This window comes from Aplidium turbinatum, chromosome 11, assembly GCF_918807975.1.
Source record: "Aplidium turbinatum chromosome 11, kaAplTurb1.1, whole genome shotgun sequence".
Classification (NCBI taxonomy): domain Eukaryota; kingdom Metazoa; phylum Chordata; class Ascidiacea; order Aplousobranchia; family Polyclinidae; genus Aplidium; species Aplidium turbinatum.
This window is the reverse complement of record NC_137482.1, coordinates 20,507,275-20,579,363: the sequence shown is the minus strand read 5'-3', so window position 1 is coordinate 20,579,363 and position 72,089 is coordinate 20,507,275. Positions and strand designations below refer to the sequence as shown.

At 35.8% G+C, this 72,089-nt stretch overlaps 1 protein-coding gene and 1 non-coding gene across 4 annotated transcripts; one reads left to right on the top strand and one right to left on the bottom strand.

Annotated features, from left to right (window-relative positions):
* Nucleotides 1-21,140: 21,140 nt before the first annotated feature.
* LOC145779605 (glucagon-like peptide 1 receptor) lies at nt 21,141-66,836 on the top strand. 3 transcript variants are annotated; one of them, XM_082591237.1, is made up of 11 exons: nt 21,141-21,275; nt 35,891-36,093; nt 54,895-54,988; nt 57,347-57,451; nt 58,643-58,791; nt 59,685-59,782; nt 60,865-61,054; nt 62,082-62,232; nt 62,522-62,652; nt 63,592-63,825; nt 65,251-66,836. In XM_082591237.1, exons 2-11 carry the CDS (start codon nt 35,905-35,907, stop codon nt 65,611-65,613), a joined length of 1,704 nt encoding a protein of 567 aa, XP_082447363.1. In that variant the 5' UTR covers nt 21,141-21,275; nt 35,891-35,904; the 3' UTR covers nt 65,614-66,836. The 3 variants fall into 3 exon arrangements, with proteins under 3 accessions (XP_082447363.1, XP_082447362.1, XP_082447365.1); XM_082591236.1 differs by lacking the exons at nt 21,141-21,275; nt 35,891-36,093 and adding an exon at nt 45,356-45,846; XM_082591239.1 differs by lacking the exons at nt 21,141-21,275; nt 35,891-36,093; nt 54,895-54,988 and adding an exon at nt 45,709-45,846.
* On the bottom strand, nt 28,412-28,518 carry LOC145780399 (U6 spliceosomal RNA). Its single transcript, XR_014290632.1, has one exon. It is a non-coding gene; the product is annotated as a U6 spliceosomal RNA (small nuclear RNA).
* Nucleotides 66,837-72,089: the final 5,253 nt, after the last annotated feature.

The window sequence follows — 72,089 nt, the reverse complement described above, 5'->3', positions numbered from 1 at the left end:
AATATTAGACAAGATAATATTGCTTTTCATACTAAGATATTTCGAAATATTTGTTTTGTTTTGATGCGACATTCCTGGCTTTGTTCACATTTTGAATTTCTTTCTAAAACAATATCTATTTTTATAAAATAAAATATTGTAGCAAACATCAGTCTTATTGAACACCACATCTTTAGCTGAGTTGGAGTAGATTCCATACTGAAGAGATCTTCTGCTGGTGGCTACCACAGGGTTTCAGAAACTGTGGTTCGCGGACCACTGGTGGTCCGTGACGATGTAACAGATAAAAAATTCTAAAATATGCATTGTACACTATAGTGGGCTACGTGACTGTCAAAGGTAATTGCCAATATGAAGACAAAATACAAGTCCAAACTTACCATGGACTCTGACTATTAGTTTTTCTGTCATAAATAGCTCCTAGAATCGATAAATTGTGAGATAAGACACAACCCAATCCGTCCAATTGATATTGTGTAATTTAGAGCTTTTTTTGCTTGCAGAGCAAAGGCAAAAGTCGAGTTCGAATGCTTCCCTTCAGTGTTATTTATGTTTCCCTGTGGTTTTTCCTTCCACGTCAGTTGGACGAAAAATTTAATTCGAAATTTGATTGGAGTCCGCAAAAATAAAAGTATCACTAATAATATTCCAGACAGTTAATCAGTCGTTTTTATATTGATTTAACGCAGGGATCACCAAAATTTTTTCTCTGAGGGCCGGATTGCTGCGAGATTAACAGCTGCCGGCCGAATGCAAATTGCGAAAAGATATACAACTACTGTATTTAGAATCTCCATTGACTTGAATTGAGCACAATAAATAACAAAGTCAGCGGTGGAATAGCAAAGTTGTGATGAAAAACGAAAGGTTGCTTGAAAAGTTATCCCCTGCTGTGATACCCTACAGGACATCGTGCTCTTGAAAAAACATTACATTTTCCAATTTGGTCTAGGCTGTCCCCATTTGTGGTGGCCTAATGATAAAACAGAACACCAACATGTAGGCTGCCTTGTGGAAAAATATACAAATTCAACATACAACGACGAACTATAAGAACGAAAAATTTTAACAAAGAAGTCTCTATTACACAAAAAGGCAAAGCCAAAGACGGTTGCTAATGCCAAGGGAAGCACATGTAGCCTACAGAATTGTAGTGCAACTTTAATTTCCGCAGTAGGTGGCGGACCGGTTCCGGCCCGCGGGCCGTAGTTTGGTGACCCCTGATTTAACGTATACAGATGTTGAATCAATGTAAAAAACGACTGATTTTCTGCCTGGGGCGGCCCGTGACCAAAAAAAGTTTGGGCCACCCAGGGTTACCGAATGCCGAAGTTAAATGGTTCTCATTATGACATGTGCAATTGTGCCTGCATATTTCAGTGAACTTGAATACGGTGACTTACTTCACATCAGTTCACTGGGTTATCGTAAAACCAAAGTTAAATATCTAAGAGTTTTCACGTTTAAGTTGTTCTTCTAGGAAGCTCAACCAAGTTTTCCGTGTGACTTAATTTCGACCACAGTTAATCTTGATGATAATGTTGAAAACAAAAAATAAAATGTTGGCTTTATGAGAACATCAGGGTGTCATCTGAAATTGAAAACTTACCGACCTTTTAAATGCAACGAGTTTAAGCTGAAATTATCTTTCTCCAAACAATCGTCTACTAACAGAACTTTATGTTTATCTGGTTGCATTTTGCAATGCTGGGCTATTTGTAAGCGAAAGATGTGTTTGAGAACAAAAGTCAATAAGTTACTTTGGTTACTGTTTTGTATAAAAAAAGTTTTGACATTTTCTTTTGACAGTCCAGTTTCGAAAACAATCCCATTTTAAATACATTATTTAATTGTTAAAAGCAAAAAGCTATTAAAAGTGCCCTAACACTAATGAAGGGAGATCGAAGTTTTTGTGTGAAAGTAAGTTAATGCGTTTATAATTGATTTTGTCAAATCAAATTATTGTTTGACCTTCTTTCATTTTAAATTGATGTTTCTGATATCTGGTTTTGAAAATCAAGGCCATACACGTCGTAAGATTCAAATGTAATTTAGCATTTGCGTCATTACAGGCTTATAGCATTCCTAGACATAAAAGCAGCGTAAATTTCGTTAAATTATTTGAGCATGTAAACATGATTTAAAGGTCATGTCCACTTATACAAAATTAGAAGGGATATTTGGGGATGGTAATTGAATCATTTATTGTTTTTCTCAAGAGCATCGTCGGAACTTTAACTAATGACAAAATTCAAACTGTGCTTCACACAGCAAAGATTTTTCTCGTTGTTCTTGCATTTTATCATGAACAATTTGGTTTCACTAAAAGGCAAAGAGATTTTTTTATAAAGAGTTAAGTAACGGCGGAAGCTGGGTGCGCTGTAATAAACTATGGTGTAATAACCCAGGATGTAGTATTGTAGTAAACTGGGTGGGCGGAGTTGCTGAAGGAAATACGGCCGAGAGAAAGGAACTGGCCAGTGGCCACCCTACTCTCGTTTCTACCGAAGGCCAAGTGTAATGAGTACCTTATCTTTTCATTCCCCGAAGTTCAGCAACTGAGTATGGGACATTCTTGATCTTTAAACGTGGACGTCGCTATAATCGCATCTCGACTGAAAGCCAAACGCTAGGCCTCAACTTGCACGGCAAACAGGATTGCCATATGGGCGATTTAAACGCTACATTTTAGAAACTTGACGTTTTTTGATGTATTTTCAGATTAAAATATGGCACGGTCGAAACACCTTAATCTATGGTAATAATCATGCTGTTGACAAAATCAGCTCAAAATGCAATAGTGTATTATAAAAAGCATCATCAAGATTCGGGAAAAGTTGCCTTTTCAAACCTGATGTTTTGTAAAATAGGCCAGTGGGCATTGTTAAAACAGAGTTTTTTAAACTATTTACAATGCTGAAAAAAAAATAACAAAGCGCCAAAAATATATCAAAATACGAAAGTGAAAGTAACCTGGCTAACGCAATAAAAAATGCGCAAATTTTTAAAATTTGGCGTTAAAACCGCCAATATGGCAATCCTGCTTGCCATGCAAGATGAGGCCTAGATTGGCTTCCAGTCCAGATGCTAAAAGCGACGTCCATTTAAGTACCGATTGTTTAACACTCAATTTTAAGGCACAAAATAAACATCAAACATGACAATAGTTTGTAATGGAGTTTTGCTCTAAGATATTGATGGCAAGACTTACTGTAAAGTGCAGCATGCAGGTGGTTGATTGCTTGATCTACAAAACTCTTAAAAAGCATCTTTCGTTGACCGTTATAGTTAAGAAATCCTCTTGCCCTAGTCAAAGTGTTTATATTTATACAATATACAGCTTGTTTTTTGTCACATGTTTGTCAGAAAAGTAAAAAAACATACTCTCTGACGAGATTTGGTTCACTTTTGGAATGACGCAAACTAAAAGATCACCCAATGTGATAATATCTTCAACAGTCAACACCATGGCTTTACGAAGAGATTTGTTTGCTCAAACATCATTACTGCCGGAGACTTGTTTTGAGCTGCCGATTTCTGGTTGGATTTAGACCCACAGCTCTCAACACGTACTTTGTAAAAAAATATATAAACGACATCGTATTCTAATGCACTGAATAGGTCTACTTACAAATGAATTGGTCCAATTAAGGTCTATAATTGCTTGTTGTCAAAAACTAGCTGACTAAAATACAGCTTTTGGTTGGCTGTCAAGAATATTGCCAGTTTGGTTTTCACGAACTTTTTGGCCTGTTTAGATGCGTAGATAAATACAAATGCTATCTTTAACGTTGCATCGGTTTGACGGTTTGATATGACGACGTCATCATCGACGTGATGGTGGCTCAGACAATGACGTTTAACACTTTGCTCCTCAAAGGGAGGCCAGATTTGGCCCCCCCCTCATATTTCCTTTAATTATTTGAAGCACAGTAACGCCATGCACTTGGTTTTTCTTGACTTTTCCTAAAATTGCCAGGCGGATCTGATGATATTAAATTTGATGCTAAAAGTTGTGTAGTTTTCTTGTAAATTCAAGATTTTGGTGAATTTTTGCTATTTCTAGCTAACTTCCAGCAAAGCGTGAAATGGATTACATTGCGATGACAAGCCATAAGCTCATAATTGCTTCGTGCATCGATATGCGCGAGCAGAGAGAAGCATCCTCTTGCTTTCTTTTGTTTGGTTTGACCTCAATAATACAAAGCGCGTTATTTCTTATGCTACAAAGAAAAGCCAGTGATCGCAAAGCTGTTAATTAGAAACAATAATAGCAAGCTTTTTTGCGTTATCAGCTCTACAAAGAAGAATAGCAATCCACGATCAAAATAGTAGGCTATGGAGGCCACAAACTATTCAAAACAGTTGTTTCAAGCAGATAATATTCATTGACGAATAAAAAACGTTACAATAAGAAATCTTTTCTTGGATAAAGACACGAAAACCTGGTTTCGAAATAAACGTTCTATGGAAATGCTCTCATTGACAAAACTTGCAATTGAGGAAATGTATCACTGCAAATGCTTTTGGGAGAAGCCGGAGAAATAGCGTTTTTGCAAACAGTAATTGTGAGATACACTCAAAATTATGAGATAGGCTCCATTTGCACGTAGCAGCTAACTCGATGGCGTCCCTTCACTGCTTTATGTCGCCTACTTGTTGTTATGTCCTGTATTTTTGTTTCACAGTGCACTGTGTTTTGTTCCAAAAAGCGCAAAATAAAGATGATAATGCCTCATCTACATTACAAAATATTTTGTAATGTAGGCCTACAAACAAAATGTACAATGTACACAATGTACATTACAAAATATTTTGTACTGTAGACGAGGCATAAATTTAGGCGTCACATAAGACAAACAACAAATCAGCTTTCTTCATCATTGATTCAACATCTGAATACGTTGCGCCAATGTATAAGAGGCCGGCTATTGTGAAGACCCGCCATTTATAAACGATCCGATTATACCAAAAGTGGGACAAACTAGTGGATCAAAGAATGAATAAATAATGCTGAGAAAACTAAATCTAAGTGACGAACAATACCGATGTCTTCATTTATCTTGGAAAAATGCTGCCTAAACTTATCAACAAAAAATACAGTAAATAACGGCAAGGATCCCGAAAGCAGAATTTGCTCGACTTTGGCATGAATTTAGTCAGACATCTAATAATTCCACACATACAATAACGGGCTCTCAACGGCTGTAAGATACATAATAATCAACCTGGTTCTGGGCGATTTGTGTAACTGTTTAGGGAAAGACACTATTTGAAATGATGCACCACACAAAAGATTTTCAATGAAGACTGAGTCTAAAAACCGATGTGGATAGTGCTGCACAATAACTTCAAGTTTAGGACAGAAGAGGCACAAAATATCACGATAAAAATAAAGACCTTGTGGGAAATTTTCGAGAATCATAACACGATGCAAATACCATAAACGCTTAGTTTGCATGCTGCTCTAAGCTGGCCGGCAACCACAAAGGTAGACAATAGCCTACAGGCAGTTTATAATTCGATAACAGCGCAATAAACATTATAAATACGTAAACCGACAAATTTCTTTTACAAACGTTTTACGTCTAATAGTAAATTTTCCCCCAACAATTTTTTGTGAAGCACTTGCAAACCACGGTTTTGTAAAATAATTCATCATTATTATTTTTTACTTCTCGGATATTGTAAAACGTCATCAGCAAAATCACAAAAAAAATTTCATTACTTCAATGTAGTAGGCCTAAGAATTTTTTATAGAATTGTAGCCACGTTGTTTCAACAAAGAAGCCATTTTTTAGCAATGTAAAGTTATAGAAAATAATTTGCAATCATGCAAATGGTTGGAAAGAATCTAGGAAGTCTTCTCACAATCTGGCACAAAATGATTATGTTTATTGTATCTCAGTAAAATGTTTTACGACAAACTTTGAAGCTTCGTTATAATCATTTTTATCTTTGAAGTCAAACGTTATTTTTTTTTTGGCCAGAAACATAATCACTGCCTTGCTGACGTTGTCGCTTTTACGCGTATTTTTAGTGCTTCAAACAATAAGGACCCAGTCAGCAATCCAGTCCTTTTACATTGATTCAACATTTGTAAACGTTAAATTTATGTAGATTTGCTGACTGTGGGTTATTTCACATTTCCTTTGTTTACGCATGTTCCTCAATTCGCTGTTGCATTATTTCGACGCTGGCGGACTAAAAATGTATTTTCAAATTGATTGACACAATCTTCAATAAAAAGTGAGCTTCGAACTTAGCTTTGTTGATGTAAATGCTGTATTTTTTGTGGATGTAATTTATGAGTCATGTTTATAAACACTCGTAAGCGAAATGACTTATGATGTGGCCTGCATGATATTTGTGATGCGACTTGACACAAATCCACAATTTCAAAAGCACCTAATTTGAACTTAGAAATTTCAGATTATTTCAACAACTTGTTCAATTGTCTTCTCTCTACTAAAAATATTCATACTACAAACTCAATTGTAGACCTAAAATACACAAACGAAGATGTAAACAGCTATTCAAGCAGGCTAAGGTGTTACTTATGAGAAATTTGGTTCCATAAAACTAGAAGCTAGCCATGAGTTTCGGAATGCATTAGTTTAGGACAAAAATGTAAGACAACAAACGCAGTTTTGTTTTTTTCAAATTCGTGTAACAATATTACTCTGATTGTATCTATTTTAGAATCAGTGAGTACTGAGTAGCTTACAATAAGATTTGCTCGCAAGTCGTAAATTCTAATCAATGCAATGATTCGGCACACCGCACACACACTTCGTGCGTTCGATCGAGCTCTTTGTTATTTAGAAGTTTGCATGAAATCGGATTAGCACGGTTAATTAAAGGCGGCAAGTTAAATCAAAATTGTCGTTTTTAGGTACCTTTGCAAAAATTGAAATATCAAGTTTAACATATAAAATTTTAAAATAATGAGTTTTCAAACTTATGGACAAATGATTTGCTTTCACACCAGTGCAACTTCTGTTGAAATAGCATCAGCGGATAACTCGTAACAGCTGATTGAATTTGATCCAAAAATGGCCCCCCCTTGAGCAGTTAACTTCCAAAAAAACGTTGAAAAGCAAAGGGTTAAGTACAATGACATGACAATGACATGCTTTGAAGTTATCAGGTCATTAACAACAACTTCTTTCCCAGATAGAAAACCAGTCGTGTTTTACATTGATTCAACGTCTGCAGAGGTCGAATCAATGTAAAAAACGACTGGTTTGCTGTTGAGATTGCTTGTGACGTGATTGTAGTGACGTCACAAACCTAAGGCAAAAGTAAAAACCCTCATATTTGTTTCATGCATGGTTGTAGGTGATTGATCTTACTCGCCTCATTAAAACAGCACTTGGCCAGAGAGTAGAAAATAACCAATAAAAAGTAGGTGAAGTGTTAATAAAAGAAGTGTCGGTTTACCAACTGTAATTGCAATAATGAAAAATGCATGTCAGTTTCGAAGCATCAAAGCCTACAACTTTGTGTGTTTGACACTGGAGATGTGTTGACAGTGAAATGCATTTTTCATTAATCCAATTGACTGGTAAACTGATGATGTTTTTATTAGTTGAGCTCTTACGAGAATCGGTTAATCGCTTCAAGCAGTTTGTCTAGGTAAACTTTCAGTGCCAGAAAGGTGTCAGCAGATCAAGAAAAATATACTAATCACTGTTTTAATAAAAAATTAAGTTTTTAACCTGTCACGTTTACGAAATGTATTTTTGAGAAATATGTATTTTTAGAAACCTCACCTTGAGCACGAGTGACGTAATTAAAATATATTGCGCTGGTTTTGCAAATGAAACAGTAATGTAAAGCGAGCAGTGGCATTAAAAGCTGTTTTCAAAGCAAACATTTTCAATTTTTAAATATTTCCTGATATCAAATGTTTTATTTTAATCTGATTGGAGAAACAATATTTTTTTTTTTAACATGTACTTCACAAAACTTCCAGAAAATGTTCAAACTTAGCACATTACCAATCCCAAACAGCAAAATCCGTTATTTTTGCATTGATTCATCGTCTGCTGACGTTGAATCAATGTATAAATATCGGGATGTTGATGTGTTTAATTTACAGGCAAACTTGGTGAATAACGTTCAAACAGATGACCTATATGCTAAAGCTATATTAATGCCAAGAACAGATACGTGATATGGTTCGCTTATTTAACCAATAAGTCATTGTTTCTTTTTGCACGTTTTTCGGATTTATAAATGTGATTTGTGGGCCGTTGTGTGTCTTCGTTTGCTGGTAATTTTAAGGAGCGAAATTTTACATGAAAATATAAAAGTCTTGTTTTTCTTGAGCAGTTTTTTTCTTTCGAGGTCGCAGGTTGAATTGTACTTCAACGGTTTTTGAAATGCAAACGTTGAAGTTTAGAGTTTGTTTTGTCTGCAGCAAATTTTGATGCCACTACAAACACATTACTTAATGTTACTGTAACTATTCTGATGTTACTACATGCCGTGTGACTGCTTTAACTCCCTGCCACAGTGTTTTCTCTCCTTGTGGGTGCAATGGTTGAAAGAAATTACCCTAAAACATTTTACCAATCTTTTAAAATCTGATTCTCCAAGCCAACAATGTTATGTAGAAGATAGTTTTTAGCAACATGCGTCTTTATTGCAGAAAAAACATTTTTTTGTCTATATCGTTTTTGTTTTTGACAAATGCTCATGTATTATAATCAGTGGTTCTCAACCGGGGGTCCGCGGACCCCAAGGGGTCAGTGAAGCGATTTCCGGGGGTCCGCGAAAGTTTCCGAGTTTTCAACATGACAGATAAATTAAGAAATTTAAAAATTGTTTGTGCTTTGTTTATGTATTAGCCTACAGTGATTCTTAAACTGTAAGTCGCAACGCAGTGGTGCGTCGTTTGAAATTGCAAAGGACATTGCACAAAGGTTTGGTTTCTTAATTAAAATATCATATAAATTACTTAAACCTTTTAATAAGGCTATGTTGGCTATGTTCAACTAAATTCTTTTAAGACAACAGATTGTTGATCAATGATTAATTTAGAAATACAAACGTTAGTCAGCAGTCTATCACCACTCACGGTTTTGCAATGTCTGTGATTATAACGAATTAATATTGATTTCAAATGAAAAAAGGGAGAAATTCTTTGTAACAGTCGCAAGTATTCTATTAACTTTTGATAAAAGTTATAGAAAAACATCAAATGAGCATATAGCTTACCGATGTTTGATCCTGTGTGCCAACGTATAGCTCATAAGTCATAACATAATTTCGTCAATCTCATCAGTCGTCAAGTGCGTTGCGAATTCAGCAAATTCTTTTAAGTGTGTTGCTTTGAAACTTATGTAACATATGATTCCATAAGGAAACGCGATATACCAAAATTTCAAATTGAAATTTTTAGGGGTCCGCGACCGCTTCGAAGACACCAAAAGGGGTCCACCAAGAAAAAAAGGTTGAGAACCACTGGATCAATTAACTTCTGCCTTTTTACTTAAATCATAGCTTAAATACATCCATGGGAGCTTCTGTTATGAGAGTAAAACTTTCTTTGTAAATCAAACTGGGCCCAATATAACTGACATAGCTTCATTAGCTCAGTCTCAATTGACGTTGCATTGACGTAATCTATTGTAATTGACATACATTTGAAGAGTTGTTTCATGAAAGGTCGGATGTTTGCTTTGCTGCTATGCTTTTGTGGTCACAATTTATGTATAGCAAGCAAAATCAATGTAAAATGGCGGTTTGTTTTTAGTTTCAAGCGTACCTTGAGAGAAAAGTTTCATTTTCTTGTCAGCTGTCCGTCAGTGGTCATACAAACATTCACAGTAGCAGATCTAACTAACGTTGGAAAGCGTTTAATTAATGAGAAACTTAAGAGTTTGCACCTCAGACGACTTATCACAGATTTAGGTATTTTATGCAAATAGATTCATATGACATGAAGTAAGTTTTTTGACCTGTTCTTAAAAGTGGTGAATCACAAAGCCCATTTTGTTTTGCTGAAAATTTAGATTTGCTGTGAAATGTTAAAGTCTGATTGAAGTTATAAACCGTATTTCTTGCCAGCTTTTCTAAACACGTAAGCTACAAAATAAACTGTTTTGTTTGGTTGTGTCCTCTCTATCCTGTTGGCACATTGTGTCGAGTTGGAACTTTGTGGCAATTGAAGTGAAACCATAATTTTTTTCTGATAATCGTTTGTAGAAAAGACAGAAACAGCATAGAGCTGTAGCTAAGACAGTTATTTGGAAACAAAGTATAAGTTAATTCAGTGAAAGAATAGGAACCTAACAAAGATTAAGTTGCAACTCAAGACTTTATTTTCAACAGAATAGAACGACGTTAATCTTAATTTTGTAGTCAGAAGTTTAGTTGCTGCTTCCTTCAGCTATCACTAGCGGTTCAACCGTTTCGGAACATTTTATTAACAATACAATAGCTCAGTACCTAATCGGAATGTTCAGTTGATTAATCTTTTGCCTTATCATAATTTAATTCTGCTTCATTCTGTTACATTTTTTCTACTTTGTTGCAAAGTTTTGCAAAAGTTTGAAAGAATTTGTACTTTGTGGAACAAATGGGCAACTTTTATTTTCTACCAATGTTTGTGTTTGCTATGAGAGTGTATTACAGTACAGTACAAGTTTAGGTGAAGTTCAAAAGAAGCAAGCAGAAAAGGTTAACATACTATTTAAATATTAAAGTCAATTTATTAACTTTCTTTTACATTTGTTCTAATTTTGCTTTGACTCATCAATGTTGAACTTTGCGGCCTTAAATTTATTCCGTTCTTTTTGCACCTTCAAACTATAATTTTGAAAAAAGATAACTGTTGTTTAATGTGTTAACCATACAATTCCTTTTCTTTTACTCTGAAAAGGTGGTCCCATGCTTGATTCAAGTGTCGGGTATGAGAAGATAAGGCTCTCACTGTAGGCTACTAAGCCATCGGCACTAAGAAGAGTAGGGTGGCCAGTTCCTTTCTCTAGGCCACCTTTCCTTCAGGAATTATGCCCACCCAAGTTATTACACCTTAGGTAGAGGTGAGCAGTGTTTTCAACAACCAGCTTAGCCGGGAGTTGAACCAGGTTTGCATTATAGAGATTGTTAAAAAATATACGAAATAAAATCATTTATTTCTGCATGTACTGTATACAAAAGTGTATGAATATTAAGTTTTGCAAAGCATGTGGACTATCAGCTTTATTGAGAATTGCTAAGTTTGATTATATGATTAATGTCAATAATTTTACTTTTCTTGAAATTTGTTGTAAGCTGCGTAAATTTTCATTTGTCAGCTTTTTTGTTGCATAAACAAGTTTAAACGTAGAGATATCCAGCATAACAACTCATATGTAACTAACTTGAATATAGATTTATGAACACAAAACAGAAACTTTTCAAAAACTTGCAATCTTGTTGTTGTTTCGTATGACGCTTTTTGTCAAAGCAGTTTTCATTTAGTCAATTCATGAGGACGTTGTTGCGTTGGTGGGCTGTGAGGTATCCTCTTTGATGCTTGGTTACTGGGCACTCCAATTTGAGATAGTCTGTGGACTGATTTGGGGCGTTGCATTTTGGGAAGTTTGGTTGAGTTGTCAACAACAATTGCCATCAACATGGTTACCAACAATGTGAAATATTCCTCCACCACTCATTCGATGCCTGGCAGCAATTTCAAACTTGCATCAACAAATTCTCAACTCAGCAGAAAATCTTCCAGTAGTTCAACAAATAAACCAAGCACCAACAACCTCGCGACTTAAATCAAGACACCTCTTCTACAAAACGGACCCATCCCCAACTAATATTACAAGAGTGGTAGAACTTTTGGAATAACAAAATTAATAACAAAAATCCTTCCTGGTGGAGAATTACTCACAGACGCAACAAAACCTCTCCCAGGCTTTGACACGACTGCCAGAAAATTATGGTCTCCTGCAAATCGTATAAAAACAAAACAAACAAACAAATAATAACCTTTATCGATGGGAGATGACAACTCAACTAAACTTGTAATGTACACTGTACATCAAATGCATTACAGGATTTAATTGTCATTTTTACTTATCTTTTTGTTTACACTCCGGTCTCAAACGTTTAATTCTTCACAATCGACAAACTGCACACAGCCAACAAAAACAATGCCTGTTCTGCAGATGTTGAATCAATGTAAAAAAGACAAAATGTTCCAGCCGGATATACGTGGTTGCATTCTGGATAGCTTGGAACGTAACTTCCCAGGCAGCAAATCAATGTAAAATACGTTTGATTGCTGTCTGGGTGGGTGTTGTCGTAACGTCATAACTTGAGGCTACTAGCGAAAACTGGTGTGCCGGCAGCAGCATCAGCTATCATCCGAAGGACGTGCAGTTCTAAGGAAAGGATATTTAGTTTATTAGCTTTCGACTGCCAGATATTTTAGAGAAAAGTAATGGGCGAAAGCTTGTTTACATTAGCCTTAGTTTTGCAGCTACAGACGGACCAGAAACAGCACAAGTTTAAACCTTTGAAAGTAAACGGAAGATTTGCTATAAAATTTTATAGGCGCTGTTGTAGTTTTACCTCAAAAGTTTTGAATCTTTATTTTAAACTTATTACGTAAAAATTAGTTGCTTATCGCGTAGTTAATAGAGAAAACGTGTTCTTCAATGGTAAAACCTGTTGTCTTTGTCTAGTTTGGTTAATATGTCGCTGTTGTATCCTTTCTACGCACATATTTCAATAGTGAGTTCATATATTGTACGCGTAAATTTGTGTAAGAATATAAACGTCATATATACTGTCATTTTAATATTGATGCATTTTGCCCAATTCATTTGTTGGGCAACTAAATTTCTTCGCATTTAAATACCAATCGAGAAATTGAACTTGACAGAAGAAACCTAATGAAAATCACTGTCTTCAGATGCCAGTGAAACTTTTGAAAATGGAATGTTGACTTAGCAAGGTAACGGTTCAGGTAATCGTCTTATGAAGTCGAGTTGATCCAACAAAGCGATAGCATGGAGAACAGTAATGATTTATGGGCTTCACATCCCCGCGCTATTTATTGAAGTTAATTAAAATATGACCTGGAAAATTCTGAACGATTTAAGACAAGCACACACAATTTAAGTGTACATCTTATAAATTTTTTTAGACAGCCATCAAAAGATTTATGTGATGTTAAAAGGGATATTGAAAATTACTTGTACTGTTGAACCTGGCAACATTCCATTATTTCTACCACAATTTACCAAGCTTTGACGTTGAAAAAACATAAAAACAACAAAATGTAGCATCAAAAAGTAGCATCTGCAGATAGATTTAATGTTAATAATTATTTACTATTTCAGTTCTAGGTATACCCTACTTAAGGTGATTCTATGCTTTCCAACCCGTAAACGTTAGCGGGTTTTATTTAATGAGCGGGTTAGTTTGTGCCATGAATCTTTTTATAGAGTGAATAAACGCCAGTATGTTCTACAGTACTTGCTACTTCATGTGGATCAACGAATATTGTGGCGTATTTCATATTGTTTTGTCTTTTCTACGTAATGATAATATATCTGCAAGGTTTGCCTGTAAATTTTGTTGATATGGTTGGTTGATTTTCTTGAAGATCTCAAACTTCCAAAGAAAAGAACAGTTATTAGTCACATTTGTTTATGGGTTACAGGCATTGATTGATGTTTAAGTTCAAGTACTGTTGTGTTATTCCCAAAGAAAAATGATTTAAATTCATTAGAATCATTCACATGACTCTTTGTGTATTGTCTTACTGATTTTGTACCTTTCCTCATTGATTGGCGTTTTGAAATATCGCTTATCGTAGATACAATCCTTTTTAAAAACCTAAAGACCTCTTTTAGGGTGAAACAATAAGTTATAGTTACTGGAATAACTATTTCAATCACTTGAATTTTCTCTGCCTGGTATTAAATTGTAGATTGTCCCAGGTGGTAATCACACTTGCAATTTATTTATTCAATTCACTTTCTAAACTCAATTCTAGCTTTGCTAATTGCTCCATTAGTTGGAATGGTTTTAAATAAAGTAGATTCATGTTCAAACTAGTCTTTTTTAAACTGTTTTAACGCTTGTATCCATTAAATAGACACGAAAAAGATATGATTAGCCAGCTAGTCAGCCATTCGACACGATATGTCACAGTGTTCTCCTTTAAATAATGTTGCTACCTATTGCAGATTGTGCTGAAGATTCTGATTGAATTGTTACTGTGTATGGCAATGTGTGAAGGCAATGAAAAGCAAAAAAAATGCATTTTTTATAAAATTTTAGTCAGACTATATGTAATAGTCTACAACCTGTGACAAATCAGGCCAAAGTTTTGGAACTAACTGTAGGTGATTACGGATTATGTATGGTCGACGGTAACTTGTAGAGTGTGGTAGGGTGGCATTAATATAACAAGTACCACACCGAAGCTGTAAAACATAAGTTGATAGCTCAGCAACTTGAAGATGCATTTTATAACTGAAAATAGCAACTCTTTTGTTTTTGAAATAAATTTGATAAAACCAATGTGATGCTAAACTATATGGGAACCATATTTTGAACCAGATGTGAACCATATTTTAAATCATCTTTTAAACCATATTTGAACCATATTTCGAATCATATTTTGAACAATATTTTGAATCATATTTTAAATCATATTTTGAATCATATTTTGAACCATACTTTGAATCATATTTTGAACCATATTTTCAACCATATTGACCACGTCGTTTGCTGAACCATTTACTGACTCTGTTCTTTACATTGATGAGCAAGTGTTGCAACCATTTACTATTTAAGAATATTCCTCAATTCCCGTTATAGATGCTTTTATGAGGGCAAACACAAAAGAGCCAACTTGAATAAACATTGAGCCGAGTGTTGCTAACAAGCCCAGACAGAAAAAAATTCTTTATTTTTACATTGATTCAACGTAATGACGGATTTCACTGTTTGGGGAGAAGCTCTGGGCACCTGCTTTGTGATTCTTATTCAGCAAATACGAAGTTCGATAGTTAATTGATGTGAGTTGTTTCAACGTTTCATGGCTTGATCGCTCATACGCCATGGCATGATCGCTCATACGCCATCATCATCATCATGGCTTCAATTATTCCAAACTGTGAGCAATTTTGTTCAGCAGCTATCACCCATTAATTTTTCTTATTGGCTTGGAAAATTTCTCCCTTGATGCGGAATGTGCTAATGCCGATTAATGATCTTTCTTTACATTTTACATGCCGGCATTTTGCATGATAATCTATTGCAACGTTTGCAGTATCCACTTCAATCTTTCGACGAAATTTATGAACCACCGCTTTCGCTGTCCCATCCAGCAAATCAGTCTTTTTAGATTGATAGAACGTCTACAGACGTTCAATTTACTGACTTTGATCCATAACCACATAGATCAATGTCAGAAATAACAATTCTCATTTCAGTCTTATAAAGTAAATTGGTCTGGGTACAGTAATCACTTTGGGCTTCGACTTTTCCCATGTTTTATGGCAGGCCTTTATGGACACTGGAGAGGTATTTCCTACAAAAACTTCTTGTTACGTCACTGTTTAGATCAGAGCTTCTCAAACTATGTGTCACAAATGGTAATTTTGAATTAAGGATAATAGAAGTTCACTGGCCCTATTTTAGGGTTGCCAAATAAAGTAAAAATGGGCTTGTAATGTGAAGTTTACACTACCCATCAAAAGGCCACATAGAAAATTATTTTCTAAAATGGGGTTTTACGATAAAAACGTTGAGAAACACTGCTTTAGATCAAGGGTCTCAAACTCAAATTGCTCTGAGTGTCAAATGAATACTTGTAGTTAGTCTGAGGGCCGTAATACCTTTTTGCATAGCGGAAAGTTAAGCCTGCATCAATAGCCTGTTCCGATTTTTAATTTTGCCGACGCGTCCTACAGACTTTTTTGATCCACACTCTCTTTCCACAGGTACATTAACTTCCCAACCTGGCCCCTGTAACCTCAGATGGTGGACCCCTTCCTCAGGTCCATCGCCACTCCAAAAGCACGCCGCTCCCCGCCACTGCATATTGCAGTCTGGTTCTTTGATTGGTTCCCGGGACACGTGTTTCCGATTTTTAATTTTGCCGACGCGTCCTACAGACTTTTTTGATCCACACTCTCTTTCCACAGGTACATTAACTTCCCAACCTGGCCCCTGTAACCTCAGATGGTGGACCCCTTCCTCAGGCTCATCGCCACTCCAAAAGCACGCCGCTCCCCGCCACTGCATTTTGCAGTCTGGTTCTTTGATTGGTTCCCGGGACACGTGTTTGAGACCCTACAAAAATCGCTTCATCAAGGGTTTGTTTATAACTGGTTTAAGTCTACTCAGTTAATGAAAACTATGACTCCAGTTTTCATTGTTAGAAAAATTACTGAAACAAATGGTTTATACAGTTTTTACATGTGTAATGTGCATGCATACAAAATAAAACTACCAAAAAATTCCAAGTGTTATGTTACAATGAGTATCTTTGAAATTCAATCGAATGTAACAAATTTGGAGGCAAATTTTCTCCAAATTTTCAAGTCAATATTTTGCAAAAATTGGGCCAATGGTTCAATGCACTTTAACATGCAAATGAATCACATATTGCTCTTATCTTAATGAATTGCCTACTTTGCGTACATGGTATTAAAAACCACGAAATTGATTCATTCCCAGACAGCAAATCAACCGTTTTTTTTACATTGCATCAATGTAAAAAACTATGATTTGCTGTCTGGGGCTGGTATGGTTTTGGAGATGCTTTCAATAGAAACTTGGCTGTAGATGGTTGTGTGCAGTTTTATTATTATCTTTAGATCTTGTAAACTTTTGAAGATAATTTGGTTTGAAGTAACTCTCACACTTTCGCATGTAACAAGTTCGGTAAAACGGAACAAACAAGGAAAATAATTAAACGTCTTTGTAGGTATGGTACGGTTGAATAATTTTAATGTCCCAGTCGAGTTTTCATGAAAAAGCCTTGCCAAAATCTTGCTGTCTTGGTCAGAAGTACGAAGACTTGCGAACAAACTGTACTATCAATTGTTCTACTTCAGTATTTGTGATTGCTTGCAGTCGAAACGTAGCGGAAAATTTTTAGCTGGCAAATCGTGAATGATTGCGGTATTTCATCTGCCACTTCCGAAAAAGGAAATTCGTGTTCGTAGAGCATTATGCATGATCGTTTTACACAGCTAGGAAGGTAAAGACATTTAGCAAAGTGTAAGCTACCAAATACTAAGATTTGTCACAATAAAAGATTCAGATAAATGTTTTACTTCGGTAAACAGAAGCACATAAAAGGAATAAGGCAGAGTGTGGAAAGAAAAAATTGAAACACTCTTCAGCTGTAAAAACGGAAATAAAAAGGTCCCTTGAATTAAATCAAAAAAGACTAGGAGTTCCAACTTCCAACTATCTTTCCTTGAGAGATTTCGTGACTTCGCCAGTTGCATGGTACCGTGACTTTATGAACACAGGCAGGCCTTGCACATGTTGTGTCGTAGTTTAATTGCTCATAGCGGGACTTTTCATTAAATTCAGGTGCAAAAACAAAGCTTTGTTTTTGTTTGTTTAAACAAAGTCTAATTTACTGTAATTCAATGCCAGCTAATTTCATTGCACTTATCAAATTGCGTTGAGTTACAAAAGAAATTCGATAAAATACGAAATAGAAACGTTTTAAGATGACATTGACCCAAGCGTAATTTAAAATTGGATCACAGGCTAAAAGAAACAAATTGAAATTCAGCAAGCTGCCTGAAAGTGGTTAGCATCAATTAAACATCATACATTTACAAAACCGCTGTTATAAAACTACTACCACGAAATGGAAACGCTCTTCCGAGAACCTTCAGTCAAAGCCATCTTGGTGACGCCACGTCCTTCATCACAGTTAAAAAGCATTGGCTGAATGTTTCCAGACGTTGAGGCAATGTACAAAGTGTAACTATCGGCAGCTTTCAGGAATATCAAGATAAATTTAGACATAGAAAAATTTCGTGATTCTGGTCTCGTCGGCCATGCGTAATTATTGCATATTATGCTTCAACATAATAACTAAGACTTCCACGATAGAGTGGCTATTGTGTTCTGTCGTGATTTTTGCTAATGGTGAGCAAACCAAATTTAAACTACTTTCTTGCATAAATTGCTTTTTACGTTGTTCCTCTGATCTAATTCTGCCCATAATTAATTCATCGCATTACACGAAAACACCTGTTTTGTATACATAAAAGTAGAGCATTGATTTTTAACCTACGCTTTACAAGGATAACTATCGATTTTATCACATAAATGCATGGGTCGTTTGCAACTGCAAGCGATGAATCGTGTTCAATTTCCCAATCGTATTTTAAATACCTAAAACAGTGTAAGTCAAAACTACTTTCAAAAAACACCTAAAAAAAGCAAATCACCTAAAAGAAAGAATAATGTCAAAATGTCGCCTTGCTGTCCAGAACCCACGTACTACCACCCATCGACAGTTCTGCAGTCATCAGGGGCGAGTTTAACTGATGGGGGCCAGGGCACTTTTAGATCGGGGGGCCCCATGCAAAAAAGTTTTTCGCGCCGTGGGTGCGAAAATCTTTACAAGGTAACTTGGAAGTCACTCACAATGTTGCTAATGCCTTTACACCAAGCTCAGTCGCCACCTTGTGACTAAACATTAACCTTGAGAAAAAAGGAGGCGTTTTGCCGAAACTTCAAACGCTGGAAGAAATTAATAATAACACGAAATCACATTTTTCCACGTCGGAGACCCTTCGAAAGGGGGACCCTGGGCAACTACAACCTCTGCCCCCTAAATCTGGGCCTGGCGGTCATTACTCAAAAATCAGCTTTTCAGGTTGTTCTGGCGACTGGAAAGCACAAGTTAGGGTGCAGGTTATGGCACTTTTGGTACGGCAACTTTGGCTGTGGTGTTCTCTCTTGCGTACTGCGCACAGCCTGGTATCGTAGTCTCGGTGGATTCTTTATACTGACCGCCCGATTAACGATGCGTTGCACACTGTGATTGGATATGAGCAACTTACTCTAACTAACTGTACTGACTACTGAGCAGTTTGTATGTCCATCGAACTTACTGCAGAGGTGTACAGGAGCCGGAGTGTTGGAGTATTTAGAAGCAGGATCCCTGATTTCGGTTGGAGTCGGAGTGGGGCCGGAGTTAGAAATTTTTAGCAAAAACAGGAGTCGGATTAAAGCCGGATTCTGACTTTTTACCAGTTGCTACTTTTAAGGCCAAATATTTAGCCTACACAAGGAGTCGGGGTAGAGTTAAGAGTGAATATCCCCAAAATGTTTGAAGCAGGAGTAGAGTTTACAGTCACAGACTTTGGAATCGGAGTGGAGCAGGAGTCCAAAAATTCTGACTATGTAGCCTACACCTCTGACTTACTGAGCTCAGAAAAAAAATTATTGTAGGCTACACTTAAACACCGGGCAAAAGACCTCAACAACCTGCTACATATTAAAGCTTTGTTTTCCGCCTCGAAAGCTCTACGGCGGCTAAGTTGAGACACCCCCTTGTGACGTTTGAACTGAACTGGTGCATGTATCTGACTGTTGTTGACACGAGTGCAACATTCCTAGTCCGGGTAGAGGAGGTTGTTTACCACAGACACCAACTCGCTTGTTTCATCACCCAGCAACGTGATACTCAAGACTGGACTTGACTCAACCAACATAATTTGTACAGAGTTAAGAGCAGTTACTGTACTTTGAAATCATTGCATTTTGACAATGCAAGTGATTGCAGTTTAGTTCTAAACGCTTTGAGGATCTGCTCGTTGTTTTGTTTTTTAACTTTGAGCTACCATAGTTTTTTTAATATTAGAAACAAGCTTTTTGCTTTTGTTTTGAAGATACGTCATGTTTTCGATGGTAACTGAATCAAGCAAAAAAACACACATCTTGTGCATTCACTTTCCGCTGCGTTGTCGGGTTGAGAGCGCTTGTATGACGTACGAGAGCAAGGACGTCTGTTCGACACCGCTCGAGAGCACACGATTGTGTGTTGACAAACCAATTAATGGCATGATAAAATATGATCATTTAACTGGATGACCTTATTGCCTTTTCTGTAGCATTAATTGTCTGTAGTGCTGGGTTTGCAATTGCCGTGACCCGACAGTTTATCGAGAGACAATTTATCGAACGACAGTTCATCGAACGACAGTTTATCGAAAGACAGTTTATCGAACGACAATTCATCGAAACGACAGTTTATCGAAACGACAGTTCATCGAAACGACAGTTCATCGAACGACAGTTTATCGAAACGACAGTTCATCGAACGACAATTCATCGAAGGGGCTAGGGGCTAGAGGCTAGGAGTTAGGGGCTAGGGGCTAGAGGTTAAGAGTTAAGGTTAGAATTAGGGGTTAGTGGTTGGGAGTTGGAGTTTAAGGGTTAGGGGTAGGGGTTAAGGGTAGGGTTAGGGGTTGGGGGTTAAGGGGTAGGGTTAAGGTTAAGGGTTAGGGTTAGTGGTTAGGAGTTAGGAGTTAGTGGTTAGGAGTTAGGGGTTGGGGGTTAAGGGTTAGGGGTAGGGTTACGGTTAGGGGTTAGGGGTTTAACTGTTGTTCCAGGCCCCTAGCCAGCAGGGAGCCAGGGAGGCCTCGCCCCCCCCTAAAATCAAATTCGCCCCCCCTGGCAAAATCCAAACATTCAAGAGCAACAGCTACATTTATAATGATTTTGCCCATTTAAATTTTTTCGGCCCCCCTTAAAAAAAGTTGGCCCCCTTTGCTCTGCGGTCTGGCTACAGCCTTGTGTCGTTCGATAAATTGTCGTTCGATAAACTGTCGTTCGATAAACTGTCGTTTCGATAAACTGTCGTTTCGATAAACTGTTGTTCGATGAATTGTCGTTCGATAAACTGTCGTTTCGATAAACTGTCGTTCGATAAACTGTCGTTCGATGAACTGTCGTTCGATAAACTGTCGTAGTACCGCAATTGCGATAGCCGTCCTGTATATTGGTATAATGGAGTAAAACAAAGGCAATTCGTGTAGCCCACTGTTATTGTTGTCTCTTAGAAAGTGCTACAGCTTAGGTCCTATATATCTGATTTACTTGTTTTTCATGTTTATTTTTTCTGTTTTAGAAAATAGGTTTGAATATTTGATAACTTGATAAGTTATTTGGTGGTTTAAAGCACTCGAAGACAGTTCACGAAGGGTAGGATCCACTGTTTTCTTGGAAGAATCTCAATCTTTGAAAAAGTTTGTTAAAAGAAGAAGCAGGTAAGAAAAAATCGTATATTTTGCATACAAATGTGTAGGTTGTTGTTGTGACAAACTTTTGTGCATATCAAATCTCAGTAGGCTCCTCAAAATTTTTGATAAAAAAAATTTAAAAACGTGAAGGCTTCGAGCGCAGTGAGTGGCCGATATGTTAACTCTCTATCTCCATTTTGCATTTTATACAACACCGATAAGGACCAACAACAATGAATTCAACGCGGTACAAAACGATGCAAGTGTTTTCGTCTTCAAATCTAGCCGTCGTCAATCATTTGAGAGCGGATGTACATCAAACTGAAATACGAAATGCTAAGCCTACAATATATTATGCAAAACAACTTTTGAAAAGAGAATTTTCGTTTATTGTTGCACGAACGTTTTGCTGTTAATATTTCTTTTCTTTCGACATTCTTTGCCTGGAATGAATGCTACGTCGCTACGCCATATAGAGTACATATCTCACAAAGTTATTGTCACGTCTGACGGAGCTAAATAAATTGTAAGAAAAATTTCTGAAAATTCAAAAAGTTCTAAAATTTTTTACCTAAAATCTTTTTTGTCAGCAAAGACATTGCATACCGAAGAGCCTACAATTGACAAGTCTTCTTTCATCTTTCTGCATTATGTATTAAATCTACACTGTTACTTTTTAATTATTTAACTATTTTATGCTGTCTGCGCTGTTCTTTTCAGCAATTTAAGCTAATTTTAGATTTTAAGAGTTTTCGTGGCATTGAAGGTCTATTTTTTAGATTTTTACAACTTTAATCTCATTTTTGTTTCTTTAATAGAAAACTTACAACTCCTCATAAAAATTAACAATTTGTCAGTTTGAATAATTATACCTAACAAAGCAAAATTATTCTGAAACGTGTCCAGTAGTTGGCGAAATACAAGGCAAACTTGTAACATCTTTCTAGTTCGTTAGCATTATGAAGTAGGCCTAATCAACATAGTAAAACAGTAGTTCTCAAACTGTGCGTCGCGACGCCCTGGTGCGTCGTTTCAATTTTCCAAGGGCGTCGCAGAAGAGTTTCGTTTCGTAGCTAGATTCAGTTTATCTTATAAAGATGAGGTTAATCCTTTGATTAGCAGTTTCAGTTGTCACCAAAGTTGTTAACTTCATTAAAACAAGCCCACTGAAGTCAAGAGTTTTCAAAAAACTTTGTGGAGAAATGAATGCAGCGCATCGGAGTTTGCTCTTTTAATTTTCATTCGAGTGGCTTTCGTTTAGAAAATTCTTTGAACCCTTCTACGAATTGGTGGATGAACTTCAGGCTTTTTTGCAGCAAGAAAATAATCTACTTGCAGAGTGTTTAGCTCAGAACAATTTCTTATTGAAATTGGCTTACTTTACTTGTGTGATATCTTCGCCAAACTGAACATTTCTATGCAAGGGCCGAATAAAAATGACATTTCAGATAAAATTGCAGCATTCGTTAAAAAGCTGCTATTGTGTAAGGAAGATATAGCAAACCTGTCTGGAAGCTCTCGATACTTCACTTTCTTGTCCAATTTGCTTGAAAAGAAAAGTATGACGCTGCCTTCAAATTTGTGAAGCATATTTGGGCAACATTTGTCCAAGCTCGAGTCGAAATTTGCAAAATACTTCCCGAGAAATTTATCAAACTACGAATGGATTCGTGATCCTTTCGTTCAACCTACTCCACTGTCTTTTACTGCACAAGAAAAAGAAGCCTACTTTGACCTTTCTTGTGACAATTCTCTGAAAAGGATGTTTAATTCAGGAAATCCGGCAAATTTCTGGATTTCAATGAATGGCGATTATCCAGCTTTGGTGAAGAAAGCACTACGAATTATTATCCCATATGTCACGTCATATTTATGTGAAGCAGGATTTTCTGCCTTGGCGGTGATAAAAAGCAAATTTCGATCACCAATAAACACAGAAAGAAAAATGCGGGTGACAGTTTCAAAAATTCTCCCAAGATTTAATGAACTTTGTAAAAACAAACAAGCCCACACGTTACATTAAATAATATGCATTGCTTTTTGTTGTTGTATCAACAAACAAAACTTTAATAATAAGTTTCCTCATTAACTTTTATTTGCTGGTGCGTCGCAAGTCCAGAAAACTTTTCCAGAGGCGTCGCAAAAAAAAAAGTTTGAGAACCACTGTAGTAAAACATTACATTCATGAGTTTATGAAAAGTTGGTTTGGACTAGTTTTGGCATTTTCTGGTCTTGAGGTTTCCAAAGGCAAGCGATGATCAAAATAATTTAAAAATGCTGTTAAACTTGAAATTTAAACTTGGCAACATTGAAAGTAAATACATCTTTCAACAGCAACTTCCGCACCTTATACCTCTAAAAATCCATGTTTTTATGTTTTTAAACTTTTTTAAATAAATAGGCATGAATATAATGTATATGTAACAAAATATGAATTTAGCCTAATACTGAATGTTGCACCTCAAGCCAAGTGTCTCTCAGTTAGGTCATTTGATTTCAGCAGGCATAAAGTTAGCGTGGCATAAGCTGAAATTTTCAAGGATGTTATTTTCAATTTTTAATTAATGTTGTCACTTCGCTATTGAAAGTATTTCTTGGGTATTTACACTTAGCTCACCAAAAGACCACAAGAATGGCTGCAAATGTTACTTTCACATCGCATAGATTCAATATTTTTTGTTTCAAGAAAACGCCAATCCGACTTGAAAACACTAAATAAAAACTAGGTTAAGATTGACATTGACCTGCTCAGAGGCGTAGTGGTTAGTTCGTCCACCTCTGAATCTGTAGGCATGGGTGCGATACCTTGTCAGGTATGCCAAATACTTTTAAAAGTGGTACTGAATCTTATTCCTGCTTGGCACTCAGCAATGAAGTGGATTCGGGTAGAAATGTACTCAGCTGCGCCTCTATACAGCTGCATTGGCACTGCCTGCTTTGTAAAGGGCTGAGAAGCAACGCATTCTGCGATGGATAGGCCACAGTACTATATAAAAACAAGCATTATTATTATGATAAAATATGACAAATTGTATTTGATTTTTAAAGCATTGATGGGCAACGCATTCTGCGATCAAAACAGCGCCATTTAAAAACACCCATTATTACATAAGCATATGGCTTTGTAGTGCCACCGTGCGGTTGAAAAATATTAGTAATACTTTTTAAGTGGATTGGAAGTTTGTTTCATTCAAAGTGTAGCTGTTGATTGAATCCTTATCCTCGGGCTGGGAAAGCTTCTTTGAGAGCTTAATCCTCGCAGTTTCACATACCTCTAGTTTTTGAACCACTGACTCAAGCCCGGTCACCGAGATTGACAGAGTGAAATTTCTGATTGTTGAAGTTTTGTTGGCGGGGAATTATTCCATCTATAAGATGCCGCTGAATGGAGAGCAGTCCTTAACATGCGTTACTCAAGCTAGGGACGGTACATTACGGGACGCGCAACTCCGTTGTTCCTTCAACATTAGAAGGGTCAATTGCCAATTTGACATTTTTTTTACGCTTTACTGCTGGCTTGCTTTCAACTAAAAACCTTAAATTACTTTAAAACCAACTTCACTCTTCTTATATAACCCATAAAAAGTAAAATATTTTGTAAATTACAAAAAAACGTAACCCTTCTAGTGTTGCGGATAAGCCAAAAGCGGATGAAGTTTCGCATCCCTATGATCTACAATCCCTATACTCAAGCGCACACCCCGAGAGTCAAACCAGCGCCGCTTGTTCTTGAAGCTTCTTCGTTCACAAAGTCACACGCGCTAACAAACTGACCTGTCGGGGCGGACAGTTCACTAAACATCCAATCTTCCAAGTGGTTTATAAATTTATAGATCTAATGATGTCTTTTATTTACTCTAAGTTTTTGCTCTTCACAAACACATTGTGTGTATTTTCTTCTACAAATTAATATATTTCTGGCACAAACCATTTGAATTTGTTTAAGCAAATTAAAAAAAAAAAATCTCAAATCTCATGTATAATCAAATCAAAAAGATGTAATAAAAAATCAAAAACAAACCAAATTGGAGTATAGTCTTATTTTTACAAGTTTAATATGTGTATAGCCATTTTTTCTTTGGTGTTTTTCGTATTTTTTACCTTTACGACACATACTAACACAGTCCCATTACAATTCCAAGTTTCTGAGACGACATTTGAACAGTTGATACTGTATGCACATTTGTGAAAGTCGATATTGCCGAGCTGTCCAAATCGTTGAATTTCTGTTTTCCAACACGAGGAGTAGTTGAATATGTGCCCAGTTGTTGACGATTTGATCAAAAATAATGTTGCTGTTATGAAATATCCTTGATAGTCAGCAAGCATCTGGGCTGAAATGCCACATGTTTAGATGTTGCCCGTGTGTGTTATTATTCTCTTCTTCAAACTTGAACTTAATTGTAGTTTGTATGTTTCAAACCCATATAATAATATTTTTCTTTTTTACATCATCTTGCGGTCGTTAAAATTTTGATATGCTGAATTATAAAATATCTATAAAAATTTTCCAGTTTTAAAAATACCACATATCAGGTGTGTTGTTATGAACTGAATTGCACGTACGCAATTTAAATTGACCTCACAAAAACTTTTTCATTGTAAGTCGAATCTAGAATAGTTTTTCAAAGAAATATATCCTATAAATATTTGTAAATTCCAAAGCATTGTTTCATGTTCGTAATGTCTTCTTCGTTCAAACAATAAGATAATATTAGACAGTTACATGTTGTGGTCTGGTTTGAGTCTGTTTTTTCGGTTCTAAAAGAACTGTCATTCCCTATCAGAGTAAGAACAAAACCGTTACATTCGTAGTTACATTGCAGCAATGCATGATTAGACTTGCATTACTTTTATGCTGTTACACTGATTTTGTTGAATTTAATTTTCTAATTTAGGTAAGAATGTACTATATTAAAAAAGCTAGTTTTGTCAGCCTGACTTCAAAGTCGAAATCTCGTACAGGCTGTCTGATTTTGCATAAATTGACAAAAAGATAGTAAAGTCAGCTGGTTTATGGTGAAACAAGAAATAGGCTGTTCCGGCTAGATAGCACCACACCTTGGCCAACCACATATGCAACTGAGCTTAATGGCATAAAAACCAAAATATCGGTGTCACTACTGCGCTACATTCTACACATTTCAAAGAAAAATTCTTTTATGAGTGTGATGATTTTAGTTGAAAAATAAATCATGTTTTATAAGATAAACTCCACAACATGACCATAGAAATGGCAAGGAAAAAAGTGTGAGTTTCGAAAACAGAGAATTAAAATTTCTTTCTTGTTAATTCTATGGTCATGTCTTAGAGTTTACCTTTATATATCATGAACCATACCATTTTTACGGAAAACAAGGGCACCACTCTACTGTTTGAAAATCCATTTAGTTTTTCTTTTTTTTTTAATTTTCGGTTTGCTAAGTGCCGTTTACAGACGAAACGAAATACATCATTTGAAATGTAATGCAGAACTAAAAGCGTTCACTTAGCTTTAATTCTGTTCCGCTTTTTACTCAGAAACTAGTCAGATAAACTTTTCCTACTAATCAGGTAGAATTTTTAGAAGTAGATTATTGTTCTCCATTGCTTTTGAAAAATTTTCCACAAAAAAAAACGTCATGTTTCAAATGAAAATGTCATGTTTGCCTTTTCCATGAAAACTAAAGAGTTGTCTTCGCCTATATTCATATCAGTGCATAAGATGTGCCTTTACAGCATAAGCATAATTTCAGAGAATCGCATTTTTAATAGGCCTAGTGTATAACATCCAATTGGATTTTTTGCTAAAAATGTACACAGAAGCGTAATTTTAAAGAAAGAAACCCTGTTTGCAAGCTGAAGATTCAATTATTTACTGTATAGATTACTTCCTTTCTATGGTTAATTAAACTAGAGTAACTTATTAGTATGTCACCCTTCCGACCACAAAATCCAATCATCGTGAAGTTTGTATTGGCCTCGTCCGTACAATCCTAAAATAAACTACACGGAGTTAGTCAATATTTCTGAAAGCATGCCAAAAATACACCAGAACTGACAATACGTATCCTGATTAATTTCCTGGTCGAGCCCTGAAAAACAAAACTTAAAGGAGTAGAACTATTTGAAATAACAGGAGCGGTCGCCGACCCGAGCTTGTTAGTGTTATATATTTGTTTGTCCCAGCTGGGTTTTAAAACATTTTGTTGTTTATCCTTTGCTTTGCACACAGCTTGGCGGTTAACCGCGGTAAGCTGGTTATCCGGCTGCTTACGTAGCCTATAATCTGTATTTCTATTCGGTAAGAATAAATAAAAAAACAAACAAGTTCTACTTCGTAAATTTCCTGTAGCCTACCATCCGCTCACCTTTTTATTTCACATTGTTTCACGTTATATATTTTTTGTGACGTTAAGTCGCTTAGCCTGATTAATGAATAGGTTTGTTTAGTCTCATTATCACTAGCTTGTTTTCAACAACATTGAAATTATCTTTTTGAACCGGTAAACAAACTCGGGACACCTATCCTGAAGAATCTCAGCCGCAAAAATTATAAAACATTTCAGCTAAACTCGGCAATGAGGTTTATACATAGAAACAACAACATTTTTCTTGCTATGTATTTGCACTGGATAATTTAGGCAGTGTTTATACTAAGACAGGGGTCACCAATTGGCGGCCCGCGGGCCGCATGCGGCCCGCCACGCTGTATCGCTGCGGCCGCGGAAGGTATCAGTGTACAAGTATAACCAAAAATACTTTTCTTGAGAAGTTAAAGAGCACGAAGGCAAAAAATACTCTACGGGAAGCCTATTTTCGCTTAGCATACGATTCCACCGACCGACCAATCAGATAATAGTTCTAGGTGGAGATTGCTTAAAGTTATTCCAATGCGATGTCCAGCCACACTGTCCCAGTGGTTGATTAAAACGTCTGTTTTCGATTTTCTGTGAGCATAGGGTTGCTTATTTTAAGTTTGTAAATGTCATGTAAACACTAGTGTGCGTTTCACCGTTATTGTGTTTCACGAGCAGTGTTCTCTTTATGCAAGTTTTTGTTGGCAAAATAGATCTGTGTGCCAACTCAATTTATAATAAATTGGCAAAATATTATATATAAATTGAAAGACTTTTTCTGATTGTATTATGAAAATATTTAACTGCAAAATGTTATTTTTTTAAAGAAATATGGAACGCTTCACGATTTTGCGTGTCATCCTTGCGCAGGGACCATGCTAATGTTCTCTGTATCGTTCCAATTTTAGTACATGTACTGCCGAAGCAAGTACTGCAAAATGTTGTTAATCAACAAATTCTTGCCACGCTGATAAGCACCGCAAGTAACAGTTGTCTCAGAAAAACGGTTTTATAGACTCTCACAAAAAGGATGAAAAACCAACTCATTGCTTTTTTAGATGGAAGCCGGAAGACTGTTCATGAATTACGATAGAATTACGATTTTTCGGTGATTTCCACAAGCGTTTGTTTCATGGTGCCTGGTTTCTTTCTCCCTGTTAATAATCATTCGCTATCTCCGCTTGCAGCAGATTGTGCATCAACATGGGCTACTTGACAGGGTTCCATGTGATTTTATGAGCCGTACTGCTTCCATGCTGGCTCAAGGCAGATTGGAAGAGGGTGATATATCACCAGATTATTACCCGATTTTTCTTCACTGCGTTATGTAAGAAAGAACACAATCGGTACGCTTTTTAAAGTTTTTGGTATGACCCGACCTGGAATCGAACCCAGGGCTGTGTTATTGGAGCTATTTTTGTGGATAACTCCCTGTTGTTGAAGCCTATTTTTCGCTGATATGTTTGCAGGTCACTATTGTTGCCTGTATTGCGATGTGTCAAACATTTCCTTGTTTACTGAAATTGTTAATTGCAAGATATCTTTTGTGAAGCGAAGTGGCAACACCACTCTTGCTTGGCAATGAATATTCTGTGATGATACCACTCGCCTCGCTATAAGTGCGCAAAACAAGTGGCCTCGTTTATTAGGCATTGTTAAAAATGTCAAAAGTGTTGTAAAAGGAGCTTGGCCTGGCAGTAGCGTTGTTCGATTAATTTTGTTGCTGCGGTATTCTAACATACATATGAACAACATGTAACGCTGGGTACTGGGTACGAAATGCGTTCTTTTCTAGCATAAGAGTCAACCTAACTAAAATTTTATTAGTGCGGCCCGCGACAGCTCTCCTTAGTGCCAAAGTGGCCCGCATGCAAGAAAGGTTGGTGACCCCTGTACTAAGACAATGTTTTACTGTATGCTATTAATACTATGTTTTTCAGCAATAGCATAGGCCTACTAACCTGAGACGCCAAATGTTTACTGGGTACGACAATTCAGGTAACCACAGCGTAGGGTGGTCTGCTGAAGTTTTAAAATTAAAGCTGGGAATTATTTTTTATTGCTTTTGAATAGCCTGGGCTTACAATGGGCCGAATTTTACTGTTGGCTGTTTGCTACTCCCGCAACCACTATTGTGATAATTTTAAAGTGTAGTAATACGTTTTTTGTTGCGAAAACAACTTTTTAGACCTTGGGAATTCAATTTTTTACATTATGGTAGCACTTACGCAAGTTTTAATATATTGTGATCTCTGTCAGATTTTTTCCAATTTTTTCTATCACAATAAAGCAACAGTTGTCGGTGTCCTGCTCGTTTGTTTCGGTCATGGTATCTAAATGAGTTAGAAACCAAAGCAATAATGCCAAGCTTTCGGCACAAGGGAGTAAGATAGATTGTGTAGTTTCTTTCTCTTGGCCGCCCTTCTTTTAGTAGCTATTCCCAGCCAATTTATGCACTCTCAGGAGAGCTGAGCGGTGTTTTTTTAACCAACCAGCTCAAGTTAGGAGTAGAACCAGTGTATAGCATGAACACGATCTAAAAGGCATCTTTGTCAGCACCCCCTTGCACGTATGACGTGTGTTACGATACTTTAAAATGCTCACTGGCGCTTTCATACTTCTGTGCCTTGTTTGCGTTTTCCTTCATCATCAGTCACCATCTCCGCTTGCAGCAGATTGCACATCAATTAATTGTTTCCAAGAGTAGCGATTTTAAGCTAATTCGCCCAGTGTCGCCAAATTGAGACCGGTCCGTGCCTGAGTGTTGTCTTGCCATTGTTTTCCTTAACTTAAATTAACTTGAAGCTTAAGCAGGTAAAAGCATCAAACACTTAAAAATGTTTTTGTTCAATTTCAAACCTTGGCGCCAATTTGATTGTAAAGCCTCCTTGCCAACTTGAGGCAGACAAAGAAGCAAGACACAAAACTTGCTAATTTCTGTAAAAATCTTGTAAATACATCCAAGATGGAAAAAAAGACTGACAAATGTTTATTTGTTGTATGATTTTCGTTCTATCACAAATGTTGAGGGGTGGTCAATAGTTATGAAACTTCCCACTCAGCACATTTTTATGGGACCACAAGAATGTTTCTATAGTAATCGCTAATCGACTGGTGTGGCAATGATAGAATGCAGTATTACCTGTTCCGATAAAATAGTCCATTATCGCATGTGTTTGTGCTGGCAAGGTTATTTGAGTTTATTCGGTTTGATATTTATTTGTAATTGTTGGTGATTTTTTTACTTAAAATAAAGTTAATCAAAAAGTTTTAACTTTTTTTGTTGTTGTATTTTTCAAAGAAATGATAAAGTCAGAATCCAGACAACAATTTTTTTTATTTTTACATTGATTTAACGTCTGCAGACGTTGAATCAATGTAAAAATAAAGGATTTTGCTGTCTAGCAATGACTTGTCGACGTGCGAAACAGTTTGTTTCAAAAAATAAAAAATCCGGCTTTAAAATACCAAAACGAAATTGTAACTTGCCATTCAAATGAAATAGAAAAAATTTCTATATCCTTTCATATCTGTGGTCCCATATACTCTTTGTGTACATATCATCTGCCGTACAGTATGGAAATTATTTTAAGGGGAGATTTTTCTTTTTGAGATTGAGGAATAACTTTCACTGAGAAAAATTCAAGATATAATAGTGAACGCAACCCCTACATTAGTTTAAAAAATTGCTCAAACATATTTTCTTCTATATATATCTTAAATCAAATATAGTTATTACTCTCCAAACCCTTGATAGCCTGTTTCACCTAAAAGGAGGATCATCAGAAGGTCCTTATTCAAATAGTATCTATGTATCTTGTACAACATTGGCGGTGATGGTGATAATTGATAGTCTCAATTTCCTAAACATCTAAAGTGCTTTTCGAAAGCTATCATGTCTTGTTGTAAATAGCAATCAAGGCAATCAAACCACACCCCCAGTACGTTCAAGTCCGAAAGAGACTTTCCATGACTGAAAACATTCCCTTAAATATCGCCTTGTGGAGCACTCTTCATTCTGCAAGTTATCTCTTTAGCAAGGTATCACATCGCAAGAGCTTACTAACTTCACATTGTGGCACTTGTAGATTACGTTAAAGCATTGAAATTGAATGGTAGCATCTCAAACTGTAACAGTTTGAGATGTTTAAAATGAGTTGTCGGTTTCTTGTTGCAGAATTTTGAAGTTATCACGCTTTGTGCATCAACAATTTGCTTTATTGCGTCATCATTTTCGGTAGTTCATGATAGTTTGGGATCGCTCAATTTATGTCAAGTGATTTTTGCAAAAAAGTAAAGAAAACTTGCCTGGATATAGAACACGACTTACAAGATATTTTTGTACAAGCCCATAAAATCGAACAACGAGAAGACATCTAGTTTATTTTTGTTTGTATAGACAATTAAAATTGCTATCGAAACACAAAAGCATAATTGTGCTTATATATTATAATTAAGTTTAGTTATTATATCAACAATGTCATTTAATTAAGATTATTTTTAGACATTCTTTGCTAAAATTCAATCAACAGAGGCATACTCGCAATTTGACCTTCAATTATGCTGTATGTAGTGATAGATCTACTCAGTGGCGTAGCCAAGGTTTTTTTGGGGGGGTTTCAACCCCCTTTGGCACGCGTGTGACGTCACGATATTGAGAATAATGGATATTCATACCCACATTTTTGTTGAAAATGCTCTCAGAGTGCACCAAATTCAAAGTAATTTTTCAAAATTTTCTGCGGGTGGCCTCCCAGACGCCCGCCGCTGGGTGTCGTCTTAGGCAAACACGCCGTCGGGCTTCGCCCATCGGCCGTCAAAACCCTCCTTTTAAAATTCATGGCTACGCCACTGGATCTACTTACTTTTTACCTGGTAAAACAGAAAATTTAAACAGCTGACCTTGTGACCTATACTGTACATCATTGTCCTTAGAAAATGATCAGTTCGTGCTAAAACTAGGCCAAATACTTTAGGGCAGCGGTTCTCAAATCGGTTTCTTTGCGGAGCCTTTTGAAAAGTTTGTTGGATTTGGGAGCTGGCAATATAAATTCAAGTAACTTTTATATATTTGTTTGTGTCTCCGGCTGTTGTTCTCGTGGCGATGTGAACTAGGATTGCGCTATGTGATTGTTAAACCAATAATCAATCGATACAGTTTCGTAATAGTGAGTTCGAATGCACATGTCAGGGGATAACAATATCTGTAACCGAGGAGATACGAAGCAGAATCATTCTGCGACCCCCTTGAAAGATTGAAACGCCGCAATAAGGCGTCGGGACGCACAGTTTGGAATTCTATCCTTCAGGAAAACTCGAGATCTTTTCTCGTTGTCAGATTTCTGTTTTCACTTTGTTTTGCGTTGACTTTTACAACTGTTATAAACACGAAAGCATGCTAACGAATTCAGTCACCAATTGAGGAGTCTAACCGGGACATGCCAATTATTACTTACAAAAGTCACGAAAACTCGATGGGTAACATATTTATGATTTCTTGAGTTTCTTTAAAATTTAAAATATTTTAAAACACGTTGAGTCAATGATCTATTTCTTTCACTGATATATTTTGTGGAAAACAGTTTACTTTCGATAAACAGCTAGAAATAAAAATAGATAGTGATTTAATGAAACTTTAGCGGAAAAAATGTTATTTGTTCTTGGAATAGGGCACATGCTCCATGCGTTACCATCAGTTTATTGCTTCTTGTAAAACCCACAAATCTACTGCCATGACAAGATAACACTTGATTTTATGAGGACCGTGACTGTAATTATTTTAATGTCTTGCATTTTCTGAGTTTTTGTTTAACAAATAGTTCTTTATAATAGATTGAGTTTTGCTTTTTCGTAGTTTTGTAGCTTAGTGAAGTTCTTTGTAATTTATAAAAAAACAATCTTTTGCCATCGATCAAGCGTTTGATCAAACTTTTGGCGCAGATTAAACATTCTGATTCAAACATGCAGGATTTGTGACATGTTTTCAGGCTTTCCCGTTAATTGCCATTTACTGGTGTATCGCTCATTGTAGGTGGTATTGTCCTTTAGTGCCGGATACGATACATCACGTTGAATGTGTTTCTTGATTGAAATTGTTTGCGATGTATCGCAAAGCAAATACATTCAAAATAAGCATTGTAGCATATAACTTGACTTTAGGTTCTTATAGCTACATAATATACAGTACAAAACTTTCACGTTTTTATTTGTCAACCACATTCCCATACGATAACCAAAAGCAGTCGATAAAAAAATATTTAATCTTGAATACCGGTTGTTAAAGGAATACTGTGGTTAACCTTGTCCACGTTGTAATATGGGTGGCGACATTCTTGCTAATGATAATTGCTTTAAACCGGTATGACACTCTTCATAATCTTTTATGAAAAGAAAATTTCACAAAATTTAAAATTGATGTCAACTACTGCAATTCGACCTTTTCACTTTGTGTTTAGTTGTGTGTAGTTATAATCCCGTTGTGGCTGTTATGAAGTTGTAACGTAACGAGCCAACCTCCGGTTTTATTTAAAGTTTCATCAATCCACATTTGTTATTTTCTTTTATTTCTTAAATTTTTTTTATATATATTTCACATTTTACTGGATTATAGAAACTTTTGTTTGCAGTCAAACATTACAACTAGATTTCAGTTTGTTAAAAAAAAATCAAACATTATATAGCTATTTTGCTGCACACAAAGACTGCATGTTTTCCGTGTAGCATATCTGCTATTCATCTATTACTGGCTAATATTTCGTGTATTCTTTAACGGATTTCAATTGCCATACGACCACCAAATAGAATTTAAACAGCTCGATCATTTTTGCCAAACCCGAATCTAAAATCGAAAAACAAATCTATTGGATTTGTGTTCATCAATTCAATTATCTACCTTTGAGGAAAAGAAAAGAGTTTAGATCGTGGCCTACGGTTCAAACAAGTTTTTGCACAAATGCCGTAAGTAGGCTACTGGTGCGAGCAATAATTACGGCGATAGTACAATGTTGAAGAGATAAACACAAACTTGCAGATTGCCGAACTCCTGCACAACAAAACCTTTAAATCGAATGAGCAGTATTTACTACTTTCTAAAACATCTACAGCCTGTTTCAGCCTAACTGGGGATCAGGATTTTATTTGAATAAGAACCTTCTGATGATCCCCAGTTAGGGTGAAACAGGCTGTGGAGGTCTTTAGAAAGTAATCACTATATTTGATGCAATTTGCTCTGCTTGGCTTTTTTTGCTTGGCATTGAGCACTGTTTGTAGTACTAATGGCATTTTTTGTTTAACAAAACTTTTATAATTTGGTAAATACGAAAATGGAATTAATAAAATATTTAGGATCCTTACTTTAAAAAATAGAAATTAAAGAACTCACACGAACCCAACCTTGCAAATACGTCATCAACTTCAATTTGAACTTGTATATAAATCAATCGAGTTTCCACAATATGTTCTCCTTACGATTAACCCCAATTCATCCCTTCCTTTGGACGAAAAGAAATAACAGGATGATTAATTGCTTTTATTGCTGTTTGAAATTTTTAGTTAGATGGCTAGAATTATAAGTTGAACCAGGGTATTTCTTGATTTTAAGTTAAATATCTCAAGCGTGTTAGCTCGATTTTTTACGACAACTCACCGCATCTGCATGGTGAATGTTTTAGCATTTGATCTGTCATTTCTGGCACATGTTTTTTATATTTTAGAGGAAAGGTGTTTGATTGTATTGTTTTCTTTTGCGTTGCATCAGTCTGTGAGTTATTGCAACAGAAATTCTAATTTTTACCCACTCGTATTGTAAGTAATTTCCTGTGTTACGTTTTAGCACTTTCTGTATGCATAATGTGAGTGCGATTATTTCAGCCCTTTGCTTGTTTTTACAAGAGCTCTTTTTCCATTTAGGCTATAATCTGGTTCTTAATTGCCAAAGTGTAAACGTATATTGTATGTACACATTACAAGTATACAACTATACATGTGTGTGTATATATTATGTGTTGTGGGAGTGTGTGCTGAATTACATAAAGTCATATCCTATAGTTGTGGGAGTGTGTGCTGAATTACATAAAGTCATATCCTATATTTCAAAAATTTCTATTTTTGCCAAGTCAAGCGGTCTCTAAGCCATATTTGTTTGCATAAAATTCCTTTTCGAAATATTTTTGCATCTTGTGAAAATAAAGTGAATTTAATTAATTTAATTTCAACCACCTGCCACTGTGACTGAAAATGGTCGATGGAAATCTAATGTTAATGCAAAATTCGCTTGAATAATTTCATTATCACCTATTTCTTTAGGTTATAAAGCTCTCATGGCTGCTTCTTGCGATCAATATGCGCCCGATCAAGCAACTAACGTTTACGCAACTGGTAGAAAGAGGCCGTCTTCATTCCAATTTTGCTGTCGTCAGAAGAGGACTTTCCACCTGAGAGACCGTTCATTTAGTCTTCAAGGAATATTCTACATTACTCTGTGTTTAATGGCCATGAATTTTCCTCGGGTAAGTTTACAATTGTACTTGAAAATATGATAAGTAATTAAAGAAATAGACTTTCTATGTGATTTATCTTTTTTTCTATCTATTTATTATTGGCCATGTCTCTAATCTTCTAATTTTTGACGATGAAATATTAAACAGATGAATTGTTTTTTTGTTTTTTTTTTGGATATCAGCAGTCAACAAATCTCTTAAAAATCAACGACAACATCATAAAAGCTGAATCATTGCCCAGTACTTTTTAATGGCCAAAGAATATTAGTCGAATCATTTTACTGCACTGAGGAGATCTAGATAGATCGAAACATTGGCCATTGTTTGCAGTTAGAATGTCTTTATAGACATTTTCTTTGAAAAAATAAAAAAAGAGTTAAAAGTTATGTAATTTTCACTCTTTGTTGAACGACATTGAGCTACATGTTCCTACCTGAGAGGTTACTGATATTTTTTTAAATGATTTATGCACATCAGTTTGTACCTCTGTGGGTCCTTCTCTTGTAGCCTATCATGTGCCTATCCAATAGATGTTTGCTGGTACACTGCTTTTTTTTCTTTGAATTTAGGTTTACAGAAAAAATTATATTACAAACATTTTCTAGAGGAATTTCTATTTTCACTGGATTTACGCGCGCTGGCTCATTAACATTGCTTGAGTTTGTGCGTAAATCCCTCGCGTAGCCTTGTTCAAGCTAATCAATTATTTTCCATTAATCAAACATAACAATGCATGAAATAAAAAGCAGCTGTCATGAATTTTATTTATTTTTAACTTTAGTTGGATTAAAATCATGGCCAAGGTCATGATTAAAATTCAATTATCTTTGAATGTTGATTTAGTTTACACAAACCTTATTACAAGATAAAGAAAGAAATGAACAAAGGTTGAAATTAGATGCATTTTTAAAGCCCAATGTCTCGGGAATTGCAATGAAATAAATTTTCAACTTTTCTCATGTTTTGGGAAAACAAAAGTCAAGCTTAAATCAAACATGTGTTTTTTTATTGCATAATTTTCTGCATGTTTTAAAGTTTTGTTGGCTTAATGTCACGGGATTTAGTAGCCTACTGGCTTCAATTTTCTCTATGCTAGCTTGACTCACATGAACTGTTGTAGTATTGGTTCCCGTGTGTGCAAAATTTTGTCTCGCATTTTTTTTTATTCAATCCCATCTTATACCAATTTCGGGCACGCATGCTTTCAGCCCTGGGTTTATGGAGTAGATTTTTTGCCTGTGTGCTTCTCTAAAACTAAAAAATATGGAAATATTTTGATGTATATACACACTGATTTTGAACTGGTTTACAGTTAAATGATCTGATTTCACAGTGTTAATGGAGGTATAAGGTGGAATGGGCCTTTTAAACTATAAGAAAACGTGGGAACATCTCACATAAACTGTCAAATTTCAGTAAAAGACCACGCTACACTATAGAAATCATTAAGAAATAAATTATTATTTCAACCCTTTTGTGGTCGTAGAAACAAATATTTGAAATCTAAATGTAATTTTTAGCAAATGTAATTTTTAGCAAATGTAATTTTGAGCTTAAAAATACACAAAAAGCAAAAAAGACAAGATAGAATTTTGCCAAAAAATTCTGAGGTGCAAGTCCTTCAGGCCTCTGATATATATATTGTTTGTTTATTGAGACTTTAACGTTCACATTTTCCATTTTCCTCAGAATTTTTGTTTGCCGAAGATTCGGTTTCCACCCATTTTTTTTTTGTAGATCCACTACTGGTACCAACCACTACGTCACACCTTCCTGTTATTTTTAAACATGTGACTGGTGGTGCAGTCACAAGATCTGATGATAGTCATCTTGTTTTACAAAGTTATGCAGCTGGAAAAAGCACTACTTACATTTCAAGCATAGTCAATAGTAGCCTAATAACTTATCAACTTAATTCTCTCTAAAGATTATGATCTCAAATGCAGTCGGTGTGCACTATATACAAGCTATAAATATTTCCTTCAACGTATTCCCGCAGGACACCGGTGGCTACTTGTTCACTTGGCTTATATGAAGTATAAACAATCATACATATCCGATTATTGCATTACTTTGGGTTCCTATGCAGAGTGAGATTCTGAAAGACGTTTATCCGAAGGAGTAAACTCTAAACAATGGCGTATGTAAATTGTAGTCGCAATTTTTGTCCAGCTTAGAGCAGCTTTCAAAAATCATATAACGACCTTTCAGGCTAAATATTTATTTTAAATCTTAAGACTTTGTGCTTCAAATTTGCTTTGTTCTTGACGTTTTGCTTTCTCCAAAGAAAAGCTTTCGATTCGAATTAAATTTGTACAATAGATGCTGAATTAATGTTGGAGTTATGTCATCTAGTTATGATGCATGCTTCGTATCTGTAACTTTTCAAAAGACAAAAAAATAAAGCAAAACCAACTGACTTGAATTTAAAAAATGTAATTTTGATTGTTGCCAGTGAGGTTGTACCGCAGTCTACACACTTTGTCAGATGTCATTGGTTTTTTCATCAAGAAAACCTGTCATTCAAGTTTAGTTTATAATTGCTGATTAGATTGATAAAAAAGATTATAATGTCATACGCGGTCGTCTACATGGGTTTAGCTATGGTTTAGCTGTCAGGCCATATCGTTACTGTTGGCAAGGTTCAAAATGCCACTTTATTGCAAATATTGAATTCCATTGACATCTACGGTAAAGACCTCGGAATTATACGAAACTTCTACTGGGAACAAACGGCTGCAATAGGCTACGTATAGCGATTTTAGCGCATATAAAGTCCACTTAAGTTTAAGGGCAAAAATACAGTGGTACAGAAAAAAAATGCCTTTTTGAAATTATATTTATCCCTCTCGTTAACAATACTTTAACACTAATAAAGCTTTTCTTGATTTTTTTCTTTTGCCTTTAAAATATATCTTATATTATTTTTACTACTGTACCTTATGTATTACCTTTGCCCCAATGAATTGTTTGCATCAATCGTTGTCAAATAGGTTTACGTAGCCAACCACACTAACCAGTTTGATAGCATGACCGTACGATTACGACATTTCAAAACCAAAAATTTCGTAGAAACCAATCTGTTTTGTTGAGAATGAAACTATTAGATAAAGCATTTGGTCAACCAAGGTCGTTGTGGCCAACTCCTTTGAACTTAACACTGTTTCTTCTTATTTGCATGTGAAACAGCCATTTTATGTAAATTATTTCCGTTTGCCAAAACTACTCGAACAAAGCAAAGGTCAGATTGTAAATCACAAAGTGATTTATTCACCACTCTGTTATTAGTTGAATTGCTGCAAAACAGCGTTTCCCCACCGGTTTTAATTGTAATCTACAATTTATAAAGTTATGCGGCACCCGGACGTAAATTCACAGAAAGTTTTACAACTCTGAAATATTTGTAACTGAAACCCATGAAAAACACTTTGGATGGATGGAATCAAACCGATATACTGTACTGACTGTAGCCTACTGTACAAAAGGCAATTTACGAGAAAACTTTCTGGTGTAACACAGGTAAAGGTAGGGTTAGGTCACACTGACGCAACGTTAGCTTTAATTCCCCAGGAAAAAAATGGTGTGAATAAAATGTCTGTCATTTTTGGAGCAGCTGACGAAGACCAAATCGTCTTTTGCTGCTCCTGGATAATCAGATTGAATTGTTTAACACTGAGCGTACTCTAGCGTTTCTCTATGTTTGTGAAATGTATGTTATTATGATTTAAGCTTATTGCGTACTATTACAGAATCATTTTGGAAAATATATTCACTTTCTTTCTGTCTCCCTCACTCTCTCTCTCACTCTCTAAGACACACACACATAAAAATAATTAAAATAATTTGCAAATATCTAACAAAACTATGCAAAAAAAGCATGTTTTAACGTTTTACAATAAACACGAGAAATCCATTCGCGAGTAATCAGCCCTACAAGTTTCATCAAAGCCGCACTCTCAGTAGTGTACTGGATAAGAAATTCAGCGCTCCACACCTGCACTATTTTAAGGTGCGTCTACACGACGACTGTTTTCTTGCTTAAGCTAGCCAAACTTCTTGTTTGTTTAATATAATCGCACTTTGTGCCGCTTACTTTTAAGAAACTGAGCGAGTAAGCGAGTGCCCAAGAAAAAATACGCTCCAGAGCGAAAAACTGGGCGCTTTAAGTGAGTTCTCTTGCTTAGAAATCTTTTCGCGGCAAAACCTCAGGTCTACACTCAGTGGTCTGGCTGCTAGTCAAGCAACTGGGAAGTTTGTAGCTGTTGTTTTGTATTTGATGCACCCAGTGTTCTCTTGCCACACCTGTTTCTAACTTTTTAACTTCACCAAGGTGTCGGAACACTTCTTTCTGAAGTAAATTGCGTGTTTGCAACCTTATCTTTTTGCAGCATTTTTTACACGAGTTGAGTTCAGTTGCTTTTATTTCTGACCATGACCATCACAACAAAAATAACACACGTTAACATTTGAAAGCCATTATTAAATCATTGAATGACTGCAACAACTCAAAGTGCCAGCTCACTGCGACTAGTTGTTAAAAAACAGTTGGTTTACTTCTTGCTTTGGCGCAAACTTTTTGAAACGTGACGTCATTGCGGTTGAAATACTCACGTGACCGCGTTAAAGCAAGCAAAATCTTTTTTCGAGATTGTGAGTGTAGACGAAACAAGCTTAAAAACTAGCTTAAGCAAGAATTTCTAAGCAAGAACACTTTCTCGTGTAGACGCACCTTTAAGGTTGGGGTTCAATGGAGAATTTTTTCTGGTGCTATCCTATTGTTTTCTGTGAGATCACTAAATGACTAAATGTCATAGACAATAAAGTTAATGCACAATACAGTAAGCTCTGTGACGTATGCAGAACGTTTTCAAAGAAAAAAATGTAGGAAACTTTTTCTTCTTGCGTTTGAGGGAATTTCTCTCTTTGGACACCGGGGCCGAGGGTTTATCCTTTTACCACCCCGGGTGCCCTGTGAGTTGCGGTCTCTGATTGATGCCATTCGCTTCATACATTTGAATTACCAGGACTAACCACGAGGAGGTTAGCAACAAGAGTCCCATAATATATGAAACTACAAATAGATAACCTACTTTGTTTGACTTTTCAATAGAAACGAAAACACAATAATGGTTTGTATAGTATGTGCTGACCAAGCTCTTTGTATGCAAAGCCACACATTTTAAACTTCACGACATCTTCTATTTTCCAAAATTCTTTTTTTCAATGTTGTTTGTAGGGCTGTTGTGTTACAGCAGAATAAACAAAGCATAGCATTTTATTATTATTATTTATTTGCATCAGACGAAGCTGTCCATCATATTCAAAACAAAGAAATAATACATAAACTGCAAATGCACAAAAATTACAAAGAACCACTTTTGATGTCGTCAGTGTAAGAGCTCACTGAATATCGACTGTCACAAACGCAAATACAAAGAGTGTTGGAAGAATTGAAAGTATTCAGAACGAAAGAACAATCGGATGACATCAGGTTTGATATAATATAATAAATGACATAAATTAAACATGCAAAATAAAAATCACAGATTTGAAATGAAATAACGAGCGTATTTTGTTTAAACAACCAACCAGTAAAATTTAACATTGAACCTTTAGAACACTAAAGGCCATGCAAACAATGAATGTTGATATCTTTATGCCATTTTACAGTATAACAGCTTGCATATTCAATCAAGTGTTTTAGAGAACGTAGTTTTCGCTGCAGCAGATAATTTGGGTGTCACATAAATAAACGTAACGTGCATGTGGATCACATACTATAGTCTAATGGCTATAATTAACATATACATCCAATTCAAATCAAATGACACCACCTTAACGCAACAAAGTAACACAAACAAAAGTAATACATACACAAATAAACAACGAAGTAAAACAAATCTTCAAACCCGCCCAAAAAGGCCTTGTTCAAAACCTCAAAATTCAGTCCTTGAATCGAAACTCCAGAATCGAAATACAAATTTAAAATAAATAGAAATAGACGATCTTGAAATTGAAGTTACTGGAGCGTGATGAATGCATGAAAAAAAATAAAAATAGACAAACATGAGACTACTTGAAATTGTACAAAAAGACATTGCTATCTTATTTTCATTATGCTTTCCAAATTGCGGTACAGTATTACGAAAGACCTACTTTTAGGAAACAGTCGGTACGTAATCATTCATTTCTCAGAAATCACAATAAAATTATCTCAAATCTGATGATATTCTTCTAGGAAACATGCTTGTATGTGAATGGGTAGATACAGCGTTGCCAGAGGCTCACCAGTGAATTTCACCAACACCGCTAGGAAATGTTTCCAATGAAATGCAAATTTCTCCCAACTTCATGCGTAAATTTTTTGCATTAGGCTACAAATCGACTATTTGCAAGTAAAATTTACTTTAAAAATATGCGTCTGTCTTCATGCTTTTTATGTGGTAAAAATTTGAAAAGTTGCTTGTAATTTCAACTAAAACAAAAGCCTTCTACTCAGGACATTTCCTAAAACAATAAGTGTTATCTCATTCGTAATTTTATTTCTCTACAGGCTTTTAAATTTTCCAGATTGTGGAAAAAACTTTCCATCCAATAACACTGGATAGATAAATTCGATATGTTCGGCCATTTAAAATACAATGTTGTCTTTCCTGAAACGCAGATCAGAACATACTTTTACTTGGAAAGTCTATTCGTTTTTCACATTGCAGAAATATGAACCTATTTAAAAACGTATTTGTTAGATATAAATGACAAAGCCATACGCAGTCTGAGACATATGTTTCAGTGACAAATATTTTTGTGGCTTCATCAGTGATTGATTGATTTCAGGATCAAATGTTTGATAAGTGTGAAACAGAAAGTAGTCAGTATTATTTTCAATGACCGTGCCATTTCAGCTAAAAGTCAAATCTTGAGAGGCCTACACTTTCAATGAGAAAAAGCAAGTATGCAGCTGGCTATATTACAGCAAAGCAGTCTAAGCAGCTTCAGCAGCTGTAACAGCAAAAGTTATATAGGCCTATAGTTGGAGATTATGCCTATCTCATTTACATAGACGCATGAAAACTCTATCCCTATTGAAAAGTAAAATACTGTATTGTAGGGGAGACTCAGGTAAGTTGGCCCAATAGGCAAGTTGGCCCACTCTAAATAATTTTTTTACTACAATAGTTATTGTTACGTATCGTACGCATACTGAGAAAGTGCTGTTGAAACTACCTTATCACCAAGTTGGGAGGCTCTAGCAAGCAGTATAAAAATGTGAGGACAATTTTTGTATGAAAAATTATGATTTTTGAAATTTTTGGATTTTAGAATTTTTTAGATGTCGAGTGAGTTTTTTCTTACTATATAAGAAAGGTTATTATTTAGTGAGTGCAGCGCTAAAGTGGTTATTAAGGCTCACGTTGACGGTGAAACCGTTGTTAGAAGCTCGATAGTTTGACAAAAATTTTAGTTTTTACAATATGGTTGCCATGCAGGAAAGTTGGCCCATTTTGTGGGTGGGTACGTTGGCCACCATGGCCAACTTGCCTTCATGAGGTATTACATAGAATGATAATGGACTAATTAATACGATGACTTATTTTTGCAAGATTGAAGTCGCCTATCATCAAGTATCCACAGTAAATAAATCGCGGCTTTACATCGGCTTTAAACGATCAATAATACACTTCCTAACATCGTTTTTATGCCACAAATTGCGACAACTTATTCCTAACCCATATGGTAATAATAGAATATTAGTAAGTAATCAAGAAAACCAATCGCGGAAATGTGTAGGTCTATCAACCACTTCTCAAACGACGGTCTAAAACGTACCTCGTTTTGGAGATAGATTAAAAAATGCTCCGATATTGGTAGGCTACCCATGCAAAAATGGGATTTGTAGCCTATTGCAAACAAGGTCCTACAACCTTTGTTATTTTCGAAAGCTTATTTGGTGTAGGTTACTCGTAAAAAAAGTTTACTGAGGTAAAATACAGCATTATAGCCTAATAATATATTATATTATAAACCATGCATGAATGCATTGCATACATAGAAGAAATTATGTACGGTATGTATGCCTCTATAAAACCAAGAAATAATTAGAAAGAAAATAAAATTGGGGAGAAAGAGAACTTTCCACTGTTTAAGTGTTTAATATACCGTAGTAGATGGACATGTTGCCCACGTGGCCAACTTACCTTCCATGTTGGGCCAAATTACCCGCACAGGAAGGCAAGATGGTCCATTTTATTTTTTTCGGAAAACTTAAAAAATTATATACCTAAGAATGTTTGTTTGATGCAAGAATATGTCCACTTCTAGAGTGATGAATTCTCTACTCTTCAATAGCATTCGCTTTAACATATGTTTTTTTATTAGCTCACAAATTCAATTTTTCATTTTGCTGGGCCAACTTACCCGAGTCTCCCCTACTGTGTGACTTTAGACCCACCAGGTGTGCACAGAAAGCTGACTTTGTTTGCTTTTCTTATAGCCAGTTTTGAGGCTATTTTATGCATCAAAAATATAGTGGCCTACTTTTTGGAGCAGCCAAGTGTTTTCAAGCCCGGTGTAACCATAACTTGTCATCATGCCCTTATGTGGCAAAGTGACATTTTAATTTCCTGTTACTTTCTAGAAAATTTTTACTTTCTTTCAGATTGACCATTGACTGTTTTTAAACATGTGTTACAAACATTTCTTTGTTTATCGCAATTTAAAAAAAAAAAACATGTCATAGTTTTTAAAACCATAACCTACATATTGAAATAAAAATGTTTAGTAACACAAAACTACGAAAAGGTGATATGAAGGTTTTGAAAAAGATGCACAAAACAGTTTAGAAGTACTAACGTCTGAGACAAGAAAAATGTTACTCACTGTATATACCCGGTCTCCCCTACATTGGCAATAAGCATGTGGATAATGCAGTAAGATTAAAGATTATATTTGATTAGTTATCGTTTCATTATATCACGTAAAGGAAAGTTTTTTAAACTTGTTTTTGTCATAAAGTGATATTGCATTAAGATTGAGAATTAATTCTATTTTTATGCTCAAGTTTCAAATCAAATTTGCTTTTTTCTACAAAACGTTTCCAAGAAACACTAGCATAACAATGCCAGAGCTTCGTCACTTTGCTATTTTAACTATTTTTGCCTTTTTTCCTACCATTTTGCTAGTGAGGAAGGGACTCGTTATACTGTATGTACAGTATATAGGCCTACTATTTATACCCGGTACAACATTGCTAAGCAGTTGATAAACCAAGTTGTGTGCAGATCTACTTCCAGATCAAATATTTGTAATCACTTTGGTTGCTTTCCGAAGTAACTCATATTCATTCTCTTCACAATGTCAAACCAGGATTTCGATAAAGTGAATGAACTACTCGCAGAGCCAAGCCATCCTTGCGATATCGCGTTTCGATATTGGCAGGCAACTACTTTATATGATTATCTGTATGCATTTTACGGTTATGATGGTGATTATTCTTACTACAGCGGCGAAGAAGGATCTTCTGCAGACAGTGATGATAGCCAAGATATTTCGTCAAAGAGCTCAAATGAGTTATTTAACACTACTGGTTACAAACCACCCGAAACTTTGAATCACCAAGTTAATGAGGACCAACATCATATCACCGAAACAGTGAAAGTTGAACAAACATACAGTGCGGTTTCGAAGACCTATATGACAACATCTGCATTGATAGAAGAGCAAGAACCAACTGAGGCTACTAGTTCAACTATATGCACATTCTCAGTAAGACATTTTTACATTGAACGAATGGTTAAATTTTTCCTTAATGCTTTTAAATGTATCTGTTGTCGTGTTTGCTATCCAGGCTAGCTCCTACTGGCGTAAGATTTTACATGCACCGGAAGGCAAGATAGCAGACCTTTGTGTCCACTTTCAGTGTAAAAGTAGCTGAGCAAGTGTTAGCCTATTTTGCAACGGCAACAGATTACTAGCCTGCAGTAGCGTCCACTGCGTGGCCAAGAGGTAGAAGAATTTAAGTGACCTTCAAAGGTTTCAAAACCTTCAAACGTTTCTCAATTCAATATTTTCCCTGAACGCGCGGTTCTGTTCTGGCAAGATTCTAATGCTAGTATGATCAGTGGCGCCGGCAGGGGGGGGGCAGGCGGGGCAGCTGCCCCCCCAATGTTTTGGGCATCATCTTTTTAATTATTTTTTTTTTATTAAAACATATTAATATTGGATCCCAACCTCAAGTAATTCAACTCAAGTTGCAAGGGGGGGGGGGGGGGGGGGGGGGGGGGGTAAAAGCTCTCTCTTTAAAAAAAAGTATAGATAATCTTGATGACTAAATTGTACAGTAGATAAAAAGATTTTCTACAGAAGCAAAGATATACCCTTTTTAAAGTTTTAACTAACGTCACATTGATGTAGAAAAATAACAACCTGTTAAATTTTTGATATCTCACACTCCCATGACATCTTCCGCGCGCATTTTGGCATTGGTTGCTTGCAGTGATTCTTTCACTTAAACAAAACGTTTTGTTTCAGCAGTTTTGAGTTGTTCGATTCTTAAGTTGTAAAGGAGACTCAATTTCTCCAATATTTATCATTTATGTTTCTTCTTTAATCTCAGCAGAGTATAAAACTTGTAAAAGTTTTTCATCCATACGACGTCATGAATGAAATTATATCTCAAATCGGCGTAATGACGTGACATCATCTAAACATTTTACCGAAAAATAAATTAACAAATTCGATCGTCAAAAGTGGTTTGGTGGTGGTAAATATTACGTAATGAAAAAAATGTGATAAGGTTGGAAGACATGACGTCATGTATTTTCAATACAAATTGAAGTTTAAAATTTATTCTTTTGTTCATAGTCGTAATCCACCTTCAAAGCGGTACTACAAAGAACAATTTTCGATAAGGGGGGCATCAAGAATAAGTTGACATGACTTTTAACCCTTAGAAGGTTGGGCTCCTGGAGTCTTGCTCAGTTTGGGGAGGGGGACTGTCGATTCTTCTTATGCTTTAGGAGTGATAGGCCTATCTCTGTTATTTTGGCACGGTTTTAAAATTTGCGATTCACTTTGTAAAAGTATTCACGCTGAGCATATCCGAAAATTAAAACTATGTGAATTTTAGAACTGCTCATAGACGTTGAAATGTTGAGGTCACTTATGAGTGTAATTTGTAGCGTGAGTTTACACATTATTTTTTGGTAGAGTAGGCTAATGAATAACGTGCATTGTAATGTTGTGATTAATTTTTTTTACATTATTTTACATACAGCCAATGCCCTTCACGCTGTGAAACAGTTAGGATTAACGAGACATGGGCCAAATTAATTTCATCCAGCTGGTGGAAAAATGTTTCACAATAAAATATGAAATATTTCAGAGGATGTGCTGAGAAATGCCTTACATCTTTCAATTTATAACCTTTATTCGCTCAAAATTTCAGCTCAATAGAGGTGAATAAAAATTAGGAAAAGTCAAGAAATCTCGTAGGCACAGCCTCAGTGGTTTTAGAGATACAACTGTTGATACAAAAAAGTTGAATTGACAGGCCCCCCCCCAACCTTCAAAGGGTTTGCATTGAGTCAACAGATCTATGCCTTAAAGTTTACGTCAGCTCCGGAGATCAGTGAAATATAAGGTTGTCATCTTCGGTGCAACAAGACCATTGATTGATTGGTTTAGTGAGGATTCGTAGTCCCATTGCTTTCATTTTGAGTGATCATACTGATTTTCAATTTATTCCTACAAGACGTTACGTAATGAAAAAATATATAACTAAGGTTGGAAGACATTACGTCATATCTTTTCAATTCAAAATGAAGTTTAAAATTTATTCTTTTGTTCATAGTCGTAATCCTCCTTCAAAGCGGTATTACAAAGAACAATTTTCGATAAGGGAACGTTCAAATATTACGTAACGCCTTCGAGGGGGAGGGGGGGTTATGCAAAGCGTTACGTTAGCGTCACATCGGGGGGGAGGGGGTTCAAGCAAAACGTTACGTAACGCTTTCGAGTACGGAATGGTAGTTTTTTTTGCTGAATTCAAAGTGAAAAAGCGTTACATGGGGGAGGGGGGATTGAAAAAAGCGTTACGTTGGCGTTACATGGGGGAGGGGGGGGGTCAAAAATTCGGAAAAAAAGCGTTACGTAATATTTGAACGTTCCCTAAGGGGGCATCAAGAATATGTCGACATGACTTTTAAGGTTTACGTCAGCTCCGGAGATCAGTAAAATATAAGGTTCTTATTATCGTGATTGTAAGCCGCGGGAAATTTTTTCTCTAAAAAACAGATTCCCGGGAAGGTAAACATTTTTTCCAGCCCTGGTAGAAAACAAGAGAAATTAAATAATATACCACTGTCTTGCACCAGTGGCGTAGCCAAGGAAAGGGGGATCGGGGGTTTCAACCTTTCAAATTGAATTTACGGATGTTAACACATTGTTACAAGAAAAGCTTTAGCCTATGATGTAATTTCTCGTCAAACTGTGCAAGGATGCAAGCCATCTGCAACTGCTGAGATCGCTTGTTCGATCTAGATTAACATCTAAACAGCTATTCGTTATACAAAACTTGAATATATCAGAAATAGCCTAAAGTAACTTCATTCTCTCAAAGCTTTTTGTTTGACACTCATCAAGATGTATGACCTCTATGACATGTTTCTCGGCAGCCGATTTGTAGCAAGAATTGACAGCGATAGACACCGTGTTTCGCCCATGAGGCTGGGCTCGTCAGTATCGCACCACTAATTCTGCCACAAAGGTATTCGACCACCGCTTTACCAGTCAGTTTAACTCTTATAACCTCTATGACGTTACATTTTCTAAACTTTGGGTTGACTTCAGAGCATAAAAGTTAGTGACTTACCGGAATAAGATCGTTTTTTGAATCAACCAAGGAGAAAATTGATAAATAATAAAACTGTAATAATCTCGCAAAAAAAAGCAATCAACCTATGTCTCTAAAACAAAGTTTGCCTAGTTTTAAACGAAACTGCATTAAAAGAGCGAGTTTTGCCAATACCAAACATTCAAATATCTCAGTCTGGAATTAGCAACAAGAAAACATAGAGACTTAGCTTTATTTCCGAAAAATGTCGAAGAAAACGTGATCTTATCCTTTTGCTATGCCACCGGACAGCACCATTTTACAGAAATATTTATACCCACAATTTTGTTGAAAATGCTCTCAGAATGCACCAAACTGAAAGTAATTTTTCAAATTTTTCTGGGGGAGGCCCCCCAGACCCCCCGCCGCTATGTGTCGCCTTCGGCGAGCACGCCATCGGGCTTCGCCCGCCGGCTGTCAACACCCCCCTTTTCAAAATTTTTGACTACGCTACTGTATTGCACTGTCCATTTTTTGCTCCCCCATTGTTGAAGGTCTGGCGGCGCCACTGAGTATGATTGTTGTGGATAGGGCAATGGCGTCATTGCCACCCAGTCCATACAATCTGAATGTTTGTCATGCGATATAAACCAGGATTAGTTTTTTGAAAAAAGGAATTGCGCGAAAGAGTATTCGGAATAAACTTACGCTACTTTAAAATATTGCCTTCTATGTTTCATCTGCAAGTTTTGTGCTGTTTTCGGTTTGTAATGTGAAATTAACTGATATGATGCTTTTTTGTTGTTGCTTTTTAGTCAAATAAATTTCAATCTTGCCAATTTCTAAATTAGTATAATATAAAAGAAACCGGTAAAGATTAAAACTCCGAAACTATTACTATCGCGTATTTATTAAAGGCATACTAAATGAAATTGTCAAACGGGAATTAAGCATTAAAATGCGTAGACTGAACATTTAAGAATACATTTCAAAACAAAATTATCAAACAAAATTTGTTTTCAATGGCACTGGCAAGGCCCAAAGTCCAATGTTTCATTTATTTGTAATTTTTTCAAAATGACCAAAAAGAGAAAACACTGCTCGAGAATACGTCACTATCGACAACAATAACAAAAGCCATGTTACCACATCTGATGTTTTAACATCAGATCTGATGTTTTAACATCAGATGTGATGTTTTGAGCAAACTGTCTGATGTTTTGATGTTGAAATCTGTTGTTTTGATGTACATACATACATAGCCTACAGTTAAATCGCCCGCAGTAACAACTGTTGCTCGATCAGCTGATTGCTGGTCTATAGTGACGTAGACTGTACAGTCGCACGCTTCGCTGCTCACGCCAATTCCCGTTTTGAAAGCTCTGACAAAAGTACGCGCGGAATGCTGATCAGACCGCAATGGGGCAAAATTTTATTGAAAATCGTTTTATGGTAGCATGTTAAGCACAAAGAACGTGGAAAATCGCCAAGTCAGGTTTTTCCTTTAGTATCCCTTTAACCTAAAATAAGAAAACCCCAGAACACTTGCAACGCGTACACCGTGCATTTATTATTAACTACTAAAGAATTACCAAGAGAGCATTACGTTTGATAGATGTTGTGATCTGCATTTTCCCAGAAGATTTTCCAAGTTCTACTAATGATCTATTAAAACGTAATGTTGCTATTACATTTCTTGTAGTTTTTGCTGTGTTACAAATATATGGGAATTTTTGCAGGTATTATAAGTAAGATAGAAAACAATTCCTTTGCATGTTTGATACTCCTTAAAATTGCAGGTGTGAGTGTATTGAAATATGATGGGCAAAAAATTTTTTGCCTTTACGAGATTCAATTTTGATTGGTCTGTGCTGCGAAGCCAATTCAGCGCAAATCAATTTTTTTGTTTTAGTAAAATGTAAAATAGCAAAATCGAATTACTAACATTATTGCAGGAGAGTGTTAGAACATTTAAAATTAAATCATCTAACTGATTTTTTCATCGTTTTATTGTTATATTCGACTCTTGCAAGTAGAACAATTTTTCACAAAAATTCGCGTACATGTAAGCCGGTGATTCTCAACGTGGTCCAGGTTAACCACCCGTAGTGGACCAACTGGACCACCCTGGAATTTTTAGTGGTCCACAGAAAGGTCATCAATAGCATCAATAATAATCAGTTTAAGACTGAACAATCTAACAAAAAATAACCAGCCAAAAAGTACATTCTAAACTCATGTTCAGCGCATTTAAAGCACTAAAGATGAAATCAGTTTAGTTTTCGAATCGTTAACTGAACATGAGTTTAGTATCTGCATTATGGGCTCTATATTTTTTGATTAGAGAAACTAGGCGTTCCAACCATTTTACTCCTTAGACTGAACAAGTTTGTCAAAATATGACTTGTTTTTTGTGTTAGAAACAATTTAGAAAGAAAACCGAGACAGTTACCTGTTTTGCATGCTTCTAAGTTGTTAAATTAATTCTACAAAGTATACTGCACTATTTGTACATGATCTTGTGTCCCCCACCTGTAGCGGGTCCACTGTCCAGGGGCCTCTCTCCAAAATCTGGAAAAAACTGTAAATATTCTATGGAGATATTACAACGTAACACAGTTCCACAGCCTTTTATCTCATTTATACGTGTCATACCATCAACCTACGTCAATTACTCCAAGCCAATTGAGGTCACTCACTATAGAAATCTTCAGTCTTCACAGACGAACATTTAATCTCAAAATTGCAGGCATTTTTAAATCCGATAAGTGAAAGAAAGGCGATTACAATAGTAGACCACCAGAGAGATCATTGTAATCGCTCAAATATTTGTGGCATGGATTTACAGTATATCATTTTTTTGTATCTTGAGTAATAAAGCTCACAAACTCGCGGTTTGCGGCCGTATGTGTTGCTGTTTTTTATTGAGAATTGCCTGTCTTGATTTGGTTCAAGATTTGCCCAAAGGGTTGTTTGTGTTTAGAATTTGGTTGTTTTTGTTTAAGAACTTTCCTCATGATAAGAAATGCAATGTTCCACCTACAAACTGTCGCACTTGCTAGCGCACAGTTGAACGTTCATACGTGCCACTGTTCTATGTCCTTTCCAACAATTCAAAACTAAACTTTAAAAATAGGAATTTAAGTTGCTTTTTAGAAATATAAATGGTCAAAAATACTAGATAAAAGCATCTTGTAAATGAAAATGACGTTTTTTTATTTTTTGGAATTCTCAACTAACGTGAACATTTATAATAGAAGATTAAATCAAATATAGTTATTACTCTCTAAATCCTTGACGCCTGTTTCACCCAAAAAGGAGGATCATCAGAAGGTCCTTCAGATCAGATCTTTTCATCAGAAGATCATCAGAAGGTCCTCATAGGGACCTTCTGATGATCCTCCTTTTAGGGTGAAACAGGCTGTCAAGGGTTTAGTAGACTCTAAACTAGAGAGTAGAGAGTAATAACTATATTTGATGCAATTTGCTCTGCTTGGCTTTTTGCTTGACATTGAGCACTTTTTGTAGTACAGTATTAATAGTATTTATTGTATAATAGAAGATTTATAGCTTTTTATTCACGTTACGAGTAACGGTGGCTTAGTGGTTAGTGCGCTCGCCTCTGAAGCGGTAGTCATGGGTTCGATACCTTGTCGGGTCATACCAAAGACTTTTTAAAAATGGTACTGAATCTAATTTCTGCTTGGCACTGAGCAATGGAATGGATTCGGGTAATAATGTACTCAGTTGCGCCTCTATACGGCTGCATTGACACTGTCTGCTTTGTAAAGCGCTGTAGAGCAACGCATTCTGCGATGGATACAGCGCTATATAAAAACTAACATTATTATTATTATTATCTTCATTTCCATTTTGACGTAGCCTATAACTAGAATTTGATGGTAATTATGCTGCGATATACAAAATTGCTGTGGTTAAAGAAAAAGTTTGTGCTTTGTAAGAATATTACACGAGCTTACTAAACAGTCTGACAAATGCAATTGATGGAATGAGATGTTGTTTAATAATTCGTCTAATTCAAAAAATATGCAGCTGTTTTGCATACTTTTAACACCTTTTGAACGATCCTTCTTTCGCATGCATATGAAACTGGTTTTCAAGAATGAGGCCAAGTGGTGGAAAGCCCAACTTTATCTTCTGAAAGAATTATTATTAAACCAACTGTGGCTTTATGGGCAATTACTGTTGTTATATTTTTGTCATTGTTGTGAAAAAAAGGTAAAAAACTTAAAACCGATTTGCAGCCTACTCTTTATGTTTGCAAGACAAGTCATGAAAAAGTAACGAATTTTGAAATTGCAGCATTATCTGAACCTTGCTCTAACTTTGCACGAAAAGTGTTGCCTTGCAGCATAGTTAAATTATAACTGACATTTGGTTCGATTCACATACCTACCTTCAAGATATCAAACGTTATCTCGAACTAAACGTATTGCCTTATCTCTGTTCTTTTAATGCTTTTATTTTTTCAATCATATGTCAACATTGCGTAGCCTGTTTAGTAGATAACTTAGATAAAAAGTATATCACCATCTCTAAACAAACGTCATCGTTAGGTCGTTTGTCGTCATTAGATTTGTAGTTTTAAAAGCCTTGTTCTTATCATGAAATGCTGTTTTCCCGCTGCAACATTGACATAAAAACACGAAATTTAGTTGATTAGATTTGATAGGAAAAGTTACAAACTGGGTCGTGTTGACCAACTGCATTGTTTACACGTTGTTGCTCATCGAAAGTAATTTCATGTAACTCATTTGACCACGTTTATTGGAAAATGTTGATTTTCAGGTTGACACAACATGTGAGTAGGAGATAGGCCTTTTGAACATTCCTATCTAAATTGTGTCGTTCTATAGCCTACTACATCATACCACTTTAAACATGCCCTGTGAAATATCCCTTATTATGAATGTGGTGTCGTTCGCAATCGCATATTGTTGTATTTTGATTGTAAGCTTGGAAAAGCGAAAACCGTTGATAATTTGGTTTTTATGTATGCGACTGGTGAGCACATCAGCACAGTTGAGCATGCTGAAGGGGCATCCCTGTCGAATGCCCCTTTTGACGTTTATTCGTTTGGGTAAGGCTCCATTTATTTCTACCTTGCTTTTTGTTTTGTTGTAAACCGAAGACAGGTAGTCAAATCTTTGTTCAGATAGTCAAGGGCGGTTTTTACTTTTTTTAAAGTTGTCAGCTGTTCCGCTTGTTCAACTGTGTCTTCGTCAATTTTGGCCTAGCTCCCAGAATGTTCAGGTATCTGTCTTGTTCTTGAGAATTCGTGTCGTCTTCCACACCCCATATGGAGTTATAGAAGCTGTGTACTTCTTTAAGTATGTCGTCTCTCCTGGTGAGGGTTGTGTTGTTTTTATCGTGTATCTCAGTGATAGAACTGCTTCTACAATTTTGCTCCTCTGCTTTGAAGAAGTTTTTGGAAGATTCTTCATCGCTTATTGGAGTTATTCTAGATCTGATTTGAGATCCGATTGCTTTGTAGTCGTAGAAGTTATTGATTTTCTCCAAGAATTCTTGTCGATGCTCTCCCAGCATGTGGTCCGGGTGAGCCTCCAGAGTGTGGAGCTAGTTTTTGGCCTGATTGTAATCTTCTTTTCGCTTGAGCGTGACAGCTTTTTTTAGGCTGCGGTTTTTTGGGTTTTGGGATTCGGGGTTTTGGGGTTGTGTTTTCCTCCGCGGCCCACGATGGTAAAGCCATCATTGCTCGTGGTGGGATTCTTGCGCTTCTTTGCCCTGTTATTTCGGAATTTTCATCGTGCAGCTCCGCAATCAGGCTTGTGGAAGCCTGATTACGGGCGAACATGGCAGGTGATCTGTTGCCTGGTGGGCGACGACTCTAAGTCGTACGTTTTCCTCATTTTAAGCGGGGAAGCGCCACACTTGGCTTGCGGGTTTCTCGCAAGAAAAGCAGCCTCCAACTTCTCATACAACTTCGTTATTTATTTCAGACTACCGCAAAGGAATTCCAAGAGTTTTTCTGCAAGTTTCTTCGTTACCAGCAACGATGTGAGAACATGTTAAAAGAAACCGTGCCAACGAATGGTAAGCTTACAAGATATGTTTTTACGCTATTTAACTAATCATCTTATTGATATCATTTAGAGTAAATTTGCTAATTACAGTACATTTCACAAATCCCTTGAACATAAAACACCGACTATGAAACCTGTTTTCTAATTTGAAAACACAACAAGTTCACAATAGGCCATAGCCTACCGTTGAACTAATTTTTTTCTGCATACTTTTTAATTTGTATTGAAATGTGATGATCACTTGTTCAATTCAGTATACTACGCCACAGTGTATATCAGGTGAGCCCACCCTTTTTTGACCGAAGATCAACCCTCCAAGAAAACAATCTCTAGGGTTCTCGAAGCCCAACATTAACATCCCAAACCTACACTCATCTTTATCCGTATACAAAAACTAATAAAGCATGTGCAGTCCAAACAAACAATAACACGTCAACCGTTCAACGTTACAATAAAGTCCTAAAATAATATCGCTACAATAATGTAAACTACATGCGATATCGGACAGATTGGAAGGAAATTTAATGTTTTTCGCAAACCTTTTTTGGTAAGGCGAAAGGGGAGCCAGAAAAATAAACCCGATACAAAATATGCATGGGTCTCTGGGTGAAAATGTGGAAATCCCTTCCTACATCAACTAGGATGTTAGCGTCACGTAGTCCGGAATGTAAGAGCTCGTTGGTGGTTACAAGGCGTATGTTGACAGTCATTGTTGATATGCTAAAATCTACAAAAGACCATTTGCTTTCTTTAGAGCAAAGGTGGGCAAACTTTTTATTTCGAGGGTCGCACTAGTATAATTAAGATTGTAAGCCAAAACATAAAATCTAAAGTAGTCAAAACACAAGCTTTTATTTAATTTTAAAGTGACCAAAGAAATAAAGATTTCATACATTACATAAAAGATATAGAAAACGTTTGTCTCAATTATTTATTTGAATATAACCCACAGTAAGATCATATGTTGCCAGACTCACTTTGAGCAAGTTTGAGCGAACAATGACACGATACATACCGTATTTACTTGATTGTAAGCCGCGGCTTATAAAGTTTTTTTTTCCATCATGTTTGCGACTTAAATTCAAGGGCGGCTTACAATCAAAGGCGGCTTACAATTTTTCTTTTTTCTTTTTGCCTTTTTCCTTGTCGACTTTGCCGTAGATGTTTTGCCGCACTGCGTTGTCTGATGCCGACAATTGTGAAGTTGTGACGTGCATTTTTAATTGTCACATGCATTTATGACGTGCATTCGAAAGAAAAAAAGGAGTTGTCAGTTTTATTTATGGTACTTAACAGTAAACAGTTTCAGCTTTGCGTGTAAACAGTATTTGCGGCTTACATTCAAGGGCGGCTTACATTAAAAATTTTTAACACTATCACATGCGGCTTACAATCAAGGGCGGCTTACAATCAAGCGCGGCTTACAATCAAGTAAATACGGTACTGCTAAAACTGCACATCACTAAAGAACATAATGTGGCCGGGGGAACAAACCACTACAATGCGATAAACAAACTATAATTTATCTTTATCAAGATGAAATACATGACAAAAAAGTTCAATTAAGTCATTGTAATAATTCAAATTTTCAAACAATTTTATAATTATTTTTTCATATAATTGCTTGAAGTTTTTGCGAGCCACACAGAAAATTGTCTCGGGTCGTCTCAATTCGCCCACTTCTGCTTTAGAGTATCGTCATCCTTTAACGGCGTCTTGTGCTCAGCAAAGAAGCGACTGGTACGATAGGAAGCAGTAGTTGCAGCCTGTACCCTGAATTTTCCGTTTGGTGAAAATTAGCTTCAGTGTTGCTTTCAAGCCCACGCCTATCGCAAGGGGTAAAAACTCACGCAATCAAGCACTGTTTCAAAATATCTTCCCGATTTTTTTTTAATGCCATCGTCGTATTGTAGATCAACCAAAAACACTCAATTTTCGGCATGAAAAAAATTAAGCTCGGTCCAATTTAATTTCTCTCGATCATGCAAACGTTTATAATTGGCTGGATGTTAGTAGAATTAGTTATTAGCAAACAATTGCTGCCAACTTGACACCTGCAAAAAGTAAGTCAACAACTTACAAAACATATTGTTAGGCAAACAAATGAGTGATCAGAAACCACTGAAAAAAACTTCCCTACAACCATCGCTGTCGTCTGGCAGCAAGTATGTAGTCTACCAACAGAGCGCCGCCGACTGGTTGAGCACCCTGATTAACATACAGCAAGTGGTTGGCTTATATCATTTTTTGAATAATGGATTGGTATGCGATGTGTTATGTTGAAGTTGGTAGAAGCCAAAATAAAGATTTTTGACCAAACACATTTAATGACTATACTTTTCCACTAAAAGTATAAAATTGTCTTCAGGAACATTCTGTCCAGGAGATTTCGACGGTTTCATGTGCTGGCCTCATGCCAATGCCAGTTCACTGGTGATGCAGCCTTGCCCAGATTTCGTCGTATGGAACAACGGTAATTTTTCTTAAATTAGTTTTTAGCTTTTAAATATGTATCGCTTCTTTTAGATCCGTTGTTATTAAACCTCTGTCCATTCTAAGTTAATGTATAATTGTGGCTGCGAAATTAAACAATTTTATTATTTTTATTCTATTTGGTTTCATTGTTTTTGTTTATTATTCAAGAAATTGTTAAGTTGGTTATGGGATTATGCGTAATCTTAGCAAACTTCTTTTTAACCCAATTTCTCCTCAGGTTACATTAAAAGTCGAGCGGCGAGCGTTTTTGGTTTATTACAAAAACCAAAACATAAATGGTGGTTTGTGAGCACATATCGTTTTTTTACATCAACTTTGTTCAACAAATTTGCTACTTTTTCCGAACCTAATTGATGTTTCATTGAAACAAAGCTGAGTGAGCTCACGATTCACGTTGTTAAAATTCATAATCTAATTCATAAAATTAATTTGATTTACAAAACTGCCTAGGCTACTACGAATATCTAAAGCACGATCGAATTTAAGAGAAAAAACACACACCAGTTTCCAGCTTTTCTCCTTTTTGCTGTTATCGTAAAGTGCAAAATGTGGTTCTGAGTTGCAACAACAAACATGTTAGGAAAAGAATAGTATCCTGAACCTGATGGCACAATAAACCCCACATAGGGCGTGGACGGTTGCGAGACGATACTTCTGGTAATCTTTTTGTTTCAACCATAAACATGTCTTCAGTATTTAAGTTAATTTTATCTTTCCCTCGAATGAACCTGAAGCCCCTTCGTGGAAAGAATAAATTTACAACAGTTATTTTAGAGCTTATGGTTTTAAAGTTGTGTGGATTCTTATTTTCTCTCTGTAAATATGTCCACTGCCCAATGCCCATGCTTTGTTTGAAGAAAATCTATCGCACATCTTAATAGTAGAACTGATTTGTTTTAAGGGCTGGTGGTAACATGATTAATATTTTTAATCTATTTATTATAGTTTGTTGTTGATTTAATCTTTTTTTGAAGAAAATAGCCTGCACAATGCAAAAAAAACAGTAAAACCTTTGTTTTTGATGGATCACCCCAACAACGAGTAAACTATACGATTCAATAATGGCAGCGGAAACACGAGCATTTTAAAAAAAATGAACTTTAAGTCTTCTTACAACATTACACTCAAACATAGATTGTCGGACTAACTGGCTTGTTTATTTTGTTAGATTCCTTAAACGGGTACCGGTACTGCAATGCTGACGGAACATGGTTTAAAGTTCCAGGAGACAATGAAAGTGTTTGGGGACACAGGGATCAGTGCAACCCATTCACCCAAAGTGATTCTCTCGCAAAATCCGATCTAATTGATGGAGAGGTAAGCGTCTACATCAATTCTCGTGAAAACAGCTTGAAAGACTCGTAAAGAATGGAACTTGAAGAGTAAATGAGTCACAAAATCTCAAGTTCTTAAAAAAAAAACTCGTTAAGGTTTTAATTGCTTCTCAATCATTGAGAAACGTATTTCAGTGAAAGTTGGACATAAGAATTTAATTTTGGAGTTAAGAATACAATTTTATTTGTTAAGAAAGTCTTTTTTTCACTGGTAACTCCAATTGACCAAAATGTGACTTAGGCTAGTACCCAGTGACATATTTTATTTACTAAGATTGCCATAACAAAGGCTTTATAAAACATAGCCAAATATAAACATAAAGTAAGCATCTAAACTTTTTACAATCCTCACAACACAACTGAAAAGTGGACAAAGAGAAATGTGAACAAGAGCTTCGCGAATCACTCCAGAAGCCAACACGACGATTTTGCATAGAGCACGCAAGATCAAATAAACACAACCAATCCGAAGAGAGAATCAAAAGCTTTACAACACCCAGACAGCAAATCAGATATTTTTTTTACATTGATTCGACCTTTGCAATTATTGAATCAATGTAAAAAAGCGACTGATTTTTCTGTCTGGGTAAGCGCTACTTAAAACTTTTCACCGTATGTTTCTTCACGTGAAATTAAACAAGAAAAAAAAAAGATAGGATATGTTTACCCACTTCTCTGTGTTTACCCAAAATTTTGTATTAATCTTCTTGTAGACTTAAAAATGTCCTTTGCATATTTTAATTTCTCCACGTTCTTTCACACCTCAACAGATTGATAACAACATTGCCTCTCCTTTGCTATTGAATAATAACAATTCAGAAAACCTCGAACGTTGCTTTTGATATTGATTTTATTTGATATACTTTTTAATTACAGGAAAACCTTCTCAACACTTTAAAGACCATATACACCATTGGATACGCGGTGTCGCTCGTTTGTCTTGTGGTTGCTCTCTTCCTGCTGGTGTCGTTCAAGTAAGTTGAGATCATAAATCTTGCAGATGTTAAATTGGACGTTAGCTAGGACGCATGGCTGCGAGTGATCTTTTGATTGAAAATTCATGACACAGCAGTAGAAGTATTGATTGCTGGTGTCACTTTGGGTCACTCTCGATTAATTTTTGAGTTAATTTAATGTCAGGATGATGACTCATTCTGAAAGATAAAACCAAATCCATTTTGAATAATTTATTGACAAAGGGATTTATCTGGGCAACACATTGCTCTAATTTTTTTAAGAGTTGCATTTCAGCAATAAGCAAGATTTAGAAGAGAGTTGGCAAAGAATAGTCAACAACAAAAGGTCAAATATTTTCTAACTTTTTAAAACGATATTTTATACAAAGCAAACGTAGAGTATGTAAATGTTAAACTTACGTGAAAGCCTTGATCTTCAAACATGCAGCATATTCGATTGGTAAGTCAAGTAAGTCCACTGTCAGTAACAGCGATACAATAAGTTTGCTGTTCACATCAGGCTGTCTTTCACCTCTTATCACTAATCTCTTGACTGTCGCATAGTCTTAATGAATGATAATTATACATTTTCCAAACATGTTTTAGTTTCTATGATATTGCAGTAAAAATTGTAATGTATATAGGCTACATCAACTATTGCCTTATTTTGTTATTAAGTGTCTTTCCGAGCTATAGACACGTGCTCTAGAGCGGTGTCGAACCAACGTCCTTTTTCACACCACTCGAATGGCAGGCGACCGACTCTCTGAACTGCCAAGCAAAGTTTAACTACGTAAACACTATTGCTTAGCTTCCTGTCATGTGTTCGTGGCTCGAAACCTGGCTAAGTTAGTTGTAGAAAACACAGATTACTTGTGTGAGCAACTGAGCATAGTCACAAGAAAAAATACAGTTTTAAAGCAGCAACTGGCCACCTGCTTTTATTAGAGCTATAGGCCAAACATACTATCACATCGTCTTCTTAGCTGCGTATTTGACTTGGATAAATAGCTGGAGATGCTTTACTTTTACTCTTCAACTAAGGTAGAATAAATAAGAATTACTTTCTAACACTAAATCAAACCTTTTCTTTTTTTCAGAAAACTTCATTGCACCCGAAACTACATTCACATAAATCTTATGTTGTCGTTTATGATCCGGTATATTGCCGTGTTGGTGAAAGACGCGGTTATCCAGGAACAATACAGTCCCAACAAATTTGCTGATGATGTTACAGAAGCCGAAATGAAAACTTATTGCGATGAGTTTGGAGGAACAAGTGGAATAATGGTAGTCATTAAAAATATTAGCTCAGTTTTATCATAAGTTGAAACGCGAAATCACACAACTCGTTTTTTTTCTGAAATCAAACTTCATGTAGAAATTTAGCAATTAAAAACTACACTTCACAAGAAAGATACAAATAAACAGGTTTGCAAGCCACCTGCACACTTCAGTTGACTGGTAAAGACGGTGGTCGAAAGTCTTGCATGAATTAGTGATGCGATACTGATGAGCCCAGCTCATGGGTGAAGCATGTGTCTATCGCTTTCAATATCTACTTTGTACAATCGGTTGCCGAGAAAGATTTGCAGCCCAACATTGCTAGATAAGATGGATTACTTCTTGCATAGATGCATTACTTCTTTATTGTACAGCACATATTTATAGCTTCTACATAACAAAGGTGTCAACTGTTCAGCGTCGTTTCTTGTACAAATTGTCTTAATTTCTTCGAATCTAGATTATTGTACGAGTGGTTTCTTTTTAGAGCATGCCTCTGTTCAATGAAATCGTTTCATAGTTTATCGATTACGAGAGAATAAGTTTGTTAACATCAAAAGTTTGATTAGAACGCCTTTGCGGTTAATAGTAATCGCATTGAAACTTGGAAACTTGTATTTACCAGGAAAAAGATTCTTTATACTTTGCCCGAAATTCTATAGGTTGATCCGACCATGAAAACCAAATTTATTGCAATAAATATTTACAATCCCGATTTTCTTTTCGATTTATTAATGAATATGATGGTGGTGGGTGGGCTATGACAAATGGAACCAATATGAATGTACTGTAAACTATACTGATTACTGAGCTTTAATAGCTTTAAATATTTAAACAATTGTGTTTGAAGCTGTTACAATTCTTAAGCAGCGTAGCAGCAATACATCTTTGAATTATTTCAATCACTGCGGATATTTTACTGTTCTTTTTTTTGTAAATCAAAACTGATAGCAAGCTATACCTGCGGCGGATAAAGCGCTATATGAAATCACACTGTTAAAATTCAAACCAACACGTCTTATCAATGTTTCAGATAAGTTGCCGAGTAGTCATTGCGCTGATGCATTACGCGGTTGTAGCAAATTATTTTTGGTTGCTTGTGGAAGGCCTATATCTTCTTATATTGCTCGTTTTCACGATGAAAGATCACCAATATTTTCCCGCTTTCATGGCCTTTGGATGGGGTAAGTTGACACAAAGCCTATTTTTAGAACCGCAATAAAAGGTACCAAAACAAGAAGCTTAACTTTAATTGTTTTCCCCTATTTTTTTCTCAACTGTCAAATTGTCTTCCCCATCAAAACTTCTTGTCTAATCCTTCGTTTCAACAAAAAGATAAAAATGTCATTTCCTGCAATAAATCTGTTGGAGTCAATGAAACTTTGTTCTCTAAACAACTACCTGTTTCCTTTTCTAGTGTCTTTCATAATTTATGACTTCTATGTGGTAAGTTTCATTGCCACTTGTGTGCAGGTGGTCCATGGATTCCAGTTGGTGTTTGGGTTGTGCTTCATCTGGCCTTGGAGAATGTCGGATGTTGGGAGTTGGATGAAACATCACAAATACTGTGGACATTAAGAGCACCAATTATTATATCTATTGGGGTTAGTATTTTGTTACTTGACGAAGCAAACAAAAAGTATTTAAGCGACATGGCTATATTTATTTGGGCTATTGTAAATATTTTCGTAAATAAATATTTCCTGTCAAACAATCAAAACATTTAAATGATTGCAAAATGTTGCCAGCAATAAAAGTACACATGTAGGAAAACTTAGAAGTGTTTAAAATAAACTTTAACATATTCAAAACTGTCACTTTGTGCATGTGTCATTGAACAGGTTCGAACTTACATTTCAAATCCCAATCATTCACATATAAATGTTGTAGCTGAAAACTTTTAATTCTTTCGTACTGCTGTAATGTAGTTTTTGCTCATTTATTGTATCAATATATAGTCATGTTGCTTTTAGATGCTGTAAGCTACATGACAAAAGCAAACAGAATCCATTTTAAAAATTAATCGGAATGACTAAATGCCCATTTTCATGGTGAACAAAACTTCAGTGAAGCAATAAAACAACTTTTATTTTTTTGCTTTTACTTTCGCATTCATCAAATGAACGTTGCAACTACTGGTAGAAACGATAATATTTTTTGTTAAACACCAACACTTTTCAGTATTCAAAACGGTTAATTCACGTTTAGTTACTGTAACTAACCAGCTATACCTTTCTTTGGATTTCCCCAAGGCAATGCGGTCAAAGCAGCGGAAAATGTAATTAGAGTAACACTTTTTATTTCCTCAATCAATTGTAATGAAATTCAGTCGTCGCTAAGTTTATTAAATGCTGCCGCAATTAAATTATTGCACTAAAATAAAAAGACTATTTCTTTTACAATATTTATTTTCCAACACTGTGTAACATGTTTTCGTATGAAGTGGTTAATTTAAAAAAAATAAGATTTTTAAAAAGAATTAAAAAGAAATCTGCATGAACATATAAAAACCAAACGTTATTTTAGCTTTTACCTTTTTATAGGCCAATTTTTGCATCTTCATATTCATTGTGCGCATCATTGTGTCCAAACTGAGAGCCAAGAATATGACAAGGAATGATTACAAATACAGACTTGCTAAGTCTACTCTTGCGTTGATTCCTCTTCTCGGAATACATTACATAGTGTTCATCTTTGTCAACGACGATGATATGGAACTGCTGAACATTATGGTGAAAGTCAAAGTTTCTTTTGAAATGATCTTGACATCGATTCAGGTAAAAGAAAAACAATTTTGTGTATAAATTGTCTGAATTGTGTTTAATGATGTCTAAAATATCTAAGTTTTGTCACCAAGAGGGAAAATTTGTTAGAACCTGCGCCGGTGTATAGATTGGTACCTTACGCTCATCATCATCATCGGCAAAGTTTGAATAAGGCGTCGGCTACCGTGAGTCTCTACAACAATCGATTGTCCATAGTTCTTATTAAATTTACAACATCTTGCTCTTGGTTTGTCCTTGTTGAAATATTTTGAAGATTTTCAAACGTGGACGCCCACGGTGCCTCTACCCAGAAAATCGCCCCATCATTGCTATTGACTGAACATTACGTTACGCTATTGACTGAATAAAAATTCGAAAAGCACACAGTCAGAGGCGGATTCAGGAAGGGGGAGATTGTATTTCCTAAAATATAGACCTATTCATTGCGTTTTGTTAAAATCCCCCCTCCTAAAGCTACTTGCTGTATCTGCTTTTGCATCCCATAATAATCAATCAATACTTTATTTGTCAAAGACAAGAACAACACAACTGTGAAGAAAAACAGAAACACACTACGGTCTACCGGTCTTTTACCGCCACTACTACTTATGAAGTAGTCTACTGCTGGATATCCGTAAATTAATATTTGAGGCACAGGATGCAGCAGTTACAAACAATATGTTACAAATTACATCAGAACCAAACGCAATAGCAATAGAAAACATATTAAGATGAATGTATTTTAACTATCTTTGCATATTTTCATTATATCCTTGAAAAAGTTAGAAATTGTGTAATAATCGGTTGGTTTGTCAATGATGACTTAAAACTAAATTGAACTTTAAAGTCAAAGCAAATAAATATGCACATTCCTCCTTCAATTCTGAACGTTTTCAACAGAGTTCGTGCTTTAGAGTATTATTTCACCGTTTTTTAACGTATGGATAAACCACCGCAAGCTTCTTATTCAACACGTTTTTTTTTATCAAAATCAGACACGATTATAGTTTGTCCACTATGGTTGATATAAGTCTATTTCTGAAAACGCTGTTGCGGTCAGTGTAACATGAACCGAATTGAACTGATTTTCTTGCAAAGTACTTTGAACAACTTATTATTCTTATGTTAAACGTTTCAACCATTTCAAAACTTTGAATAAAGGCTATAAACGTGCTGCAAATAATCCATTTTTATCGTTCTTATCTGTGAAGAAAATGGTTTTAAGATGTTCTGTTGATAGATAAACTGGTAGCCTATGTCAACCTAACCTTATAATCTGGCAAAGGAACTGGTCTTTATTTCTGCTATAATATATTAAGCTGTAACTGCCAGAAACTATCAGCGTTTTTAAAATATTTCCGTGCGAGTAGCCAATTATAAATTAAAGCTTTGAATAATGGTAAGTTGTTGAAAATTAAAAACAATATTATTTTGCAGGGGACTCTTATTGCATTGCTTTACTGCTTCCTAAATGGTGAAGTCAAGTCTGAGGTGAAAAAACTAATAAACAAATGGAGATTGAAGCACGGTCTGCCAGCAGTTATACCACGTAAAAGTTCCACCTATAACAGCTGCGGTACTCAAGTAACTACACTTACACTAGGTCATGGTGGCGATAACAATCATAAAGACACTATTCATCTGTCACCAGCAGATAAACGGAACTCCACTATAAGTGGCCGTCGGCTAACGGATACCAGCGGAGACCAATCAATTGGCACTCTAGAAGGCGTCACAGAGCCATTAATTAAAGACAGCCGAGTAGATATTCATTCCCGCAAAAACGATGAGTTTGTTTAAAGATGTATCATAAAACAGCAACACTCACTATCGAGAAGCGTTGCCAGTTCAGAACAACAATATCGTAAAATGCTAATTTACGGATGGGACAGGGAAGCATTTGGTGACAATGGGTTGTGGTAACTGTGGTCCAATTAGTAACAAAAATAGGTACAGGGAGAATGTAATTTATTTTATTTATTTCTTGCCTGTGTTTTGTGGTTGTTAGATGTTTTTTTGTTGTTGACTGAATTTGCGTAAGGGTACACAAAACCGCGGGGGCAACAATCAGAACTGCTAACAGATTGCCACAAAGTGTCTCACTGAAAACTAACCGATGACGTAACCCAAGCGAATCTTGTCTGTTATTTATTGGCTTCTGTTACTGGGTTGCTTCAGTTGGATCTTGTTGAGAGTTTTTTTGGAACGAGACCCAGCATTATCTTTGCATCAAAGTTACGTATGTACCAACAGAGGTAGACAATGCTTTACATTTTCTACGTTGCGATAATCTGGTAAAGAAATATCTCTTGTTTGGTGTCACTTTTATGTAAGGAAAATCTATAACAAAGATGTCAGCATGACCCATTGGGTGGGCATACGCGTATCATTATTTATATTGTTTTGATATCTTGTTATGTTTTATTGACTTACATTGCGATGATAAATATTATATACGTACTAAGTTGTTTTAAACTTATTGTTTTTCCTGCACTGGTTGAAGCTTCATGTGAACCATGCATTTCTGTTGCTTTGTGTTTGATTAGGGTCTACAGTTTATTCTTTAGACGATTGGGAGACTTTTGAAGGTTGCAAGAACAGAAAGCATAGTAGCACTTTAGTTTTCGCAGGAAATTGGTTTCAAGTTTGCCTTGAAAAAAGAATGCAAAATCAAAAACAAAATTCGACATGAGTAGCCCATTTGTCAGTGACTCAACTCTTCAAATTTTTTTTGTCATCCGATGTTTGCCTGCATCAGGCGCTTTTACAAAACATTCACTGTACTTGTATGGAAGGGCTATGCAGTTTCGAAGTTTCCTACAATGTATGGTGATTTATGAATTAGATAGAGCATTCACAATGGTATAGTCATCAATGCTAGGACACAACAGAAAACGTGAAGCCTAAAAATGCCATTTATTAGTTTGTTTGTGTTTTAATTGTGTAAAAAACAGCTGATCTTTGTATATTCACGTGGTTTGCTTCAATGCTTGTTTCTATGTTGTGTACAATTTTCAACTTTGCGTGTTTTCATCAGTGATTCTTATCTGAAAATTGAATGAAGCTGTTCACCAGGCATTTAGTCAAATAACATGATGCCTTCTACTGGTGCAAATTATGCTAAACTATCACACGATGTATAAAGTGACAATCTGCTTTTATTCCGACGTTTCGTCAATCACACACGGCTGACTTTTTCAGGGAGCTAGACCAGGTAGTGTCTAGCATGGCAAAACACAGGACCAACGGACCAAGTTGCGGAAATCAACTAAATATGCAAAAAAATACATCGTGTGATAGTTTAGCTTAATTTGCACAGGTAGAACGCATCATGATTCTTCTCTCTTGCGTTCCATGACATTTTTATAGATATAAAATAAATTTAAAACGGTTCGAAAATATACAGTAATTGTCACAACACGACTTTGACTGGAATGAAAGAACAGTTATATAATAGCGGTGTGGCGGTTACTGTAATTCGCTTACACGTATACTTGAAAAAATTGTTTAATTATTTGTAAACTAGCGCAATTTTGATAAATTTGCAAAAATGCCGTTCAATTTACAAAATTGAAAATGTATCCCAATAAGTGTGGCGTCGAACTTAATATACAACGTATATTATACCATGGCTAAGATTATACTTACAATATGATCATCAGTCATGTGGCCACGTTAATGTAGCTACTGGATGAAGTTATTGGCGTAGTAACCGATACCTGCCACGTCATTTTTCTCGTCAGATTAACCTTGCTGCCTTATTGTAAAGAGACACCAACCTGTATTAATTCTACTGAGTTTGCCAGTGGCTTCCACCAAAATTTGTTTCCAATACCTTGTTTATGCAAGTCACGGATAAGCAGGCTGGAATCATGTAAACTTTGTTCAGTAGATTTCCTGCGCTTTAAGTTTTGCTGCAATTATGATGAAGAAGTCTTATAGCATATAGTTATAAAATATAAAATCAATGCCATACCAGAGCAACTTAGACTAAATGCCTAACTATCGTTGATATAACATGCAACGAGTCCTTTGCCACAATCCTCTTAAATTTGCTTCTTGCATTTGTGGATAACGTTTTACGAAGTAGATCTTTACAAAGTAAAAGCATTTTCAAACTAAACAAGCGTTTGCGGTTTTTCACGTATAATGCTAAAGGTAGATTAAACGTTTCTGTTTAAGCGTTCCGCTGCTTCGCAGAACATCTCATTTATTTCAACCAATGCCCGAAGAGATGTTAATAGATTTTTAAAAAGTTGACTTGCATTGGTGCGATGCTTTATACAGTTGTCAAAATAGTTTCTGCTCAACATTCTTTGTATAAACATAGGCAAAAAATCTTTAACTAAGTAGCTTAAAATGATGGTGTTTACATCTTTTTTATACTGTAAAGCTTGAATCAAAATTCAATTCAAATTATTTTTCTTTGTCAAAATGCAAAAGAAATGATATTGTGAAAAAGAAATACAGTAACAAAACCGACAAAAGGAAAAGGTGGCAAAACCTTAATCGTTTAAGACGTGCATGAAAGGATCTAATATTGCGGTATATGCATCAATAAATATAGTTAAGCACGGCCACCAAACCTGATACTTTAAAATAAGTCGATGAATTAGTTAAGAATCATTTGCCTCCTCGTTCCTGGAACAACTGGAGCGCCAAATTCATTGCAATGAGGAGTACAAACACACAGCACGATCGAGCTCAATTATCTTTTTTGAGAAACTTTTTCGCTCTGTTTTATAGTAACAGTTTTATTATTGTAATGAAACGGGACATTATTATGTTAGAAGTCGGCAAAAAATCTTCTAGTGTAGCCTACTAATTCAAAGTGATTCGATTGAATATTTGAAAAGCAGAATTTTAAATCGTTTTAAATAAGAAAATTCTGCCCGTTGCAATCGAATGCATGCGGAGTCTATCTTGGATGATACCAAAGATTGACACCAAATAGATGATACCAAAAGAACAGACTGCAAACCACATGCACTACCACTGTCCGATTTATGTTCCACCTAGAGAAGTTGGTCTGTCAAGCCTGGAGGAGAAAAAAATTATAGTAACCGCAAACCGGTAAAACCGTCGCCCCAGATCCTGTAATTAACACAAGATCTGTTACTTTGCAAGTTTGTTGTGAAAACTTTGACCTATTGTGAATACTTTATCGTAAACTTGCAGGACATGGACAAAAGGATCACAAATAGTATAGCCACAACCTGTTGATCACAGCTGGGCTCAAGGAAGTGATTACACGTAATTTTTGATGTCTGACCAGTGGTATGCAGTATGTAGGCCTAGATATGTTTCAAAAGAGATTTTGAAACAAATTTTACATTAGGCTACATTGATTTATAGCAACATATACATTTCAATTCAATTTATTTTTCTTTGTCAGAATGCAAAAGAAATGATATGTATCAAGACACAAACAAGATTTAACCTATGATACTGTAGATCACAAAATGTAGGCTTATAGTTGTGCCAATTATAATCGGATCTTAGAGTTGGGCCTGCAATAGTATAGCCCATTGTCGTACGTTTTTTGTTCAAAAAATTGTTCAATTAGCCTAATTGGTTAAGTGGCCAATACAAAATAAGTTATGAATATAATTCAAACACGAATAGGCCTACAGCACAAACAAATTTTTGAAATACATATTATTTTGCTCAAGCCATCTCTTAGACCAAGCACGCTGTACACAAGCTTGCACACTTTTGACTTCATGACACTTTTTGCATTGCAAAGATCTCATGCGTTTCATGTTTTTCTGGAACACATTACAAAACCAAACTAGTCTACTATATGGTTTTGAAATAAGTGAAGAAAGACTTTTCTCCGTCGATATGAAACAAAACTTTATTTTAACAACTTTTCAGCACGAAACTAAAATTGGTCAAAAAAATAGTGAAGAGAGCTGTCTCAAAAAACATTGGAAGTTGTTAGGCTACCTACCAAAAATTAAAGCCACTGATGAAAAACGACTGCTATTTGTTCAAGCGTGTGGTTCGCTCTGGTCGACATTCTGCTTTAAACACCCTAGAGAAGTTGATAAACAACAACACCATACCTTGAAGCAGGCAAAATATTTAGAAACTTTGATACCAGCTACTTAAATTTTTAATTTTTTATTGTCATGGGCAATTTATTGGCCATAATTGCTCAATTGGGTGGGAATGCCCCAACCCTAACTTTCTGGTGTCTGATCTACAGGGACATATACGCCACTGTGTATGACATATTAAGTTTTGAGATTATCATTGATTTGGCTTTTTAGCATTAATTTTTATGTTAAATTCTTTACCAATTGAATTAACATTGTCCAATATTTCTTGAAGATCTTCTAGCGATTCAGCTAACAGAACAGTACCATCAGCATAGCGTAAATTTATTATTTCCAAACAGCCAAGTTTTATCTTTTTCAAATCATCAACGCGTCAAAAAATCATTTCTGTATACTCTATAAATTAGAAAGACATGGAGAAAGTACACTCCACGCTTGATATAATTCCATTGACAAATCGTTTTCCATGCAAATAAATGCTTATTGGTTCCAGAAGCCTACAAATTTGTAATAAAACGTGAGTCCTTGCCATTCATAGCCTACCAATAATTTTACCAATAATAGAGTTTACAACAACAAAAGCTTAAAAGATAGTGCTGAAAAATTACTTTTTAATAATCACCGTGAGCCTTGTGCTCTTCCGTAGCCTATGTTTAAGTTTGGTTGATTGATAAAATATATCCTCGGACTGAGAAAGCTTCTTCGAAAACTTAATCCTGGCAGTTTTGCATGCGCGTAGATAGAGGCTTTGAACCACTGACGCAGACCCGGTCACTGAGTTTGATCGAGTCAAGTTTCTGATTGGTATCTTGTCACATTGATTCAACGTCTGCAGTTGTTGAAGTGTTGTTGTCTTTGAATTATTTCATCCACTAGATGCCGCTGAGTGGAGAGCAATCTTTGAAATGCGTTGCTCAAGCGCACACCCCGAGAGTCGAACCAGGTGAAAGAGTTAGGCTACATGTACTGAAATTTCGTAAAAAGTATTGGGTTAAATGACTAACTGAAATTATTACCAAGTGTGGAAAAGTCACTGCATCAGAGCAAAATTTTTCAAAGTTAGTTTTTTCAAAAGCCGGAAAGTTAGACATATAGTAGGCTAAAGCCAAATAATTCTCAGTGAGTTCTTTGCTTTAATCTGTCGCAAGGTGTCACCAATAGGGCAAATTACATTTGCCCTATGTCTGTAATATCATGCCTACCGTCATGTTGTTGAAAACAAATAATGCTAGTAGGCTACTAGTTTTGTTTACAATTTTTAAACTTGTATCAATCACTTACATGGATTATTAATCATTCCTTGCCAACCTGACACACTTCCAACAAAAGCTTGCTGGTATGAACGACGAAGACACTGATCATTTATCACCCGCCTCTGAGCAAGCTATTGGGACACAAAAGAAATTTTGCTTAGGTTAGGGATTTTGTCATTGAGTTTTGTCTTAAAAATGCTTTGAATTTACACCAGTCAGATCAAAACGTATTATAATTACAAAGTAGAAGTTTTGTAAAAGGCAATTTTTGATAAACAATCCAAAAGCCGTTTCGAAGAGATCTATACAATATTGTGACATTTTTTGAAATGACCTGTATTATCAACTTATCAACAGACTTTTTATATTATCAACAGTAAATACTCAAGTGTTCGCGCAATCAGTCTTAAACCGCATGTGGCTCTTTGGACAAAAAGGTTGTACACCCCTGCATTATGACATAAAAACACAAGTTGTTTTTACCGTGACTAGTTTTCCTTTAATTTATTGTCTACAAAATCAAGACCCAGTCAAACTGTTTGATGTATTCCTGTTACAAAAGAACACCACATAAAATTATTCTTTTTTTTGCTCATTAAAAAGTCCCGAGTCAATATGTACCACCTCCTCGGTCTTACTCCTACTTATTGTTGATGATAAGGAAAAAGACATACAAGGAAATTATATGACTCTTATTGAACACTTGGGACATCCCAGCAAGAAAAATCAGTCCTCTTTACAATGCGTCTGCAGACGTTAAATCAATGTTAGAAAGACGCGTTGTTGCCTGTGATGATCTTGAAAAAAAACTGTTGCAATTTATAAAATATTGTAAGAAGATAACAAATGCCAATTATCTGAACCCAGCGTTTATTGTAACTTTCTGGTTAAAAAAATAACAATCAAACCTTCTAAACCGCTTCACATGTTTTAAGATACGTCATTTCCGCTTATTAACTCC

What these genes read in the sequence shown, in the direction of transcription:
- LOC145779605 (XM_082591236.1), top strand. Translation starts at nt 45,436, where the DNA reads ATGTCAAACCAGGATTTCGATAAAGTGAATGAACTACTCGCAGAGCCA. An exon ending in AGAAACCGTGCCAACGAATG is followed by an intron (nt 54,989 to 57,346) that starts GTAAGCTTACAA and finishes AATTGTCTTCAG; the next exon opens with GAACATTCTGTCCAGGAGAT. An exon ending in GAGGAACAAGTGGAATAATG is followed by an intron (nt 61,055 to 62,081) that starts GTAGTCATTAAA and finishes TCAATGTTTCAG; the next exon opens with ATAAGTTGCCGAGTAGTCAT.